Source organism: Chiloscyllium plagiosum, unplaced genomic scaffold, assembly GCF_037043375.1.
Source record: "Chiloscyllium plagiosum isolate Xiang-an unplaced genomic scaffold, Cpla_swu_hap1 HiC_scaffold_4, whole genome shotgun sequence".
Lineage (NCBI taxonomy): Eukaryota > Metazoa > Chordata > Chondrichthyes > Orectolobiformes > Hemiscylliidae > Chiloscyllium > Chiloscyllium plagiosum.
Window position 1 is genome coordinate 148,641,234 of NW_028270142.1, and position 72,089 is coordinate 148,713,322.

Sequence of the window (72,089 nt, forward strand, 5' to 3'; positions counted from 1 at the left end):
TAGTACCAGGCTTACTTAAAATAAGGCACTAACCAGGTGAAGTTACAATACAGAAATAGTAGAAAACAGCTGAAGCAGCATGCAACCAACAGATCAGATCAAATTGCTGCATTTCTCCACGTTCATGTGAATGTCAAGGATAATTCAACAACCCGAGAGGCAACTTTTTTACTGAGAGGATGGTACAGATATGGAATGAGCTGTCAGCGGAAGTGGTTGAAGAGGGTACATTAACAACATTTAAAAGGCATTTAAACAAATGCGTGGATAGGAAAGGTTAAGAAGGATATGGGCCAAGTGCAGGGAAATGGGGTTTGTGTGGATGGACCAGTTTTGGCTAAAGGGCCTGTCTCTGTTCTGTAAGACTCTGACTCAAACTGGAAAACAGGGCATGAAGGTACTATATCTAATTCCACTAGATTGACTCCAGAGGTGAGAGGTTTATGTTATGAAGAGAGATTGAGCAATTTAGGCCCATACTCTTTGGAATTTAAAAGAATGAGAGACGACCTAATTGAGACATCTAAGGTGGTAAAGGGCAAAGTAGACGTAGAAAAGATGTTGCCTCATGTGAGGCAATCGAGAACAAAAGGTCAAACTTTTAGGATAAGGGGCAGCAAATTTAAAACCGAGATGAGAAATTATTTCTCTCAAAGGGTCCTGAATTTGTGGAATTCACTACCTCAAAGTGCAGTAGATGCTAGGACATTGAGTAAATTTAAGGAGGGTATAGACAGGTTTTTAATTTGTAATGGCCTTCAGCCAATTCAATTCACTTCACATGGAGTCATAGAGATGTACAGCATGGAAACAGACCCTTCGGTCCAACCTATCCATCCTGACCAGAGATCCCAACCCAATCTAGTCCCACCTGCCAGCACCCGGCCCATATCCCTCCAAACCCTTCCTATTCATATACCCATCCATATGCCTCTTAAATGTTGCAATTGTACCAGCCTCCACCACTTCCTGTGGCAGCTCATTCCATACCTGTACCACCCTCTGTGTGAAAACGTTGGCCTGTAGGTCTCTTTTATATCTTTCCCCTCTCACCCTAAACCTGTGCCCTCTAGTTCTGGACTCCCTGACCCCAGGGAAAAGACTTTGTCTATTTACCCTATCCATGCCCCTCAAAATTTTTTAAACCTCGATAAGCACATGATATCAAGAAACATTTAGGCTACTGGATACTGCAAAGGCTACGGACACTTTGCCCCTCCCCAAACCAAGCAGTTTGAGTATAGTTAGAACACTGGCATCTACTTGACAATGTGGAAAGTTGCGCAAGTGTGTCCTGTACATAAAATGCAGGACAAATCCAACTCAGCCAATTACTGTTCTGTCAGTCTCTTTTCGATCATCAGTTAAGTGATGGAAGGTGGCATCAACAGTGCTATCAAGCAGCTCCTGCCCAGTGACGCCCAGTTTGGGTTCTGCCAGGGCCACTCCACTCCTGTCCTCATTGCAGCCTTAGTTCAAAAATGGACAAAAGAGCTGAACTCCAGAGGTGAGATGAGAGTGACAGTCCCTGACATCAAGATCACATTCGACTGAGTGTGGGATCAAGGACTCTAGCAAACCTGGAATCAGCGGGAATAAGGGCACAAACTCTACTGGTTGGAGTTGTATCTGGCACATAGGAATATCGTTCTGGTTGTTGGAGGCCAGTCATCTCAGCTCCAAGACATCTCTGAAGGACTTCCTGAAATTAGTGTCCTTGGCCCAACCATCTTTAGCTGTTCCATCAATGGCCTTCCTTTCATCATAAGTTCAGAAGTGTGGATATTCGCAAATGATTGCAAGACATTCAGTACCATTAATGACTCCTCAAGTCCTGAAACAATCTATGAAGGACATTAGTTATCTTGTATTTAAACAAAGAGGGAAGCTGCCATCCTTACCTGGAGTGAATTGAATTGGCTGAAGACTGGTACCTGTGATGCTGGGGCTACTGGAAAATGCCAAGATGCATCATCCGCTCAGCATTTCTGGTTGAGGATTGCTGAGAATGCTTCATCCTTCTCTTTCGCACTGTTTTGTTGGGCTCTTCCATCATTGAAGATGGGATATTTGTGGAGCCTCCTTCTTCGGTGAGTCTTTTAAAATTGTGCACCACCATTTACACCGTTCCTTCACTGTTGCTGTGACTCCAGATCCACAGCAATGTGATTGACTCTTAACTGCACTCTGGGCAATTAGGATGAGCAATAAATGCTGCCTAGCCAGCGACACCCTCATCCCGTGAATAAATATTACAAAAAATCTGGTCAATATCCAGGTTTGGGCTGACAAGTGACAAGGATCATTTATACCATACAAATTCCAGGCACAAAGAGACAATCTAACCACCTCTCTTTGACATTCAGTAGTGTTACCATCACTGAATCCCCCACTAACAACGTCCTGAGAGTTACCACTGACCAGAAACTCACCACATAAACACAGTGGCTACATGAGCAGGTCAGAGGCTTGGAATACTGCAGCAAGTAACTCACCTTCTCAATCCCAGAATACAAAATGTATTCTGACGGGGAAATTCTATGCCAATCACCAAGAATGACTTGGCAGTATCTCTACTGACCTAGTTGGTGAAATCCTAAAGGACATAGCTGATAGATTGAATCTGTGGTGGGTGGTAAGGGAAACACATATATTTATCCTCATCCTTCTGTCCACAGCAAATAGATTTATCCACAACATGATCAGTAGGAGTGACTGTCTGACAGTACCTATGAAGGTAAAGTCCTATTTTCCAGTTGAGGAAACCATGCATCATGCTGTGTGACTAAATGTGTGTTAACTGGGATAGACTTGGAATAGATCTAGCTGCTCAAGACTGAACATACATGATTTGCAGGTGCCGGCTTTGGTCTAGGATGGACAAAGTTAAAAATCACACAAACTAGGTTATACTCCAACAGGTTTATTTGGAAGCACTAGCTATCGGAGCGTTGCTCCTTCAACAGGTGGTTGTGGAGTATAAGATCGTAAGAAATGGAATTTATAGCAAAGTTTACAGTTTGATGCAACTGAAATTATATATTGAGAAAGACTTGGATTGTTTCCCAAGTCTCTCCATTTTTAGAATGGCCAGGTTGATATAGAATGTAGGGAAATAGATGGTGATATCTTGCAAAATGTCTAGATTGCAGAGGAGGGACTGCTGGATGTCTTGAAACGGGTAAAGGTGGATAATTCCCCAGGACCTGATCAGGTGTACCCGAGAGCTCTGTGGGAAGCTAGAGAAGTGATTGCTGGGCCTCTTGCTGAGATATTTGTATCATCGATAGTCACAGGTGAGGTGCCGGAAGACTGGAGGTTGGCAAACGTGGTGCCACTGTTTAAGAAGTGTGGTAAGGACAAGCCAGGGAACAATATAGATCAGTAAGCCTGACGTCGGTGGTGGGCAAGTTGTTGGAGGGAATCCTGAGGGACAGGATGTACATGTATTTGGAAAGGCAAGGACTGATTAGGGATAGTCAACATGGCTTTGTGCATGGGAAATCATGTCTCACAAACTTGATTGAGTTTTTTGAAGAAGTAACCAAGAGGATTGATTTAGGGCAGAGCAGTAGATGTGATCTACATGGACTTCAATAAGGCGTTCGACAAGGTTCCCCATGGGAGACTGATTAGTAATGTTAGCGCGGATGAAATGATATCAGTCCGAGTCCAGAGTGCGGTTCAACAATCGGTAACGTTTATTGCTACAGTAACGCCGGCGGAGACCAACCGAGATCCGAATCTCGGCTGCTCTGCTGTTCCCGCACGCAGCTACATATTATATACTTTTAGTTGTCAGGATGTGTTGAATTTGAGGATGAATGGGATGATAGTTCCCCATCATCACTGGAGTAGGTTCAAATAGAATGTTTCCTGCCGTCCCAGGAGAGGTGCAGGGCACGCACAATAGGGTGCTAATTGGTTTATGTAAAACGGGTCCGGGTATTATCTGCTTGTCTCTCTCTGTGAGGGCAGGGGCTCGCACCCCCCTTTGTTCCCTTGGGGTGTTGGTGTGTATTGGTCTGATATCAGTCTCTTGATGTGATTGGGAGATGGGTTTCCATATTAATTAATTCCGGAGTTTTGGTCTATGAGTCATGGGTAGTGTTGGTATAGTGTGGATTTTATCTGTCCTCTGTCTCCTATCTCCCGGTCACGTGGGCGGACCGGCAGCTGCTGAGTTCTGTGGGTTTAAAGCTGCGACTGCTGTTTAAAACACAAAATGAATTCTTATAGTTTCCTGATGTAGGCATAGTCCCGTGGCAAAAGCAGGGTGGCTCTGATGCCCGCTTGCAGTAAGGTTAGATCTCATGAAATACAGGGAGAACTAGCCATTTGGATACAGAACTGGCTCAAAGGTAGAAGACAGAGGGTGGTGGTGGTGGGTTGTTTTTCAGACTGGAGACCTGTGACCAGTGGAGTGCCACAAGGATCGATGCTGGGTCCTCTACCTTTTATCATTTACGTAAATGATTTGGATGCGAGCATAAGAGGTACAGTTAGTAAATTTGCAGATAACTCCAAAATTGGAGGTGTAGTGGACAGAGAAGAGGGTTACCTCAGATTACAACAGAATCTTGGCCAGAAGGGCCAATGGGCTGAGAAGTGGCAGATGGAGTTTTATTCAGATAAATGCGAGGTGCTACATTTTGGGAAAGCAAATCTTAGCAGGACTTATACACTTAATGGTAAGGTCCTAAGGAGTGTTGCTGAACAAAGAGACCTTGGAGTGCAGGTGCATTGCTCCTTGAATGTGGAGTTGCAGGTAGATAGGATAGTGAAGAAGGTGTTTGGTATGCTTTCCTTTATTGATCAGAGTATTGAGTACAGGAGTTGGGAGGTCATGTTGCGGCTGTACAGGGCATTAGTTAGGTTGCTGTTGGAATATTGTGTGCAATTCTGGTCTCCTTCCTATCGGAAAGATGTTGTGAAACTTGAAAGGGTTCAGAAAAGATTTACAAGGATGTTGCCAGGGTTAGAGGATTTGAACTATAGGGAGAGACTGGATAGGCTGGGTCTGATTTCCCTGGAGCATTGGAGGCTGTGGGTGACCTTATAGAGGTTTACAAAATTATGATGGGCATGGATAGGATAAATAGACAAAGTCTTTTCCGTGGGGTCAGGGAGTCCAGAACTAGAGGGCATAGGTTTAGGGTGAGGGGGGAAAGATATAAAAGAGACCTAAGGGGCAACGTTGTCACACAGAGGGTAGTATGTGTATGGAATGAGCTGCCAGAGGAAATGGTGGAGGCTGGTACAATTGCGAAATTTAAGAGGCATTTGGATGGGTATATGAATAGGAAAGGTTTGGAGGGATATGGGCCGCGTGCTGGCAGGTGGACTAGATTGGGTTGGGATATCTTGTCGGCATGGACGGGTTGGACTGAAGGGTCTGTTTCCATGCTGTACATTTAAATCCCAGAACATTTTTTAAAAGTTACATTCTCAAGTGAACTTTAACAATAGATGCCCTATGTGAGGCTGCCTGTGCCCCAATGTTTAGACTGATTCTGTTTCTAAAAAAGGGATTTACAGAATGTTGCATGGATTCATGCAGTTTTTGAGCAAATGAAATGTAATTCTGCAAGTCCAACTTCCTCCCACAAACCTTTGTGTGTATGTGTGTATTTGTGCATGTAAATGTGTGTGTATGGGGGGAGAGGTTTATGATTGTCTGTGAGACTGTGTGAGAGTGTAAAGGGGTATAAGTGTGTGTGTGTGTGTGTGTGTGATAGAGTGTGTGTGTGTGTGTGTGATAGAGTGTGTGTGGGTAGTGCATTGGGGTCATCTGTAATGTGACATGAACCCAGGGTCCAAGTTGAGGCCATCCCCGAGGGTACCGAACTTGGCTATTAGCCTCTGCTGAGCCACTTTATGTTGTTGCCTGTCCCGTTTTCCGCCTTGGAAGATGGTCACCCGAGGGTCCGAGGTCAAATGTCCTGGACCGCTGAAGTGTTTTCTGACTGGGATGGAACACTCCTGTCTATTGATTGTTGTGCAGTGTCCATTCACCTGTTGCCGTAACCTCTGCTTGGTCTCGCCAATGTACCATGACTCAGGGCATATGAGATAGACAGCATTGGCCAAGACACATGCGTACCTGCCGTGTACATGGTGGGTGGTGTCCCCACATGTAATGGTGACCATTACAAAAACAAAGTTCTTGGATTTACATATGAAAGAACTGAAACCAACGTGGTCATTCTAAAAGATAAGACACTTAACAAACAAGCCAGCTCTTTTTCATTATATAATTTCAGTTACATCACACTGTATACCTTTGCTGTAAATTCTGTGTCTTACGACCTTATACTCCACAATCACCTGATGAAGGAGTAGCACGCTGAAAGCTAGTGCTTCCAAATAAACCTGTTGGACTATAATCTAGTCTTGTGTGATTTTTAACTTGGAACATATGAGACACAGTGGAACAGAGCAATGACATTTTGGCCATAATATCAAGAGGCTTTGAGTACAGAGCCAGGAATGTCTTGCTGCAGTCATACAGGTCTTTGAGAGCACATCTGGAGAATTGTGTACAGATTTAGTGTACTTATCTGAGGAAGGGTGTCCTGGCTATGGAGAGAATGCCAGAAATGTTAGCAGACTGATTCCTGGGATGGCATGATTGACTTATGAAAAGATATCAGTTAGGACTATATTTACTGGAGTTTAGAAGACTGAGGGGATCTCACAGAAACCAATAGAATTCCGTATGTAAATTTTCTCACTGAGCTGGAAGGGTAGTTTTTCAGACATTTCATCACCATACTAGGTAGTAACAATGAGCTTTCGGTGAAGCAATGGTGGTATTGCCTGTTTTTTATTTGTTTGGGTTGGTGATGTAATTTCCTGTTCTTTTTCTCAGGGGGTGGTAAATGGGATCCAAGTCAATGTGTTTTGTTGATAGAGTTCCGGTTGGAGTGCCATGCTTCCAGGAATTCTCATGTGTCTCTCTGTTTGGCTTGTCCAAGGATGGATGCGTTGTCTCAGTCAAAGTGATGTCCTTCCTCATCTTTTGTGGCTAGTTGATGTTCATGTATCCTGGTGGCTAGTTTTCTGTCTATTTGTCCAATGGAGTGTTTGTTACAATTCTTGCAAGGTGTTTTGTAAATGACATTAGTTTTGCTTGTTGTCTGTATGGGGTCTTTCAAGTTCATGAGCTGCTGTTTTAATGTGTTGGTAGGTTTGGGGGCTGCCATGATCAAGGTCGGAGTAGTCTGGCAGTCATTTCCGAGACGTCTTTGATGTAGGGGGAGAGTGGCTTGGGTTCCTGAATGCATTTTGTCTGCTTGTTTGGGTTTGTTGCTGAGAAATTGGTGGACTGTGTTCGTTGGAAACCTGTTCTTTTTGAATACATTGTGTAGGTGATTTTCCTGTTGTAGTGTGTAGTGACTCGTTGAAATAATGTTCTGATGTTGCTTCGTTTGTGGGTGTTGGGATGATTGTTTCTGTAGTTCAGGTGTTGTCTTCCTGTAGACGCTGGTTTGAAATTCCCCATTGGCTGTTTGCTCTACTGCGACGCCTAGGAATGTCAGTTTGTTGTTTTATTCCTCCTCTTCAGTGAATCTTTTATGCCAGTAAAGGTGCTATTGATGATCTTGAAGGTTTCCTCTGATTTGTTTTGTTTAGTTCACTTGAACTTGAAAGACCCCATACAGACAACAAGCAAAACTAATTTCGTTTACAAAACACCTTGCAAGAATTGTAACAAACACTATATTGGACAAATAGGCAGAAAACTAGCCACTAGGATACATGAACATCAACTAGCCACAAAAAGACATGACCTCTCTCACTAGTATCTTTACATACAGATGAGGAAGGACACCACTTTGACTGAGACAACACGTCCATCCTAGGACAAGCCAAATAGAGAGACACATGAGAATTCCTGGAAGCATGGCACTCCAAGCAGAACTCTATCAACAAACACATTGACTTGGATCCCATTTACCACCCGCTGAGAAAAAGAACAGGAAATGACATTACCGGAAGAAATGACATCACCAACCCAAGGAAACCTAAACACATAAATAAAAAGTGGGCCATACCACTAGTGCTTCACCAGAGGCTCACTGATGATATTACCTAGTATGGTGATGAAATGTCTGAAAATGAATCTTCCAGCTCAACGAGAAAACATATCCAGAACCTCAACCTGAGCTACAAATCTTCTCAAATCTCACTACTAATAGAATTCCAGCAGGAAGGATGTTCCTAATGACTGAGGACTCCAAATCTAGGTGTCATGGTCTAAGGTTACATGATAGGCTATTTAGGATTGAGATAAGAAAACATTTCTTCCCCCAATGAGTAGTGAACCTGTGAGATTCTCTACCCCACAAGTCAGTCTTCAAGGAGAGTTAGATATGGTTCTTATGGCTAAGGGGGTCACTGGCTATGGGGCGAAAATGGGAACATTTGTAATGGATGATCAGGCATGATTATATTGAATGGTAGAGCAGGCCTGAAGGGGCATATGTCTTAGTTCTGCTATATTCTGTTTCTGTGGTTTCTTCATCTTGCACCTTTTCAATGCAAAATTGACCCCAATTTTGCTAACTATTGCCACACAGCAACTAACAGCAAAATATTAGATTACTGAAAGAAGTTGTTGTGGTTCTGTTCGCCGAGCTGGAAGTTTTTGTTGCAAACGTTTCGTCCCCTGGTTAGGCGACATCATCAGTGCTTGGGAGCCTCCTGCGAAGCGCTTCTTTGATGTTTCCTCCGGTGTTTATAGTGGTCTGTCCCTGTCGCTTCCGGCAGGAGGCTCCCAAGCACTGATGATGTCGCCTAGCCAGGGGACGAAACGTTTGCAACAAAAACTTCCAGCTCGGCGAACAGAACCACAACAACGAGCACCCGAGCTACAAATCTTCGCACAAACTTTGAACTGAAAGAAGTGTACAGCACAGAATTATTAATAATTTTTCATCTAGTGGCTTTGCCAAGCAATCCAAAAGTGTTCTTGTTACAGCCTCATCTGCTCTGTAGTTGGTGGGACTGATGGAATGGTGGGATACCACATCATGCAATTAAGTAACCCAGTAAGAGTGGACACTTTTCCCACTTTATCTATTTGCCTTTATTGAGATTGAGATAATCTCATTTTTAAATAAATGAACAAATATTGCAGTGTGTTTCTACAGTTATTTATATCCTTGCTCACATGATCGATTTGTGACATATTTGTGGTGGATTGTCCATCTGGAAAAGAGAACTGAGGAAACTGAAAGGAGCTGTGAGTGAAAGGGTGTGGCTAAACAGACATTAGCTCATTCCATGGTGTAATCTAAAGCAAATCTGGTGTGTATAATCATAGCTATTATAAGTATTGAGTCTGAGAATACATTTCTGCTTTAAATTTAGTTAAGATCATCAGAAAATTTTGAGGATTGACAAAAGACTGAATAAGGGTTGTATGCACTGCTGGCACAGTGACTAGTTGGTTACACTGCTGCCTCACCGTGCCAGGGATTCCCGTTCAAACCTAGCCTTAAGTGACTCCATTTGTAGTTGGCATGCTCCCCGTGTCTTTGTGGATTTCTGCCTGATGGTCTGGTTTCCTTGCACTAGCCAAAGCTGTGCAGGTTAGGTGGATTGGTCAGGGAGTAAATGACCATTAGTTTCCAGGGATGCGCAGGCTAAGTGGGTTAGTCATGGTAAATGCAGGGTTATGGGAATTGGGAGGAGGTCTGGGCCAGTGTGGGTTGCTCCTCAGAGGGTCAGTGCAATCTTGGTGATTGGAATGGCCTCTTTCTGCACTGTAGGGATTCTTTAATTCTATGCACATTAAAGCATGATCATGTACATTGCCAGTAACTGTACTGAAATTACTTTGGGGTACTGTGTAATTATCAAATGTATTTGTAATGCAGCTAAAACTTGGTTCTTCTAGATTGGCTAGGAGAAAGTGAGGACTGCAGATGCTGGAGATCAGAGCTGAAACATGTGTTGCTGGAAAAGCGCAGCAGGTCAGGCAGCATCCAAGAAGCATTCCTGAAGAAGGGCTTATGCCCAAAACTTTGCATTCTATTCTACTACTCCTTGGATGTTGCCTGACCTGCTGCGCTTTTCCAGCAACACATTTTTCAGTGATTCCTGAAGAAGGGCTTATGCCTGAAATGTCGATTCTCCTGCTCCTTGGATGCTGTCTGATCCTGCTGCGCTTTTCCAGGTCTTCTAGATTGGCCACATTAATTATCTTGACCTGTGCTACATGCTGATACTGGAGGAGGTTATTTCCAAGTGTACTTGTCTTTACATTAATTGTTAACTGCTGTCATGAGTTCTGTTTTTTGTACCTGTTTAATCCCAGATGAAGAATCTGAGCTTTGATGTTCTGCAGATGCATATCTGAAGAGTTGAACTGAAAAATTAGAAGTTGAACAATGATTCAGAATGTAACTCTAATATATTGGCTGGTTGGCTGATTGGTTTATTTCTGTGAATCTGCCTCAGGGATTTGTTAATACTTGCATGCTCACACTCTCACTACTGTGGATATTAGTATATTCTGACCAATGTAACTAAATTATATTTTGTGTTTGAGATGATTTCATTCATTATTGTCATGTGTACTGAAATATAGTGAAAAGTACTGTTTTGCGTGCTAACACCAGCTCTATCATACGTCACTGAAGTAATCAAGGTAGTAGAATAGAATGCAAAGTATTCTATTCTACAACTACAGAGAAGGTGCAGAGAAAGATCAACCCTAACCTGTGAGAAGTCCATTTGTAAGACTGATAACAGTGAGGTTAAAAATGTGTTGCTGGAAAAGCGCAGCAGGTCAGGCAGCATCAAAGGAGAAGGAGAATCGACGTTTTGGGCATAAGCCCTTCTTCAGGAATCCTTCTTCTTTGATGCTGCCTGACCTGCTGCGCTTTTCCAGCAACACATTTTTAAGCTCTGATCTCCAGCATCTGCAGTCCTCACTTTCTCCTAGTTGATAACAGTGAGGAACAAGCTGTTTTTAAATCTGTTGGTACATGTTTGCAAATGTTTATATCTTCTGTGCCGTGGAAAAGGGTAGAAGAAAGCATAACTGGGATTGGGGGCTTCTTTGATTCTGTTGGCTACTTTCCCGAGGCAGTGAGAAGTGTAGACGGAATCAGTGGAAGGAAGGCTGCATTCGCAATTCTGTAATTTCTTGTGCTCTTGAGTAGAGTAAATGCCAAAGCAGACTGGTGCATCCGTATAGGATGCTCTCTGTGGTGCATCTGTAAAAATTGATAATAGTCATTGTGGACATACCTAATTTCTTTAGCTTTTTGAGAAAGTAGAGGCGTTGTGTGCTTTCATGACTGCAGTGTTGATGTGGATGGATCAGGATAGGTCATTGGTGATGTTTACTCCCAGGAGCTTGAAGTTCGCGATTTGCCTCCACCTCAGCACCATTGCTACACACAGGGGTGTGTCCTCCACTCCACTTCCTGAAGTCAATGACCAGCTCCTTCATCTTGCTGACATTGAGGAGAGATTGTTATCTTTGCAGTATGCCACTAAGCTGTCTATCTCCTTCCTATACTCTGTCTTGTTCTTGTTTGAGGTTCGACCCACTCTGGTGGTGTCATCACCAAATTTGTAAATGGAGTTACTGCTGAATTTGGCCACCCAGTCATGAGTGTATAAGGAGTATAGTAAGGGGCTGAGTATGCAGCCTTCCAGGGTGCCAGTGTTGAGCATTATTGTGAAGGAGGTGTTTTCATCTATTTGTACTGATTGCGGCCTGCAGGTCAGGAAGTCAAGGGTCCACTTGTAGAAGTGGGAGCAGAGTCCTCGGACTCAGTTTATTACAAGTACAGGACCAAAAAATGTCAGAGTCAGTCCTAATTTCAAAGCAGCTTGGCAGAATTTTATGATAACGTACATGTGGATGCCTGTTCAGATGTTGTCTTCAATTGTTGGCTTTCATTTTTCCTCTATTCGTTTTACTTAAAAAAAAAAAGTCTGTTTGTCTATTTTTTATATTATTTCCCCCACTTCCCTCCTGAACATTCTGACTCTGATTCCAAGTTTGTGATTTAGCAATGTACTGATTCTTGGCTATTTGATTATGGGGTTAAAAAGGCGTTCCCTACAAATATAAATGTACCATTGGGGTCACTGGATAGTGATCACAAACATGAGCCTTGGTTGATTTTCAATTCCCCAAAAGCAAAGTGCAGCATCTGCTTCCTTTTGTTCTTCTGATTGGTAGCGTTTTTGAGCCTGGAGAGCTTTGGTGAATTTCTGCAGAGTATCTTGTAGATTGTACCCACTGCTGGTAGTTGATTATCGATGATGGAAGAAATTAATGCTTATTGATAAGTGCCAGTCAAGTAGGCTGCTTTGTCCTAGGTCAAGCTTCTTGAGTGTTGATGTAGTTGCACCAATTCAGGAATCCTGATGAACAGCTTATGTCCGAAACGTTGATTCTCCTGCTCCTCGGGTGCTGCCTGACCTGCTGTGCTTTTCCAATACTACACTCGATTCTGATCTCCAGCATCTGCAATACTCACTTTCTCCTGATTTGTAGATGAATGGGTCTGGGTGGGTTGGTGTGGACTTGTTGAGCCAAAGGGCCTGTTTCCACACTGTCGGGATTCCATGATTCCAAGATTCTGTTCCATCAGACTCCTGACTTGTTCCTTTATTGATGGTGCAGAGATTTTGGAGAGTCAGGAGGTAGGTTACTCATTGCATGATTCCTGGCCTCTGTCTCATTCATGTAGCCCTAGTACATATGGCTATTTCAGTTCAGTTTTTGGATGATGGTAACAGTTCAGTCTGTCCATTATCATAAGAAACAGGAGTGCTGGAACCACTACTTAGCAGGTCAGGCAGTATCCACAGAGAGAGAAGTTTTATGAATTGTGTCAGAACTCTTGCTTTCCCCTCTGCCCAGATACTGCTTGTTCTGAGTGTTTGCAGCCCTTTGTTTTTATTTCTGATCGCCAGCAGTTGCAGTATTTATCATTTAGATGGAATTTTCAGCTTGTGTTGTCTTTAATAATGTATAACTTGGATTGGCATTTGTTATTATTTCATTTTATTTTACTGTCCATAGATTTTGATAATTCCTCATCTGTTTTTCAAACCAGTAACTTTGTATCAGTTTCACGTGTTCTGTTTGTGTACCTAGTTGTGACATGATGTTGCCTGTGCACTGGCTCACCTCTAATATGTTCCTCTGACCTCTAGTATGGCTTTGATTGGTGTTTGATTCAGAGCAGTGCTCTGAAACTGTTTGGGCTGAGTGGTCAAAAGAATATATATTTATTGCACCAACACTTTTCTGCATATTACAACCTTTACAATCTTCCTGCCGTGCCCTTGTTTGAAACAGGTTTAACTCTGCAGTGTTATCCCCTGAAAGGATTCTTGATGCTTGCTTAAATTTGGTTGGTTATCATTCTTCCAAAGACTTAATGACACTGCCAGGAAATCTCTCTTATCAATACTCCTATCTCCCATCAAATACTTGATGTTACTTGCTCATGTGCTGTGGTTTGTGTAAAGAGAGCAGTGTGTTCTCTGCACAACGTGACTGAGCATATTCAGAAGTGCTTAACATTTGACAGAACCCAGGACTTTGGAATGCATTGGAGGAAGCGTTTACTGCAGCCTTGCTGCTTTGCATTTCACTGTATGTGTGATCTCTGTTACCTTCCCCTGCTATCTAGCTCCATATGGACTGACCCTCAAGGTACATTTCTTACTGGGATAGTGATTGTGTTTGAAAGAGGGAAAGTAAATGGCATTACTAAAATTAGTTGTCGTTTAAAATTTCATTCCATTCTGATACTGTCTGACTTGCACAATACTATTTTCTCAGCTCCTGGATTGTTGTGTTTTTTTTAAATTCATTCACAGATTGTAGGTGTCACTGCCAGGGCCAGCATTCATTGCACATTTATTGCTGATGAGAAGATGGTCCAGTAAAAATGAGGGAATGGTGATATTCTTGCATGGCCAGGAGGGGTGTGGTGTTGCCGTTTATTTGCTGCCTTTGCCCTTTTCGATCAAAGAGTTCAAGGATTTGGAAGGTGTTGTTGAAGGTGTCTTGCTGAATTCCTGCAGTGCATCCTGTAAGTGGTATATGCCGCTGCTATCATGTGCTGGTTGAAAGTAGTGGATGCGCTGCCAATCTAGCAGGTTGCTTTGTCCTGTTTGGTGTCAAACTGTCAAGGTCTTGCTGCATTTCAACATTGTCTACTTCAACATCTCCAGGGTCTTAGATGGTGCTGAATATTGTCAGTAGACATCCCCACTTGGGAGTTTTTGTTGGAGGTAGAGCCATTGATGTGGAGCTGAGGATGGCTGGATCTGTGACATGACCCTGAGGAACTCCTTAGCTGAAATACTGAACAATTTAGTGAGCCAACTTCTCTGTGTTTGCAGTAAAGAACTCCGAAACAGTATGAAGTTTGGAGTTCGGGCAGGTGGTAATGTCACAGGACTTGTGAACCAGAACCCCAGGCTAAGGTTCAGGGACACTGGTTTGAATATCACCACAAAATTTAAATGAAATAAAATTTGGAATTTAAAGTTAGTCACCATTCAACTATGTAATCAGTTTTGACTGTCATAAACTGCAGATGATTGGCTTCCAATAAACATAACCATCTTTCTTTGTGCTAGGTATGCCATTGACCCTCAGATTTGCTCGTATTACTCCTTGATGCCATCTGGTCAAATGCTGTCTTGATGTCAAGGGCAGCCTCCCTCAATCCCCTGTTTTGCTTTATTCTTGTATTGGATGTGTCAAGGCCAGCATTTATTGTCCTTGAACTGATGGGCTTTCTGGCAAATTTAGTCAACCACATTGCTGTGGGTGGGGAGTCACATCTTTGCCAGACTGGGTAAGGATGACAGATATACTTCTGTCAAGGACATTTGTGAAATAAGTAGATTTTTATCACAATCTACAATGGTTATATGGTCACCATTAGACTATCTTTAAATTCCAAATTTTAATTTAAATTTCATGGTGGCATTCTCTCAAAGCATTACCTGTGTTTCTAGATTAATAGTATAGTGGTAATACTAAATGGTCATTGCCTAACCTCACTAAGTTCTGCTCTTCTCTCCACTTTTGCTGGTATATACCCTTTCTCAGATCCTCCCTTTTGCTGTTCTCTGTTCTCCCCACTCTCGCTTATTCAATACTTAATCCATTTATGGCTTTCCTCTTTAAAAACAGTTCACTGACAGCATGTACCTACTCTTTATAGTTCTGCGCTAGTTTTGAATTGTAGCCTTGTTCCAAATAAGAGCTCCCAGCCCACCTACTCTAATTAACACAGTTACTGTTCTGCAAATTGGGTACTTCTGGGACATGAAGAGGTGATACCTTCAGAACATCCTAAAAGTAGTATCTGAATATGTCACAAAGTAATGACAAATGTAAGATTCAAATTATCTTAATCTACAGAATGTGATTCTTAATTGAAAACTATGGTCGCAGTAATTGCCTCCTATTTAATATTTTAGGGCTTCTGCTTTGGGTGCTTCTGGATCAGTAAAACCTTTTGAAAAGTATGATTTTAAAAAATTTTTTTAAAATTTCATAATGAGGAGACTTTATCCCAATTCACAAAGGAGCACAAGTTTGAAGTGGTTCAGATTGTAATGAAATACTTTTAGTCCTGCAAATACAAGTAAAAGGTTAATATCTTTTTCAGCTAATGGATGACCACTCAGATACTGACATTGGATCCTTTTTGAAGAGATGGGATGGAAGAAAATTGATATTGTAGAGTATTCCTTCAGACTTTCCCTTTTCTCGAAATTTTGACTGTTGTTTTTGTGGGTAGAAGTTAATTTCTAGTACATTGACGTTATCTGGGGCACATCATGCAAATCTTATTTTTATCCTCGCCTTACACGCACACGTTAATGCATCACAGTGGGTGGGATGGTGGTGAGGAATACGCTGAATAAAGACTTGGACTATTGCTTACACGGGCCAAGATCAGTTGTAAGACCTTAACTCTTCCTAGTCTGGCCAAGATTTTCTGTGTCTGTGTTAGTATCTTTGCTTTGTTTGGCTAAGTTATCTATTATAGTCTTCACTGACAGACCCAAAGAATATATTTTTCTATCCAGCTACAAATATTTGCCTATGCCTAATATTATTGATAACGTAGGATGTTCTGGGGAGTCCAGAAGCAGGGTTCACAGTCCAGGAAGACCATAAGAAACAGGAACAGGGGTGGGCTGTTCAGTGCCTTGAACCTGCTTCACCATTCAATAGAAACTTGGATGAACTCCTATTTCTCCAATCCACTTTCCTGTGTTTTCCCTGTAACCCCTGATTTTCTTACTAACCATGAACCTATCTATTTCAGCCTTAAATATACATGAGGACTCTGCCCCCACAGTTCTCTGTGGCAAGGAGTTCCAAAGACTCAACCCTTTGAGACAAGCAATTTCTCCTCATCTCAGTCTTAAATTGGCATCCCTTTATTCTGATACTATACCCTCTTATCCTCGATTCTCTCATGGGGCAGAACATATTTCATGTGTGGAATTGGCAGTCTAGGCAGATCATGAAAGTTCGTTATCAGTTGAAGAAGGAGTTATACCAGTACCTGGAGAACAATTTGATGGAAGGAGGTGAGTCGTGGTTAGGATATAATGATGCCCCAGAGCCAAGATGAATCAATAAAGTCTTCTCTGTTTTATACACTCCAATATTCTTGTGCTGATAGTTGTCACTCAGTATCCATTCACAGTCTGTGGGTTGCTAATAGTTGTTGCAATGTGGCTTACTGAATAGCTGAATTTGAAATTTTGAAATGTTTAGAGGAGATTTGTTACATTTTTGTCCATGACGACAGCTTCTGCTGACTGCAGTAAAATTCAGACAATAAAAGATTTCCTTGCGGAGTTCTGGACTAATACCGACTGATTTGTTCTTCTGTTATTTACAGTTTTACCCGTGTGGTTACTTATGCTGTTTATTATAGAATTGTATTTTGACCCAATTCTCTTGACACATTTGAAGGAGATGGGATTAACAGTTGCAGACAATTTAAAATTAAATCCCCATCTACATTTTAGTTTATTTATCTTAATCTAGGGTGTAAAAAATATTTTATACAGTTCATTAATTAATTCTGGCACTGTACGTTAATTAAATCTGCTACTATACATTACAGAAATTGTTATTTTTAACATTTTGTTAAACAAGTTGTTTTTTTTAGTGGGAGAGGAGGAGCAAATAACTTGCCATCAGGATAGTACCTGAGAAGTTGCCAATTTTTTTCTGCTCCCAGTCTGTACTCTGCTGGGCGAGATCTCAGTGTGGAGTATTATAGTGGCTTCTCTTGTCAAAATACTTTATCTCTGAGCTTTTGTTCCATCCCGACCTCCCTATTGTATTTGCTTTGATTTCTATTTTGGGACCATTTATCAGAGTTTTGGCAATTCATGTGTGCAAGTGGGTATCATTCTTGTATGAAGCTACACAAAGCACTTACAGCAGTGGTGACTGAATAAAATCAAAAGCAGAAACTTTGGCTTTAATCTGTTTCCTTGCAGTTATTGGTAACATATCTTCTTCACAGAAGACTGCACTCCAGTCTTCTCGGTTCCATGTGTTTATCTCTTCACTTTTAAATAAGTGTTCTTTTCCTTGCTGTGAGTCCTGTGTGGAATGGTACATTGTTAGAATGCCTGGAATTGGCTTGGATTTTGTATAAACGTGAATGGGTTATAATGCAGAAGGAGCCCATTAAGCTCGTTATGTCTGTGCTCTCTACTAGATCGGTTCATCTGGTACTACTCCCTCATCTATCCCGGCAGTGTGCACTTTTTGTTCAGGTGATTAGCTAATTCCCTTTTCAAGGCTATAATTAAATCTGCCTCCACAACAATCCCTTTGACATTCTCTTTATGCTTTGCAGGTCCTAACTGCTCACTACATTAAACACCATTTCCTGTGTTCCTGATCGCCTTATTGGTGTCCTTTGGTTGTTGACCATTTTGTCAGTAGAAATAATTTATGTCTGTTCACCTGTGTTGACTGCTTATGATTTTGAACATTTTTGTTTTAACCTTCTCAAAACAGAACAATCTCAGCTTCTCCAAGCTCTTCATGTAACTAAAATTTCTCATCTCAAAAATCTTAACTAAAGCTCTTATATCCTTCCAAAAATGTGGCCTGCAGAATTGGGGCACATCACTAAATAAATCATACGTAAAGGTTCATCATAACTTCCTTGCTTTTATAGTATTTATAAAAGCTGAAAATGTGTTGCTGGAAAAGCGCAGCAGGTCAGGCAGCAGACAGGGAACAGGAGAATCGACGTTTTGGGCATAAGCCCTTCTTCAGGAATTCCTGAAGAAGGGCTTATGCCCGAAACGTCGATTCTCCTGTTCCCTGGATGCAGCCTGACCTGCTGCGCTTTTCCAGCAACACATTTTCAGTCTGATCTCCGGCATCTGCAGACCTCGCTTTCTCCTACTATTTATAAAACCCTGTGTCTTGTACATCCAAGTCAGGGTCATTAAAAAGTCAAGAAAACTGGCTGTATACTTAACCTTAGGGAATATTGAGCTATACCTCCTTCCAGTCCAAAACATTTACGACAATTATATTTCTTGTCACTTAGCAAATTTGCACCAATCCTGAGTTTTCAATTTTTGTTAGAGTAGCTTTGATCTTCTAGCAATTTATTAACTACACTTTGGCATTCTATGTACACCACATTAACTGTGCTCACCTCATCAACTCTGTGTTACCTTATCAAAAATTTTAATGAATTTAGTTTAGCAGGATTTGTCTTTACCAAATCTAAGCTAGCATTCTTTAATTAATTCCTGCTTGTCAACATGACAGAACTTCTTTCCAGATTATGGTTGCTAAAACATTTTCAATCCCTGGGACAAAACTGACTGGCATGTCTTTGTTGGATCAATGTGAGCCAGGAGTTTCACGGTTTAAAAGAACCAGTGGTGAGCTAGGGATCTTCACTTGAAAAGAGCGAGCGTTGAGTTGAGGTTTCATTGTTGCAATTGCAAGTGGCGGGTCGTGGAATGTGTGGCTGCTGGTGTCTGGGGGCGGAGCTTTGCTGAAATCACAATTTCCAAAGTGGTTTGGTAAGTACTAATCTTATTCTATACTACTTTGTACAGTTTTGTACTATTTTAATACTGTTTTCTGCTTGAACAATCATCTGCTGCTTTTAGTGCTCATAGTTTCTAAAGCCTTATTTTTGTTCTAAAGTACATAAGGCTGTAGTTCAGAGATACAGAGTAGAAAGGCCCTAGAATTAATATTATTTGAGTTTAAAAGCAATACAAGCATTTAAATGAAAGGTATAAAAGACAAAAAGGGAACTTAAGGCCAAAGTGTACTCCTCCTGCTCTGTGTGGGAGGTTGGGCACAGATCCAGTTTGCAGGGTCAGCATTTGTGCAGGAAATGTCACCAGCTGCAACTCCTGGAAGCCTGAGGTTTGGAGTTCGAGCTGTGGCTGTGGTCACTGTGGAACATCCATGAGGCTGAGAGATTGTGGATAGTGTGTATAGAGAGGTGGTTGCTCCACAGGCTAAGACTCCACATGGAGTGAAGGAATAGATGACCAACAGCATTGTGGGTCCACCTACCTGTAGCACGTGGACTGCAGTGGCTCAAGAAAGCAGCTCACCATACCTTCCAAAGAGCAATCAGGGATAGGCATTAAATGATGGCCCAGCTAGTGACTCCCATTTCTCACTTTAAAAAAATCTTCCAGCTCAAAATTTGAGCTGTTTCAGATTCTAAGGCAAGAGATTAACTCTTAAATTCTCACCCATACCAGACCTCCACACTCCACTCTCTGCAGATTTCACTCCGATCCAATAAAGTTAAAGGCTAGGATCAACTCATCCAATCATCCTGGATGTCAGGGAATAGACAGGATTTAATAAAGAAAGAAAGTGGTACCAAAGGCTGAGGACAGCAGAAGTCCTTGAATATAGAATGTTTAAGGGGGAAACTAAAAAAGGAAATTAGGAGAGGAGAAAGGGGACATGTAAACATGGTAACAAGTGAACAAACATCCAAAGTTATTTTACAAGTAAACGAAGGACAAAATAATAACTAAGGAAAGAGTTGAGTCCATTAAGGACCACACTTATAATTTGTGCGTGGAGCCAGAGGACGAATGTTGGATTTTAAATGAATATTTTATGCAGAGGTGTTCATGAATAAGGGGAATGATATGGGTGTAGAAATCAGGGAGAAGAAATGATTAAAAAATTTAGCATAGACAAAGAGAAGGTTCTGAGTGGTCTGGCAAGCTTAAAAATAGACAAATGTCCAGGACCTGATGAAATGTTTGCTGGGCTGTTGAGTGAGGCAAGTAGGAAATAGCAGGGGCATGTGCAGTAACTATAAATTCCTCTGCAGCCACAGAAGAGATGTCATAGGACTGGAGGACAGCCAGTATGCAATCATTATTCAATAAGGGAGGAAGCGATAAACCAGGAAACTGTAGGCCAGTCAGTCTAAACTCATTGGTGGGGAAATTATTGGAAGAAATTCTGAGGGAACAATTAATGTGCACTTGAAGGGGCAGAAGTTAATCAAGAATAATCAGCATGTTTTGTCAAGGAAGGGGGATGTCATATCTGACCAACTTGATCTTTATTTTGAAGAGGTGACTGAGTGCTTAGATAAGGACAATGCATTTAACATAGTCTACTTGGACTTCAGCAAGATTTTTGATAATGTTCTGCATGAGAGACAGATTTTTGTAAAAATTCATTTTGTGGGATGTGGGCATCGCTGGCTGGCCAGCATTTGTTGCCTGTTCCTAGCTGCCCCTTGAGAAGATGGTGGTAGCTGTTGCTTTGAACTGCTGCAGTTCATGTGCTGGAGGAAGACCCACTATGCCCTGAGGGAGGGAATGCTAGGATTTTACCCCAGCAACAGTGAGGAAATGGTGATATATTTCCAAGTCAGGATAGTGAGTGGCTTGGAGGTGAACTTGCAGTGTGTGGTGTTCCTATATATCTGCTGCTCTTATCTTTCTAGATGGAAGTGGTCATGGGTTTGGAACATGCTGTCTGAGAATTTTTGATGAATTTCTGCAATGTATTGATTCTTCAATGCACTGGATTGAAGTGTGTGTACCTCAACGTGAGGAGCATCCGAAATAAAGTGGGTGAACTGGCAGCGTGGGTTGGTACCTGGAACTTCGATGTTGAGGCCATTACGGAGACATGGATAGAGCAGGGACAGGAATGGCTGTTGCAGGTTCTGGGATTCAGATGTTTCAGTAAGAACAGAGAAGATGGTAAAAGAGAGGGAGGTGTGGCATTGTTGATCAGGGACAATATTACAGTTGTAGAAAGGATATTTAGGGACTCGTTAACTGAGGTAGTATGGGCTGAGTTTAGAAACAGGAAAGGAGATGTCACCATGCTGGGAGTTTTCTATAGGCTTCCGAATAGTCCCAAAGATGTAGAGGAAAGGATAACACAGATGATTCTCCATAAAAGTGAGAGAGGCAGGGTAGTTGTCATGGGGGACTTCAACTATCCAAATATTGACTGGGATCACTACAGTACGAGTACTATAGATGAGTCAGTTTTTGTCCAGTGTGTGCAGTTTCCTTACGTACAGATAAGGAAGGACACCACTTTGACTGGGATAACACATCCATCCTAGGACAAGCCAAACAGAGACACGCATGAGAATTCCTAGAAGCATGGCATTCCAACCGGAACTCTATCAACAAACACATCAAGTTAGACCCCATCTACCACCCCTGAGAAAAGGAAAGTGAAGTGACTTCATCACAGGAAATAACGACCTAGTACCCTACCTAGTAGGGTAACTAAACGTTTGGAAATAAACCTTCAAGCTCAGCGAGCAAACCTACATCCACTGGAACTCGCTGAAAAGGTAATTGAGGCAGAAACCATCATAACATTTGTAAAAGCAAATCAGGGCAGGACTTAAAGGTAAAGTCCTGCAGAGTGTTGCTGAACAAAGAGACCTTTGGAGTACAGGTTCTTAGTTCCTTGAAAGTGGATTCTCTGATAGGACAGTGAAGGCAGCATTTGGTATGCTTTCCTTTATTGGTCATAACATTGAGTTTAGGAGTTGGGAGGTCATGTTTTAGCTGTACACTATATTGGTTAGGCTACTTTGGGAATATTGTGTGCAGTTCTGGGCTCCCTCCTATCTGAAGGATGTTGTGAAACTTGAAAGGGTTCAGAAAAGATTTACAAGGATGTTGCCAGGGTTGGAGGGTTTAAGCTATCGGAGAGATCTGGAGCATTACAGGCTGAGGGGTTCCTCACAGACGTTTATAAAATTATGGGGGGCATGGATAGGGTAAATAGAAAGGACTTTTCCCTGGGTTGGGGGGAAGTCCAGAACTAGAGGGCATAAGTTTAGGGTGACAGGGGAAAGATTTAAAAGGGGCTTAAGGGGCAGCATTTTGTATGCAGAGAGTGGTGCATTTATGGAATGAGCCTGTGGAAGTTGTGGAGGCTAGTACAGTTACAACATTTAAAAGGCATCTGGATGAGTAAATGAATTGGAAGGGTAAAGAGAGATATGGGCCAAGTGCTGGCAAATGGGATTGGGTTAATTTAGGATCTCTGGTCAGCATGGATGAATTGGACCGAAGGGTCTGTTTCCATGCTGTACATCTCTATGACTCTGACTCTGAAGTATTTGAATGTGCACTTGTGATGCCAAGGCATACAAGGCTATGAGCCAAGTACTGGAAAATGGCATTAGAATAGCTAGGTGATTTGTTTTTGACTGGCACAGTCTCAATGGGCCGAAAAGCTGTTTTCCTGTGGACTTCCAGGACTTCCTCTGCATTTTATTTCACTTCCTCTCCGAACTTCCTTTATATGTCGTGGCTTTCAATTATATTGTTAACTTTGCATTATTAAATGCATAATTTTTTTTACAGTTTCTTGCTTTCCATCTCATTATCACGTAGCGCCCTCTGATCTTGGTTGCCATAACTTTTCACCTTGTAGAAATGTAACTCCATTACCTCTAGCCACCTTCCCTATATTTGTTTTGTTACAGTTTTGCGCCTCAAACTTTGTTTCTAATTTAACAAAGACACATCTGTCCTTGCCCCATTGAAATTGATCCTCCTCTAATTCAACATTTTTACTCTGGATTGCTCCTTGTTCTTTTCCATAGCAAGCATAACTCTTGTAATAATTCCATACTGATCTTTGATTCACATGACGCATCTCATTTTCTGTGACCAAGTCCAGCAATCAAAAACCTTATGCCTTTTTATCCACTTCACTGAAATTGTCAACTCGCATATCAGAAGACACACATTGAGACTTTCTGATTCTGTGAGTGGACTAATTGCACTGCATTGGATTTATAGCGTGCAGCCCTGGTGACATATCATGACCCAACCAGACAGCTGGCAGTAAGACACCTTCTATTGTGTAATAAGGTCAGATTAATGAATAACCTCATAATGAAAGCACTTTTAGTAAGCAACAAACATAATATGTTTGAAATCTTAAATGAGAGAAGCGTGGATCCAAGTCTAGAAATTAAGCTTAAATAAGGAATGAAAGCAGAGTTGGTTAAACATAGAAATACAGAATATTTGAATGGGGTAAGCCAACTTAACCTTTTAAACCTTCTTTGCCATTTAAAGTGATCATTACTGATCATCCTGCTCCAGCTTCCTCCCTTTAGTTCTAAAAACGATATCACCATTTTTACTGAGAATCTTCAATGTTGGTCTTACAGTTTCCAGTGACAAAATTCTGCAGGCTCACCACTCTCTGGGTGAAGAAATTACCCCTGATCTTTATCCTAAAAAGCCTATCCTTACCCTTAATCTGCGACACTTGTTCTGGACTCCATGCTCATCGCAACCATCCCGCCTGCACTTGCCTAATCTGTTAAAATTTTTAAAGATTGTCTGAGATCCCCCCCCAATTCATTCAGTCTTTGGAACTCCTTGTTACAGAATCCTTGCGTGTATTTAAGGCTGAGATGGATAGATTCTTGATCAGTAGGGGAATTGACGGTTCTGGGAAAAACGTAGGAAAGTAGAAGTGAGGAATCAGATCAACCATGATTCTCTTGAATGGTGGAGCAGGTTTGAGGAGCCAATGGCCTATTCCTGTCCCTATTTCTTATGGTTTTCTCCATCTAAACTCTGGTGAATGCAGTCCTAACCGAGTCACTATCTCAGCATATGTCAGTCCTGCCATCCTAGTGATCAATTTAGAGTCATAGAGATATACAGCATGGATACAGACCCGTCGGTCCAACCTGTCAATGCCGACCAGATATCCCAACCCAATCTAGACCCACCTGCCAGCATCCAGCCCATATCCCTCCAAATCCTTCCTATTCATATACCCATCCAAATGCCTCTTAAATGTTGCAATTGTACCAGCCTCCACCACATCCTCTGGCAGCTCATTCGATACATGTACCACCCTCTGCGTGAAACAGTTGCCCCTTAGGTCTCTTATATATCTTTCCCCTCTCATCCTAAACCTATGCCCTCCAGTTCTGGACTCCCCGACTCCAGGGAAAAGACTTTGTCTATTTATCCTATCCATGCCCCTCATAATTTTGTAAACCTCTATAAGGTCACCCCTCAGCCTCCGACGCTCCAGGGAAAACAGTCCCAGCCAGTTCAGCCTCTCCCTATAGCTCAAATTCTCCAACCCTAGCAATATCCTTGTAAATCTTTTCTGAACCTTTTCTGAACCTTTTCAAGATTCACAACATCTTTCCGATAGGAAGGAGACCAGAATTGCACGCAATATTCCAACAGTGTCCTAACCAATGTCCTGTACAGCCACAACATGACCTCCCAACTCCTGTACTCAATACTCTGACCTATAAAGGAAAGCATACCCAACACCTTCTTCACTATTCTATCTACCTGCGACTCCACTTTCAAGGAGCTAAGAACCTGCACGCCAAGGTCTCTTTGTTCAGCAACACTTCCTAGGACCTTACCATTAAGTGTATAAGTCCTGCTAAGATTTGCCTTCCCAAAATGCAGCACCTCGCATTTATCTGAATTAAACTCCAACTGCCAGTTCTCAGCCCTTTGGCCCACCTGGTCCAGATCCTGTTGTAATCTGAGGTAACCCTCTTCGCTGTCCAGTACACCTTCAATTTTGGTGTCAACTGCAAACTTACTAACTATGCTCGCATCCAAATCATTTATGTAAATGACAAAAAGTAGAGGACCCAGCACTGATCCTTGTGGCACTCCACTGGTCACAGGCCTCCAGTCTGAAAAACAACCCTCCACCACAACCTTCTGTCTTCTACCTTTGAGCTAATTCTGTATCCAAATGGCTAGTTCTCCCTGTATTCCGTGAGATCTAACCTTGCTAACCAGTCTCCCATGGGGAACCTTGTCGAATGCCTTACGAAGTCCAGATAGATCACATCTACTGCTCTGCCCTCATCAATCCTCTTGATTACTTCCTCAAAAAACTCAATCAAGTTTGTGAGACATGATTTCCCATGCACAAAGCCATGTTGACTATCCCTAATCAGTCCTTGCCTTTCCAAATACATGCACATCCTGTCCCTCAGGATTCCCTCCAGCAACTTGCCCACCACCGAGGTCAGGCTCACTGGTCTATAGTTCCCTGGCTTGTCCTTACCATCCTTCTTAAACAGTGGCACCACGTTAGCCAACCTCCAGTCTTCTGGCACCTCACCTGTGAGTATTGGTGATACAAATAGCTCAGCAAGAGGCCCAGCAATCACTTCTCTAGTTTTTCACAGAGTTCTCGGGTACACCTGATCAGGTCCTGGGAATTATCCACCTTTACCCGTTTCAAGACATTTAGTTAACCTTTGATGCACTCCATCTAATAAGAGTAACATTCGTCAGATAAGGAGATCAAAACTACACACAACATTGAATCTCCTGTTCCCTGGATGCTGCCTGACCTGCTGTGCTGTTCCAGCAATAAAGTTTCAACTTTGATCTCCAGCATCTGCAGACCTCACTTTCTCCACTACACACAACATTCCTTGCGTGGCCTCAAGAATGCTCTATATAATTCCAATTCATAGGTTCCTCAACATTTTGATACATATAACTATCCCATATGCAATCCATTACTGATTTGGTTTTCCCAATCTACATACAGATTGAAGTTGACCATAATTTAAGCTTGTGTCTCTAATTTCCTATTCAATGCCTTCCCCTATATTATAACTACATTTTGGGTGTCTGTATACAGACTCTACTATCATTTTCTGCCACAAGGTGTTTCTAATCTCAACCCATAAGATTCTACTTCACCAGAGCTGATATCCTCCTCCTAAGTACATTAATTTCCTTTTTAATCAACAGTGCTCTTAAGGCTTAAGTGCAACCTCTTAAGACTTGTCTTTTTAACATTCTGGGGCTCTGCTTGAATCTTCTGCCTGTTACCTTTCTTATTCCCATTCTGTCTTTTTGTTTTAGTCCTATTTCCCTATCATCCATTTCCCTGCCATTTTATTTTAAACCATCCCCAACTGCATTCGCAAATATATCCCCATGACATCAGATCCAGTACTGTTCAGGTGCAACCTATTCACTTTGTACTGGTACCATCTCCCCCAGAAGAGGTCACAATGTTCCAGAAATCTGAAAACAATAGTCAAGTATTCATCCAATGTATCCTGCTATTCCGATAATAAAACAAATAAAACTGCTGATGCTTGATCTGAAACAATCAAAAAACAGAAATTCTTGGACAAATTCAATTGGTCTGGCAACATTTGTGAGTTAACATTTCAAGTCTAGTGATCCTTCTTCAGAATAGTTAAGAGTTTTCTGCTATTTCTAGTCTGATTAGCACGTAGGTTTGTAGACTTCTATCAAGTCTCCCCTCAGCCTCCATCACTGCACAGAAAACAACCTGAGTTTTTCTAGTCTCTCTTCTTATAGCTCATGCCCTCTAATCCTACAGCATCTTCTTTTGCACCCTCTCCAAAGTCTCCATATCCTTCCTATAATATGGCAACCAAAATTGAACAGAATATTCTAAGTGTGACCTAATTAAAGTCTTATAAAGCTGCAACATGACATCCTGACTCTTGTACCCAATCCCCGGATCAAGAAAGGCAAGCAGTGTCATATGCTTTCTTTATCAGTGGTGCTGGAAGAGCACAGCAGTTTAGGCAGCATCCAACGAGCAGCGAAATCGACGTTTCGGGCAAAAGCCCTTCATTATTCCTGATGAAGGGCTTTTGCCCGAAACGTCGATTTCACTGCTTGTTGGATGCTGCCTGAACTGCTGTGCTCTTCCAGCACCACTGATCCAGAATCTGGTTTCCAGCATCTGCAGTCATTGTTTTTACCTACCTGCTTACTTTATCACCCTAACTGTTTGCGTGGTCATTTTCAGAGAGCAATGGACTTGAACCACAAGATCCCTCTGTACATGTGTGCTGTTCAGGGTCCTGCCATTAACTTTTCCTTAACATTTGATGTCTCAAAATGCAGCACCTCACGCTTATCTGGATTAAACTACATCCTCCATTTCTCTCCCCATATCTGCAACTGTATCCTTTGATAATCTTCTATACTCTCCATTGCTCCATTGATCTTTGTGTCATCTGCAAAATTACTATCCCACCGATCTAAGTTTTCATCCAAGTCATTTATACATATCACAAACAGCAGAGGTCCCAGAATGGATCCCTGTGGAACATCATGAATGGATCCCTGTGGAACATCAGCTTGAAAACCCCCATTCTACCACTGCCGTCTGACTTCTATGGCAAGCCAATTCTAGATCCTATGAGCTTACCATGAGGGCCTTGTTGAAAACCTTACTCTACCGGAGTCGTACCTGAGGACTGGAGGGAGGCAAGTGTAATTCCTCTCTTCAAGAAAGGAAATGGAGAAATCCCCGGCAATTACAGACCAGTCAGTCTCACATCTGTCATCTGCAAGGTGTTAGAAAGGATTCTGAGGGATAGGATTTATGACGATCTGGAAGAGCATGGCTTGATTAAATGCAGTCAGCACGGCTTTGTGAGGGACAGGTCATGCCTCCCAAATCTTGAGTTCTTTGAGGATGTTACTAGACAAGTTGATGAGGATCGAGCGGTGGATGTGGTGTATATGGACTTTGGCAAGGCATTTGATAAGGTTCCCTATGGTAGGCTCATTCAGAAGGTCAGGTGGAATGGGATACTTGTAAATTTAGGTGTCTGGATACGGATTTGGCTGGTCGACAGAAGACAATGAGTAGTAGTGGAAGGAAAGTATTCTGCCTGGAAGTCAGTGGTGAGTGGTGTTCCACAGGGCTCTGTTCTTGGGCCACTACTCTTTGTAATTTTTATTAATGACTTGGGTGAGGAGATTGAAGAATGGGTTAGCAAGTTTGCAGAAGACACAAAGGTTGGAGGTGTCGTTGACAGTATAGAGGACTGTTATAGCATGCAGCGTGACATTGACAGGATGCAGAGATGGGCTGAGAGGTGGCAGATGGAGTTCAACCTGGGTAAATGTGAGGTGATGCATTTTAGAAGGTCGAACTTGAAAGTTGAGTACAGGATTAAAGACAGGATTCTTGGCAGTGTGGAGGAACAGTGGGATCTTGATGTGCAGGTATGTAGACCCCTTGAAATGGCCACCCAAGTGGACAGGGTTGTTAAGAAAGCATATGGTGTTTTGGCTTTCACTAACAGGGGGATTGAATTTAAGAGTCGTGAGATCTTGTTGCAGCTCTATAAAACTTTGGTTAGACCACACTTGGAATACTGCGTCCAGTTCTGGTCGCCGTATTATAGGAAAGATGTGGATGCTTTGGAGAGGGTTCAGAGGAGGTTTACCAGCATGCTGCCTGGACTGGAGGGCTTATCTTATGAAGAGAGGTTGACTGAGCTCGGATTTTTTCATTGGAAAAAAGAAGGAAGAGAGGGGACTTAATTGAGGTGTACAAGATAATGAAAGGCATAGATAGAGTTGATAGCCAGAGACTTTTTCCCAGGGCAGAAATTGTTAACATGAGAGGTCATAGTTTTAAGCTGTTTGGCAGAAAGTATAGAGGGGATGTCAGAGGCGGGTTCTTTACGCAGAGAGTTGTGAGAGCATGGGATGCGTTGCCAGCAGCAGTTGTGTGGAAGCGAGGTCATTGGAGATATTTAAGAGACTGCTGGACATGCATATGGTCACAGAAATTTGAGGGTGCATGCATTAGGTTTACCTTGCATGAGGATCAATGGTCGGCACAACATTGTGGGCTGAAGGGCCTGTCCTGTGCTGTACTGTTCTATGTTCCATGTTCTAAAATCCATGTAGACAACATCCGCTGCTCTACCCTCATCGATCAGCTTCATCACCTGAAAATTTTAATCATGTCAGTTACACATGACCTCACTTGAACAAAGCCACGCTGACTGTCCCTAATCAGGTCATGCTTTTCCAAATGTGTGTAAATCCTCTCCTATAGCTTTCCAACCAAAGATGTGAGACTCACCGGTCTGTAGTTTCCTGGATTATCCCTATATCCCTTCTTGAACAGAAGAACAACATAAGCTACTCCTCTGGGACATCTCCAGTGACTAGCGAGGATGCAAACATCTTGGTCAAGGCCCCAGCAATCTTTTCTCTTGCCCCTCTCAAAAACCTGGGTTAGATGCCATTGGACCCTAGGAACTTAGTCACTTTAATGCTCTTCAAGAGACTCAACACCACTTTTTTCTTGATCTTAAAATGCCCGAGCATGTTAGCACACTGCACACAAATCTCACTATCCTCCATATCCTTCTCTTGGGTAAATACCGATGCAAAGTACTCATTTAGGATTTCACCCACATCTACTGCCTCCAAGCACAAGTTCCCTCCTTTATCCTTGAGTAGTCCTACTTTCTGGAAGAGAAAGTGAGGGCTGCAGATGCTGGAGATCAGAGCTGAAAATGTGTTGCTGGAAAAGCGCAGCAGGTCAGGCAGCATCCAAGGAACAGGAGAATTGACGTTTCGGGCATAAGCCCTTCTTCAGGAATTTCCTGAAGAAGGGCTTATGCCCGAAATGCCGATTCTCCTGTTCCTTGGATGCTGCCTGACCTGGTCCTACTTTCTCCTTAGTTACCCTCTTGTTTTTAATCTATGTATAGAATGCCTTGGGGTTCTCTTTAACCCTACCAGCCAAGGTCATTTCATGACCTCTTGTTGCTCTCCTAATTCCTGGTTTGATTTCTTTCCTGCTTTATATCCCTCATGTGCCCTGTCTGATTTTTAGCCTCCTAGACCTTACTTCTGCTTATTTTTTTCCCCTTTTAACTAAATTCACAACTTTAGGGGCCCCTTACCTTGCCATCCTTGTCCTTCCTCATTACTGGAACATAACATGCTGTTCCTGAACTCTGATCAGCAGGTCTTTAAACAACTCCAAGTCAAATGTGAGCTTGCCTGATAACAGATCCTCCCAATTAACACTGCCTAGCTCCTGACTAATACTGATGTAATTTGCCCCCCCCCCAAGGGGAGGTACCTTCCTGCAGTGTCTTCACTGATCCTTATTCATAGCTATCTTTAAACTTTAAGGAGCTGTCATTACTGTTTCCCAACGTTATCCCCCTGAAAGGTCAGTCACTTGGCCAGACCCAATCGTCAATACAAGGTCTAGCATGGCCCCTTCTGTAGTTGGACTATCCATATACTGTTTCAAGAAACCCTCTTGGATGCACCTAACAAATTCTATCCCATCTAAGCCGCTTGCTGTAAGGGAGTCCCAGTCAATATTGGGGAAGTTAAATTCACCCACTATGACAACTCTGCTGTAATTGCATCTTTCTATAATCTCCCCACATATTTGATCCTCAATCTCTCGGTGGCTGATGGGGGGGCCGATAGTATAATCCTATCAGATTGACTGCACCCATTTTATTTTTGAGCTCTCCCCATATTGCCTCAGTGGATGAGCCCTCCAGAACGTCCTTGCTGAGTGCAGCTGTGACATTTTCCCTGATTTGTAATGCAACTCCTCTGCCTCCTTTTTCCTTCCTCTCTCTCGTCGAAAACAACAAAACCTTGGAAAGTTGAGTGGGTGTCTCTCTCTCTCTTTCTGTGTCTCTCCCTCTCCCTCTCCCTCTCCCTCTCCCTCTCCCTCTCCCTCTCCCTCTCCCTCTCCCTCTCCCTCTCCCTCTCCCTCTCCCTCTCCCTCTCCCTCTCCCTCTCCCTCTCCCTCTCCCTCTCCCTCTCCCTCTCCCTCTCTCTCCCTCCCTCTCCCTCTTAAGCAAGTCTCTGTAATTGCCACAACGTCTTAGTCCCATGTACTGATCCAGGCTGTAAGCTCATCTGCCTTACCTATAATACTCCTTGCGTTGAAATAAACATTAATGCCATTTGCGTGTCTCTGCCTGTCCTTTTAATATGAATCACAAAAGGTTAATATGCAGGTACAGAAAATAGTTAGGACAGCTGATTGAATATTGTGATGGGATTTGATTACAAAAGTAGGGAGGATATGCTTAATTTATACGAGGCATCGGTGAGACCACGTCAGGAGTACTGTGCACGATATTGGTCTCCTTATTTCAGGAAAAATGTTCGTGTTGGAGGCAGTTCAAAGAAAGTTTACTGGTCTCTTACTTGGATTGGCGACTTGACTTATGAAGAAAGGTTGAACAGGCTTGGCTTGATTTCACAGGCGTGTTGAAGTGTAAGAGATAGCTTGATTGAAACATTAAGATTCTGAGCAGTATTGACAGGAAATGATGTTTCCATTTGTGAGAGATTCTGAATATAGAGCCACTGTTTAAAAATGGGTCACCCATTTAAGACAAATGAGGTTTTTATCTCAAAAAATATTGAGTCTTTTGGAACATTCTCCCTTTTTAAAGGCAGTGGGAGCAAAGGCTTTGAACCTTTTTATAACTAATTCTTAATGAGTAGGCGGGAGGAATGATTTGTATATATGACATAGGAACAGAAGTAGAACATTCAACCCATCAAGTCTGCTCTGCCATTGGAATAGTTGGGAATGCAGAATAATCATATCAACCATGATTTTATTAAATGGCGGCACAGGATTGAGGGCTGAGGACTGCTGATCCTAAAATGTATGTTCTATGACAGAAAGCAACCCTTTGTACATTAGCAGCTGTATTTCTGTAATATTTCCTTGTTCTTTAGTTCGTCTGTTTTTTTGAGGGGGAGGGAGAGATTATTTAAACAAGAAAGACTATCTTGCCACATCTGTTTTGTGTGTGTGGCCTTACTGGAGAGAATGCAAACTCTGATGTGCAAGAGTGACTGTCCAGAAAACAAATCCACTGATTTATTCCACTGATTCTCTTATGGGTTGCTAAATTGGGAAAATAAAATTCTGATGGTAGCCTTTTACTGATCAAATTGTTTTATTTTGTCACCTAATGTAAGCTTCAGGCAAATGCTAGATTGTGGCTGCTTTTGTTCTGCGGCGTGTGTCAGAAGCACTGAGAACTGTGCAGTGGAATACAACACATCTGCATTAGACCCATGAAGACTGATGCAGCATCACCTTTGTGCACGAACAAATTTTGAATATATAATCTGCTTTATTGCTGAGGTCTTTGGAGACTTGAGTTGCCACATGCTGTGCCCGCCCACCTCTCGCTTCTGTGTTTTACAGCTTCTCTCCACCTCCTGCCCTGAAAGCATCAGCAGGGTATGGTTCTTAAACACTAGCTGCTCTGTTCTGCTGTGAACTTGGACAAGTGTAAACTGGCTGGCATGGAAGATGTCACAGCTGAGCGTGATTGTATCCCTACCTCATGTCCAAATGTGCACTTTTTGATCTGGCTGTTGAATGTAGTCAGGAGAGGGTGTGCTGCCTAGTTTATTTTCACTCCTGAACCCAGGGAAACGGAGACCATTTTGTACATATTTGCTGTGTTCTGTGGCTGAGATGTGCTATTTCAGCCCTCTGTATTATGTTAACATCAGTATTTTAAATTTATGATGCCAGCTATCTTAATCCAGTTGCAAACTGATTTATACTTGACTGTTTAATAATGTAACATCTCTCAAGTATGAACATCAGAACAAATCTGGTCTTAATTCTTTTCAAGTACTACAGAAGAAAGATTTGTACATCTGGTTATAGCTGATCATGGTATCATAGAATGGTGGTGGTGTTTTGGATGTTTCTCACTGATATGTCAATGCCAAATACAAGTATTTCCTCATACGCAATGGTTTTAAATCTGTCATTGTTCTATATTTAAAATTTTAATAAAGGTTAAGTTTCTAGACCTTGTATTACTGTGTCTTCATGATACCAGTTTCTTGCCCACCCCAGAGACTTCTAGGGTTACCTAGAAAGCTGGCCAGAATCGATTGCAGCTATCTCCACTGCTTCCAAAATAAGCCTACAGGCCTATTTTCTGCGCATTATGGGAATAATGCCTTTGTAGAGAGATTCCAGCATCTGCGTTTTTTTTTGTCTCTTTGTAGAGAAATAGTCTGCCAATCTGTCATTGTTTCACACAATGCATTCTGCCTTTTAAAAGAAAAGTCATCAGGTTGCATTTATCTGACCTCTTATTCTGGGTGAATTGCTGCATGCTAATTGTTTTTAAGAAAGTCAATTTTTAAAATAGATTAAGATTTAATAGTTTTGGAGAAACAGGAATATTAACTGAATCTAGCAGTGAAACACTTTTATTTTCTTGAGAATTGAGAAATGTGAAAAGGAAGTATTTATTCCCTTTAAGGCAAGAAGAGACAACTATGTAATTTTAGACCTTGAGATGCAAGTTGGTCATAATAGGTGGCTAGTTCTTTTCCCTGATGGTAGAGTTGGCCATTGAATTTGAATATGGGATTTTGGCTTTCGTGATCATCCTTATCTGTGTCAAATTAACTGTATTGAATTCTGGTAATGGTGGAATTTGATCTTTTTTTACGTTTATGATGTCATAGCTGTTAGGCTATGATCCACCATTGTAATTTGGAAGAATCGTGTTTCGTTTGGAAACCAGACACTGAAATTCTGACTGGTTATTACCAGTGCCACTGTAAGAATGGATTCAAATACTCACCACATTCTGGAAAGATCCAAGGCCTTAGCTGCTTGAGGATGATCCTGAGCACCTCTCAGTGGCTGATGATATAGAACCTTGAGGTATGGGAGCAGAATTAGGCCATTTTGCCTATTGAGTACAGTTCTGGTCATCACACTACCAGAAGGATGTGGATGCTTTGGAGAGGGTACAGAAAAGGTTTACCAGTATGTTGCCTGGTATGGGGGATTTTAGTTCTGAAGAAAGGTTAGATAGACTGGCTTTATTTTCACTGGAACACAGGAGGTTGAGGGGCACCTAATAGAAGCTTATAAGATTGTGAATGGCATGGATAAGGTGGAAAGTATGAGGCTTTTTCCTAGGGTGGAGGGGCTAATTACTAGTGGACAGAGGTTCGAGGTGCAATAGTGAGAATTTCAAAGAAATATGCAAGGTAGGTCTTTGACAAAGAGGGTGGTGAGTGCCTGGAATGCACTGCCTGAGGAGGTTGTAGAAGCTGACAACAGCAGCATTCAAGAAGCACCTGGATGAATACATTAATAGGAAGGGGACAGATCGATACTGATCCTGCAAGTGAAGACTTTTTTAGTATGGAAGGGCAAAATGTGTTGGCACCAGCTTGGAGGGCAGAAGGACCTTTTCCTGTGCTATATTGTTCTTTATTCTTTGAGTTGCTCTGCCATTCACTAATAGCTGATACATTTCTGAATCTCAATCCCATTCTCCTCCTGTCTCCCCTTAAGTATATTCAGTGACTTGGCCTGCACAACCCTCTGCGGCAATGAGTTCCACAGATTCACCACTCTCTGGCTGAAGAAATTCCTCCTTATTTCAGTTCTAAAGAGTTGTCCCACACTCTGAGTCTATGTCCTCGGGCTCCTAGTCTTTTCTATGGATGGAAAAATTTTTGTCCATGTCCACTCTACGAAGGTCTCGTCGTATTCTGTAAACTTCAATCAGGTCCTCCCTCATCTTTCTCAATTCCATTGAGGACAGACTCTGGGTCCTCAACCGCTCCTCATATAACAAGCTCTTCATAACCAGGTTCATTCTTGTAAAGTTGCTATGGACCCCCTCAAACACCAGTGTGTTCTCCCTGACATATAGGGCCCAAAACTGCTCTTAAAATTACAAATGTGGTCTGACCAGAGCCTTATACAGCCTCAGCAGAACACTTCTGCTTTTGTATTCTAATGCTCTTGAAATGAATGCTGACATTACATTGACCTTCTGAACTGCCAATTGAGCCTGCTGTTAGCCTTAAGAGAATCCTGAACTAGGATTCCCAAGTCCCTTTGTGCTTTGGATTTCTGAAGTCTTTCTCCATTAGAAAATAGTCTATACATCTATTCTTCCTAGCAAAGTGCATAAACTCACACTTACCCACATTGTATTTCATATTATTTGCCCACTCTTCTAGCATGTCGAATCCTTCTACAGCCTCTGCAGTTCCTCAACACCAGCTGCCCCTTCACCCATCTTTATGCCATCTTAGCAATACTACCATCAGTTCCTTCGACCAAATCTTTAATATACAATTTGAATGGTTGTGGGCCCAACGTTGGCCCCTATAAAACTCTATTCATCATCAGATACCATCTTGAAAACTATTGCTTTTGCCTGCCAGTCAGTCAATCCCCTATCCATGCCAGTATCTTGTCCCTAACACTTTGGGCTCTTCTCTTATTTAGCAGCCTCCTGTGCAACACTTTGTCCAAGACCTTCTGGAAATCCAATAAGATTACATCAACTGTGACTTGCTTGTTACCTCAAAGACTTCTAACAGATTTTGACTCTTAAAATGTTACGAATGACAAAGACATGCTAACCAGCTAGAGTTTTCTGTCTTCTGCATCTTTCCCTTTTTAAACAGGGGTGTTACATTAGGCATTTTCCAGTCCTCTGGGACTCTCCCTGACTCCAATACTCCTGAAATATCAACACCTATGCCTCTACAGTCTCCTCAGCTAACCCATCAGAGCCCTAGGGTGTAGTGAATCTGGTCTGGGTGATTTATCCACGTTCCGACCTTTCAGCTTCCCCAGCAACTTCTCCTGAGTGCCACTGCACTCCCCTCTGCCCCTAACTCTCCTGAAGTTCTGGTATTCTGCTGGTATCTGCCACTGTGAAAACTGATGCAAAATATCTATTCTGTTCCTCTGGCATTTCTTTGTTCCCCATTACTACTTCTCCAGCCTCCTTTCCAGTGGTCCAATGTCCACTCCTGTGTCTCTCTTTTACGCTTTACTTATCTTTTTAAAAAAACTCTTGCAATCTTCTTTCATATTACTAGCGAGCTTACTCTCATATTTCATCTTGTCCCCCACATTTCTTTTTCTGCTGGTTTTTAAAGGCTTCCCAAAGGATTCCAACTAATCTTATCCATATTGTATGCTTTTACTTTTGCTTTTTTGCTGTCTCTGACGTACCTCGTCAGCCATGGTGTTGCCTTGTCCTCCCCTCAGTATGGTTCTTCTTCCTTGGGACGAATTTCTGCTGTGCCTCCCAAATTATATTCAAAACTCGACTGTCTTCCCTGCTGGGCTGCTCTTCTAGTTAACTCTGGCCCGCTCCTCCCACATGTCTTTGTAGTTAGCTTTACTGTCTGAACAGACAGGTTACTTTTCTGCTGAGGATGGTAAATAATACAAAGTGAGATGGAGCAGAAGGATGAAAAATTGTGGAAAAAATTCCTGAAAAGCAGCAATGACAAAAGAAACGTCCTGTGTCCAAGCAATTGTTTACAAACAATTAAGGAAGATAGATAAATATAAGCAAACAGAAAATCATTTATAATACACTCTACAAAGACTGAATGATGAAGTAAGCTACTAGGAAGAGTTTAACATTATACAAAGTCTATAGAAAATGCAAGAACAAAGAAAAATTGCAGCATAAGAACAGGCCATTCAGTCCTCCAAGCCTGCACCAATCCAGATCCTCTGTCTAAACCTGTTGCCTATCTTCTAAGGATCTGTAGCCCTCTGCTCCCTGCCCATTCACGTGTCTGTCGAGATACATCTTAAATGATGCTATTCTGCCTGCCTCTACCGCCTCCATTGGCACTTGTTCCAGGCATCAACTTCCCTCTGCGTAAAGAACTTCCCATGCATATCTTCCTTAAACTTTCCCCTTTCATCTTGAACTCATAACACCGGTAATTGAATCCCCCACTCTGGGGGAAAAGCTTCTTGCTATCTACCCTGTCAATACTTCTCATGATTTTGTAGACTTCAATCAGGTCACCCTTCAACCTCTGTCTTTCTAATGAAAATAATCTTAATCCACTCAACCTGTCTTCATAGCTAGTGCCCTCCAGACCAGGCAACATCTAGTGAACCTCCTCTGTACCCTCTCCAAGGCATTCATGTCCTTTTGGTAATGTGGTGACCAGTACTGCATGCAGTATTGCAAATGTGACCGAACCAAAGTCTTACGCAACTGTAACATGACCTGCCACCTCTTAACCAGTCTATCGACCTGCGTTGCCATCTTCAGTGTACAATGGACCTGAACAGCCAGATCACCCTGTACTTGAATTTTCCCCAGGGCTTTTCCATTTACCATATCGTTCGCTCTTGAATTGGACCTTCCGAAATGCATCCTCTCACATTTGCCCGAATTGAATTCCATCTGCCATTCCTCTGCCCAACTCTGCAATCTATCTATATTCTGCTGTATTCTCTGACAGTCTCCATCACTATCTGTTACTCCACCAATCTTAGTGTCATCTACAAACTTGCTAATCAGAGCATGTATACCTTCCTCCAGATCATTTATGTATATCACAAACAACAGTGGTTCCAGCACGGATCCCTGTGGAACACCACTGGTCACAGGTCTCCATTTTGAGAAACTCCCTTCCACTACTTTTTTTTCGCGCGCTCGCTCTCTCTCGTGCGCTCGCGCTCTCACTCTCTTGCTCTCTCACTCTCTCCTGTTGCCCAGCTAGTTCTTTATCCGCCTAAGCTAGTACACTCTGGACCCCATGTGACTTCACTTTCTCCATTAGCATACCATGGGGAACTTTATCAAATGCCATGTATATGACATCTACAGCCCTTCCCTTATCAATCAACTTTGTCGTTTCCTCAAAGACTTATATTAAGTTGGTAAGATATGACCTTCTATACAAAAACCTTGTTGCGTATCACTGATAAGCCCATTTTCTTCCACATGACAATAGATCCTATCTCTTCGAGACCTCACCCGTGTTCAAGGATGCTGCAAAGATTTCTGTTAAGGCCCCAGCTATTTCTTCTTTCTTCCACAGTAACCTGGGATAGATCCCATTCGGACCTGGCGACTTGTCCACCTTAATGTCTTTTAGAATACCCAGCACTTTCTCTCTCCTTATGCCGACTTGACCGTAGTAATTAAACATCTATTCCTAATCTCAACATCTGTCATGTCCCTCTCCTCCATGAATACTGATGCAAACTACTCGTTAAGGATCTCACCCTTTTTCTCTGACTCCACAACCTAACTTTCCTCCTTTGCTCTTGAGTTGGCCAACCCCTTCTCTTGTTACCCTCTTGCTCCTTATATATGAATAAAAGGCTTTTATTAAGGATTTTCCTTCACCCTGTTTGCTAAAGATATTTCATGACCCCTTTTAGCTCTCTTAATTCCTTGTTTCAAATTGGTCCTACATTCCCGATATTCTTCCAAATCTTCGTCTGTCTTCAGTTGCCTAGACGTTATGTATGTTTCCTTTTTCCTTTTACCTCGTGTCACAATTTCACCTGTCATCCATGGTTTCCTAATCTTGCTATTTCTATTCCTCATTTTCACAGGGACTTGCCTGTCCATCACTCTAATCAATCTCTCTTTAAAAGCCTCCCACATACCTTCAACCAGCTGCTCCCAATTCACGTTCACCAGCTCGGCCGAATTTTGGTATAGTTGGCCTTTCCCCAATTTAGCGTTCTTCGTTTAGAACCGCTCTCGTCTTTGTCCATGAGTATTCTAAAACTCATGGAATTGTGATCACTATTCCCAAAGTAATCCCCTACAGAAATTTCAGCCGCCTGGCCGTGCTCATTCCCCAACAGCAGACCCAGTATGGCCCCTTCCTGAGTTGGATTATTTACATACTGCTCTGGAAAACCCTCCTGGATGCTCCTTAGAAATTCTGCTCCATCTGAACCTCTAACACGAAGTGAATCCCAGTCAATGTTGGGAAAATGAAATCTCTTATCATCACCACTTTGTTGCTCCTACATCTTTCTGTAAGCTGTTTTTGTATTTTATTTGTACTTGTACCTCATGCTCGCTGTTGGGAGGCCTGGAGTACAGCCCCAAGATTGTCACCTCACCTTCCTATTTCTGAGCTCTGCCCATATTGCCTCACTGCTCGAGTCCTCCATAGTGCCCTCCTTCAGCAGGGCTGTGATAGCCTCTCTGACCAGTAATACAACTCCTCCACCCCTTTTACCTCCCTCTCTAACCCACCTAAAGCATTGATATCCTGGGATATTTAGTTGTCAATCATGCCTTTCCCTCCACCAAATCTCATTATTAGCAATAACATCATACTTAAAGGTACAAATCCAAGCCCTAAGATCATTTGCCTTACCTATTACACATCTTGCATGAAAACAAATACACCTCAGACTACCTATTCCTTTGTGTTCATCATCGTCTCCCTGCCTACTCTTTCCCCTTAGTCACGCTGACTTCATGATCTAGTTCTTTACAGGCTTTAGTTTCTACTCCTTACTGTCCACTAACCACCTAATTTGGTTCCCACCCCCAGCCACATTAGTTTAAACCCTCCCCAACAACGTTAGCAAAAGCACCCCCAAGGACATTGGTTCCAGTTAGGCCCAGGAGTAGACCATTTGTATTAGTCCCACCTGCCCCAGAACTGGTCGCAATGTCCCAAACATTTGAATGCCTCCTTTCTGCACCATCTTGCAAACCATGCATCACCCTGCCTATTGTTTCAGTTCTACTCTGACTAGCACGTGGCACTGGTAGCAATCCTGAGGTTACTAACGCTGAGCTCCTACTTTTTAACTTGGCTCCTAACTCCCAAAATTCTGCTTGTAGGACCTCATCCTGTTTTTAACCTATATCATTGGTGCCTATATGCACCATGACAACTGGCTGTTCACCCTCCCCTTGAGAATGTTCTGCAACCAATCGGAGACATCCGAGACCCATGCACCTAGGAGGCAACATTCCCTTAGGGAGTCTCATTTTTGACTACAGAATGGCCTATCTACGCCCATTACAATTGAATCCCCTATGACTATAGCCCTTCCACTCTTTTTCCTGCCCTTCTGTACAGCAGAGCCAGTCATGGTGCCATGAACCTGGGCTATTGTTGCCTTCCCCTGGTGAGCCATCTACCCAACAGCGTCCAAAGCGGGACACCTGTTTTGGAGGGAGACGACCGCAGGGGACACCTGCACTGGATCATGCTCTTTCTCTGCCTTTTGTTCATCCATTCCATTTCTCCCTCAGCAATCCTAATCTGCGGTGTGACCAATTCACTAAAAGTGCTATCCATGACCACCTCAGCATCACAGATGCTCCAAAGTGAGTGCATCTGCAGCTCCAGAGCTGTCATGCGGTCTAACAAGAGCTGCAGCTGGACACACTTCCTCCATGTGAAGGAGCCAGGGACATCAGCCGCGTCCCAGAACTTCCATGTTGAGCAAGAGGAGCATAACACGGGTCTGAGATCTCCTGCCATTTTTAATCTTAAACTTAATTTAGTCCAAATTGGTGTGAACTTGTTGGGCCGAAGGGCGTGTTTCCACACTGTAGGGATTCTATGATTCTAAATACAATATCAAATAATAGGTAAATGAGAAAGGAAAAAAAACACTTTTTTAAACCAATTTTACAACAAAAAAAAATAGAAAACCCTTACCTTACCGACACCCACATTCTTTGTGTTGGTTAGAGGAGGTGGTAGGTGGGAGACACTACATGTGTAGTGCCTTGGGTTTAGTCGTTGCCCAAATATATCGGTTCACTGACCTTCCTAGAGCACAATTTGAAACTCCCACTCAGCTCCTCACTCCCGCTGCTGCTGCAGAAATGGTGGCCACCGACTCTAGAGATAAGTCCTTTCAGAGGTAAATTTCCTGACAAAGCCCCCTGGCCTTTGCTCTCACTGCTCCCACTGCTGCTGAAAAAGCAACAGAAATTACTCCAGTGTAATGACAAAGCAGAGTCTCGATCCCTTGTAGATAGAAATCGTGAGGAGAAATAAAAACAACTACTGTAATGTGTAGATGAAGGTACTCAATTCTAGGATGTAGTCACCTGAGAAGGTATTTGGAGAAAAGGGAAATAATACAAATGCGCTTCCCCCATTTCTGAACAAGTTGAAAGGCTTGAAAACCAGCAGACCTTTACAATGAATACTGCATAGCTAAGAGCGCTGTAAAATTATGGATGAAATTTGTGCAGTTTTGATAGTCATTGCAGATGGACGGAGGTGGGGGTGAAGTGTCGTGGAGGTCCCACTGGAACGGTAAGAAATCAACATGCCCCTAATAAAGGAAGGATGAAACGAAGCTGTCAGTCTTTTAGGTTGAAAACAAATAGAAGACAATTAGAAAGAAACTTGAGGAAAGTAATCTCTTAATCAGGCTGTACAATTTCAGATGGGCCAGAGCCAATCATTTCTATTTTTGTGACTTTGAAGTAGATAAAGGAAATGAGTTGCATTTAGATTGTATTGTTTGCAATTTCAGGATGTTCCCACTATTTCAATTACCATGACCTGTGCAATTTTTATAAAATCCATTTTGTTTAAGGATTCATGGACGCTCTTAAAAAGGTTTTGACATGTTCTCCTCACACGAGTGTGCTGTTCCCAACTCTGCTGTTTGTGTTCAATGGCTTATGGAGAGCCAGCACAAACATGTGCCAAAGGGCTGCCACCTGCACTGCAATAATTCTGAGATTTCGTTATGAAATCATCAGAATTTACTTGTTGCTGATGGCATCTCTCCATCATTTCCCCCCCCCCCCCACCCCTGTGTGTGTGTCTCTCTCATGCTGTCTCTGTTTCTGTCTCTCACTCATGCTTGCTCTCTTTCTTGAGTTCTCTCTCTCTCTCTCTCTCTTTTTCTCTCTCTCTTTTTCTCTCTCTCTTTTTCTCTCTCTCTCTCTTTTTCTCTCTCTCTTTTTCTCTCTCTCTTTTTCTCTCTCTCTTTTTCTCTCTCTCTCTCTTTCTCTCTCTCTCTCTCTCTCTCTCTCTCTCTTTTTCTCTCTCTCGCTCTCTCTCTCTCTCTCTCTCTCTAAATTCTCACTGAAGAGGATCAGACAGACCAAAATAAAATAGTGGGCAGGCAAGTGGTTTTTGATCCTGAGTGCTGAGAAAGTGAGAAGTGTAAGTTAACAGCTCTGCTGAGTAAGCTCTCTCTGATGGTTTCCACCCACCTGTTCCCTGTAGGTGTTGTAAACTTTCACATTACTGAACATTGTTCAGTTTGGATTGAGACAACGTTTGCCAGCATTGACTCCTCACAGTTATACTGCTGTATGAGATTTCCTTTTTAGGCAGGAGAGTTGCCTGTGTACTTTTTCATGTGCAGTGATGGGTTGGACAAAATCCTGCTTCATCTCAAGTACCAGTTTTCATAACATGAGCATTGTGATTGGTTGTCGGCACTGTGAATTGCTTATAAAGGAATTAGACTTTCCTCCACTTAAATCAGGTCTTCATGTTCATGTGGAGAAATTAAAAAACAACTATAGTGGCTGCTTCTTGTCATGACTTTGCTGATGCTGTGTGCTGCTGAGTCATGCAAACTAGCAAGGGCCAAATCTCAATTTTAGTCTACACTGTGTATTCAATGCTTTTGAGTTGGGGAAAGTGAAAAATAACCTGTTTCTGATCAATGATGCAACTCTCTGATAGGAACTTACTACTTGGCAAGAGGAGGATCAAGTTGGACTGAATGGTATTCACATGAATAAAAATGTGAATGAGGTGCCAAAGAATGACTAGATTCCTGAGAACCACCGTCAATAAGCGTTCAACAGCAAAGAACCAAAGAAGGAGAGGTTCAGTGTTTAATGTAACTGCTGGAAGTGCTGTGATGAATTGCTATGAATTGCTAGGTGAGATCTAGAGCACCGTAAGGAGACAATATGAAACATTGGGCTGTCATCAAACAAAAAAGAATACTCAGTAGCTGCATTTGGGTGTGGTGATTATAAATAATTGCAAAAGGAGATTGGATAATCACACGAGGAAAATGAACCATATATGAAACATTCCATTCCCACCTGCAGCAAGACTTGTTTAATATCTATGTTGGCCCGATAAGTGGCAAGTGAAATTCACACCATAAAAGCATTGAATGTTTCTGAACTTGTCCTGTGTCCTTCAGTGAATCATGCTTGTCTGTCTTTTATTTTTATATATATATATTTTATATACACACTCCCTATGCCTGTACCCTTTATATTTTATCTCCATGTTCTGTTCCAAACGTTGCATTATCCTGACTTGTAACTATATTGTTTTATTCACTTGTGGGACTTGGACACGCTGACTGGGCCAGCATCGTACCAAGATAAGGTGGTGGTGGCCTGTCGTCTTGAAATGCCTGTTTACTACTGGTAAATCCTCAATGCCATTGGAGATAGAATTCCAGGATTTTGACCCAGTGACACTAAAGGAACAGCAATTTATGTCCAGTCCAGGATAATGAGTGGCTTAGAGGGGAACCTGGAGGTGTTGGCGTCCCCATGTACCTGCTGCCCTTGTTCTCATAGATGGTGGGGATCATGGGTTTGTAAGATGCCAAGGACCTTGGTGAACATCTTGTAAATGGTATCTATTGCTTCTCCTGAGTGTTTCCTGAAGTGGAGGGAGTAATTGTTTGTGGATGTAGTGCCAGTCAAGTGGGCTTTGTCCGAGATGGTGTCAAGCTTCCTAAGTGTTATTGGAGCTACACTCGTCCAGGCATGTGGGAAAATTCCATCATACCATCTGATATCAGCCTTGTAGAAGATGAGTGAGGCGATGTGAGATGTTCCTTTATTGTTGCTAGATTAAAATCTTGGAATTTCCACACTAATGTTGACCTTGCCAGTTATGCGCATGTCCACTTCACAAATAAAATGATGTACTGAGAGAGAGCACTGTGGTGGTGCCTTTGATCGACTGTCATATCTGTAGAATGCACCCAGGCAAAACCCTGTTTAAATCTTTTATTTCCATAATGGAATAGGAATACATAATTTCCACTGAATCTAGAGTATACAAGCTGAAAACCCAACAGTTTTGCAGATAGGAATGTTGCTGACAACATGTGTTTTTATATATATGTGGGAGGAGAGAAATGTTATTGTCTCAAAAGTGCTCTTAACAGTTTAAAATTATGCTTTTGTACTGTTCTTGCTAAGCCTCGGTGTGTTTTTTCCCAAAACTATCCGCTGGCTGAAATCTTCAGACATCTCAGAGACTTCTCCCAGATTTAGAATTATTTATTCATTGCAGCTGTTGGAAGGTATTTCACATCCATTTAATTTACAAATAGTTTGCACTATTGGAGATGCTGTGTTCTGGGTAAGTCCCGTCTGCCTACTCAGGTGGACAGAACAGTTCCCTGGTTGGAAGAATAGTTGTGAGTTTACTTGGAGTTCGGCTAACATGAGTAAAATGCTTATGTAGTCATTGATCTCATTGCTGTTAATTGGATCTATCTGTGGGCAGATTGTCTGTTACTGTTCTATAAATAGCCCAAAAAAACTGCAGATGCTGGAATCCAAAGTGGACAAACAGGAGACTGGAAGAATACAGCAAGCCAGTAAGTATCAGGAGGTGGAGAAGTCAACATTTTGGGTATAATCCTTCTTGGGGACTGGATGTGGGGATGGGGGGAGGAGGTTGGGGTGGGGAGAGTGGCAGAATGGTGAGGTAGTGATAGGTGAGCATGGGTAGTGGTTATGACCTGATTGGTCGATGGGAGGGCTGAATCCTCTGACTTAACATTGAGTTCTTGAATTTCAAATAACCTTCCCACCCATCCCCTGGCTCCCTTTCCAGTCCCGCCTCTTCCCTTCCATTTGTCTACTAACCCTTTCTGCCAGCTACCAACTGGGTCCATTCCCCCTTTTCTCCCCTCCCCACCCTCCGCTACTACCACCACCCCCAACCAGGTTATAACCACTACCTGTGCTCACCAATCACTACCTCACCATTCTGCTGTTTTCCCACCCCAAAACCTCTCCCCTTTATTAATACGTCCTGAAGAAGGGTTATACCCAAAACATTAACTTCTCCATGTCCTGTTGCTACCTGGCTTGCTGTGATCTACAGACTGTGTCCACACTCCCAGATTAACTTTTTTGTATTTAGGGAAGTGAAGAATTGTGGTATATGTAGTATACTTGGATTTTGAAAGGCATTCAGTATGGTGCCTCGTGAAAGGTTAAAGGAGAAGATTGTAAAATTGTGTGAGATATCAATCTTGATGGAGGACTAGTGAACAGACAGGAAATAGGGTGTGGATAAATGGGGCATTTTCTATTTGGTGGGCTATGACTGTGATGGCAGATGGAGTATAATGTGGAGAAATGAGAGATTATTCACTTTGATCGTGAGATTAGAAACATTTTTTAAAAAAGGTGTGAAATTTGTAAACATTGATCAAAGTGCACTCCTGTAAAGAACACAAAGTTAGCATGTAGGTACAGCTGACAAATAAGAAGGCAAAATGTTGTGTTAGCCTTTAATAGTGGGCATTGAGTAGAGGAATAAGGAAGTCTTGTTACAACCGAATTAAAATCTAAGTGCTGGAGAAACTCAGCGGGTCTGGCAACATCCGTGGAGAGTGAAGCAGTTAACGTTTCAAGTTATCATGCTTCTTCAAACACTGTGCATTTAGATACTGTGTGGACCAGCCGGTGGAGGTGTTCACTGATATCTTCAATCTCTCCCTCCTACAAGCCCAAGTCCCCACCTGCTTCAAGAAGACCACCATCATTCTGATACTTAAGAAAGCACATGCAACATGCCTTAATGACTACTGCCCAGTGGCTCTGACCTCCAGAATCCAGAAGTACCATGAGAGATTGGTCATGGCAAACATCAACTCGAGCCTTCCATCCTGCCTCAATCTCCTGCAATTTGCCTACTGACATAATAGGTCCACAGCAGGGGCTATTTCTGGAGCCCTGCAGTCATCCCTGAAACATCTAGACAACCAGGTCACCCATGTGTCAGACTCCTGCTCATTGACTACAGCTCCCCCTTCAACACCATTATTCCTTCTAGACTGATCTCAAAATTCTGAGACCTTGGTCTTGTCTCTGCCCTCTGCATTGGTTCCTCAGCTTCCTGATCCATAGGTTCCAATCAATGAAGACAGACAACTGCACTTCCTCCATGAGAACCCTCAACACAGAACCCCCCCCCCCAAAGTGTATGTTCTCAGCCCCCTACTGTACTCCTTGTACACCCACGACTGTGCAGTCAAGTCCCAAACGACCAGCATCTACAGGTTTGCTGATGACACCACCATGGTAGGACAGATGCCAAATAACGATGAGTCAGAATACAGAAAGGAGATAGAGGTTTTGGTGTTATGGTGCAATAAAATCGATCTCTCTCAAAGCTGGCAAAAGTAAAGAAGTAATCATTAACTTCGGAAAGAAAGGATGAGAACCCCCCCCCCCCCCCCCCCCCCCCCCCCCCTCCAATCTACACCAACGGCGTGGACAGCCTGTCCTGGATGACCCACGTGGATGTGACAGTCAAGAAGGCACAACAGCACCTCTTCCTCAGGCATCTCAGGGAATTTGGCATGTCCATAAGGACCCTCACCTACTTGTGCAGATGCATCATAGAAAGCATACTGTCCAGGGGCATAACAGGCTGGTACGGCATGATGCTTTGCCCAGGACTGTAAGAAACTACAGAAGATTGTGTGCAAAGCCCAGAGCATCACGGAAGCCAACCTCCCATCCGTGGACTCCATTTATTGCCCATCCCTAGTTGCCCTTAAGAAGGTGGTGGTGAGCTGCCTTCTTGAACCACTCAAGTCCACCCACAATGCCTTTAGGGAGGGAATTCCAGGATTTTGATCCAGTGACAGTGAAGTAATGATCATATATTTCCAAGTCAGGGTGGTGAGTGGCTTGTTCCTATATTGGTGGTCATGTTCCCATATATCTAGCCCAGGGGTCGGGAACCTGCGGCCTTCTAGGCCATTGTGTGTGGCCTTTTGAATGAATCCAAATTTTGCAGAACAAATCTTTTATTTTTTATTAATTTTTTTCATCCTTTATTATTTTTATTTTAATCTTAAAATGAATGTATTTAAAATACCAGAGAGAAAAAGAAAACTCAGCGAAATAATCCCCAGTTATTGCTGTGAATCTACATTCTCCTACTTAACCAAAATCAAGACGCCCTTAAGGTCACAAATAACGGATACTCATCTAGAGGATCAGCTAAAACTGCAGACTTCCATGCTGCAACCAAATATTCAAAAAATTCATATTTCCTACAAAAAGCAGTCACAACAAAGTCATTAAAAGGTTAGTCAACTTTAGAATTAATATTTTGTTTTTTTTTTAGTTAGTACATAGTAGTTAGATTTTACAAAATAATGTGAGTTTTGAAGAATATATAATTGAAGTTTCTTGGATGTGGCCTTATTAGATTACAACTAACATAATGTGGCCTTCCAACATGAAAAGGTTCCCCACCTCTGATCTAGCCCTTGTCCTAGGTGGAAGTAGTTGTGGGTTTGGCAGGTGTTGTCTAGGGATATTTGGCGAATTTCTGCAGTGCATCTTGCAGATAGTACACACTGCTGTTACTGAGCGTCAGTGATGGAGGGAGTGCATGCTTGTGAATGCAGTGCTATTCAAGCAAGCTGCTTTGCCCTGGATGATGTGAAACATTTTGAGTGTTATTTGCACTGCACTCGTCCAGGCAAGTGGGGAGTATTCCATCACACTGTTGACTTGTCCCTTGCCAATGGTGAACAGGCTTTTGAGAGTCGGGAATTATTTGCTGCAGTATTCCTAGCCTCTGACCTGATCTTGTAGCTGTTGCATTTATATGGTGAGTCCAGTTGAATTTCTGATCAATGATAACTCCCAGGATGTTGATAATGGGGTTTTGGTGATGGTAATACCATTGAATGTCAAGAGGCTGTGGTTAGGCTGTCTCTTATTGGTGATAGTCATAGCCTGGCATTCGTGTCTCACAAATGTTACTTGTCACATGTCGACCCAAGCCTGAATATTGTCCAGATGTTGTTGCATTTAGGTATGGACTGCTTCAGTGTCTGAGGAGTTGCGAATGGTGCTCAACATTGTGCCATCATTGGTGACTATCCCCACTTCCGACCTTAAGATGGAGGGAAGGTCATTGACGAAGCAGCTGAAGATGTTTGGGCCTCGGACACTGCCCTGAGGATCTTTTGCAGCGATGTCCTGGAACTGAGATGACTGACCTCCATCAACGATGACCATTTACCAATGTGTCATGTATGTCTCCAACCACTGGAGAGTTTGCCCCATTGATTCCAGTTTGCTAGGGCTCCTTGATGCCACACTTGGATGAATGCAGCCTTAATGTCAAAGGCTGTTGCTCTCACCTCACCTCTGGAATTCAGCTCTTATATATATATATATCGTACTTGGGCAATTTTCCACATTGTTGGATAGATGCCACTGTTGTAATTGTATTGGAACAATTTGGCTAGGGGAGGGGCAAGTTCAGGAGGACAAGTCTTAGGTACTATTGCTGGAATATTGTCAGTGTCCATAGTGCCATTGCAATATCCAGTATTCTAAATATTTCTTGATATCATGTGGAATAAATTGAATTGGCTGAAGACTGGTATCTGTCATGCTGGGGACCAATGGAGGAAGCTGATTGGATCATTCACTCGGCATTTCTCGCTGAATGTTACTGCGAAAGCTTCAGCCTTAACTTTTGCACTGATGTGTGGGCTCTTCCATCATTGAGGATAGGGATATTTGTGGAGCTGCCTCCTCCAGTGAGTTGCTACTGGATTGTAACTTTTCCAGGACTCTTTGGTTTCCTATGTTCAGTATTTTCTTTTTATATTAGACTACTGTTTATACTTTTGCTTTCCATATTTATGGAGGAACCTTTGTTCCTTGGAGGCAGTATCATAAAAGGCTCACTAGATTCATCCCAGGGATGAGAGGGTTCTCCTGTGGTGGGAGGTTGAGTGAGTCTATGTCCTTTGGAGTTTAGAAAAGTGAGAGGTGGTCTCAATGAAACAGGCAAGATGCTGGAAGAAATTAGTGGGAAAGCTTTGAGAAATCAAATAGGCTTTGCCATCACTGTATTCTCCCATTGTCAATATCCTGGGTATCCCATTGACCAGAAACTGAACTGGACTAGCCATTTAAATATTGTGGTTGCAGCAGGTCAGACTCTGGGAATTCTATGGTAACTCACCTCTTGACTACCCAATGTCTGCACACCACAAGCCACAAATGAGAGTGATAGAACATGATCCATCTATCCTAAAATTGCTTTCAAAAATTCCAAAAAAACTCAACCATCTTTATGTTTTCTCCATTTCACTGAGTCAACGTTGATCATTTTTCCTTCTAATTTAAGTCAGATCCCTGCAATTTAACAATGTTTTGAAGTGAAGGGTGACAGAGTTCAAGCCAACAGCACCTTGTAGTTGGTTTTAAAAAAACTGCTACAGGATGAGAAGGAACACCAGACACCTTTGAATTTCTACGTTTGGTTTTATTTTTGGGCAATGAGGGAATGCAGGAACTACTGAAAGGGTTGGATGGACACTTGAGTCCTTTGCTCTTATCCACGTTCTTGAATGTGTCAGTGAACAATCCTGAAACGAATAATCCCTTATATTTAGTTCTTGCTGTATATATTTCCACTGTCCTCCATATTGTTTGTTCAGCATGTCCAATCAACTTCTTCAATACCAGATAAAAATGTGAATTTATCATCTGACAAACCTGTGTCCCTCATCAGCATGGCACAGCTTTGCAATCACTTGGTAGCTTGCAATTGGGAGATAATAATAGAGTTCCTTCCAGTACGAATCACACTTGCATTATATAAGCGTGGGTGTCTGAAAGTTGCTCTGCTGTGAATCGTGCAGGTGAATTTCACACATTATTAATTGCTTTGCTGATTGTTTCAATTCCGTTGGATCAGATTGGGTTAGCAATCATGGCAAATGTTAAACTTCAATAGCAACAACAATTTGCATTTAAATAGTGCCTTTAATGTAATTACATGTCCCAAGATTCTTTAACAGCACTATGTAACAAAATTTGAACGAAAACCGCATTGGTGGTACAGTAATAGGTTCGAAGAATGAAAGTTTAGTTAGGGAGGTAAAGTTTAGGAAGGACTTTATAGGAAGAGGGATGGTGTGGAGTTTAAAAAGAGTATTCCACAGGTTAGGACCTTGACAGCAGAAGCCATAGTCACCAGTGGAGAGTCATTAGAACATAAATAGGTGTGGAAGTAGGCCATTCAGCCCGTTGTGTCTGCTCTCTGTTCAGTATGATCATGGCTTATCTGATAATCCTCCACTCCATTTTCCTGCCTTTGCCCCATAACTTTTGAATCCCTTACAGATTAAAATTCTGTCTATCTCAGCTTTGAATATACTTAATGGCTCAACCTTGTCAGCCTCCTGTGGTGGAAGTTTCCACAGGTTCACCACCCTCACACAAAACAAAATCATTCTTACCTCAGCTTGTGGGCGGCACGGTGGCACAGTGGTTAGCACTGCTGCCTCACAGCGCCAGAGACCCTGGTTCAATTCCCGCCTCAGGCGACTGACTGTGTGGAGTTTGCACGTCCTCCCCGTGTCTGCGTGGGTTTCCTCCGGGTGCTCCGGTTTCCTCCCACAGTCACAAAGATGTGCGGGTCAGGTGAATTGGCCATGCTAAATTGCCTGTAGTGTTAGGTTAAAGGGGTAAATGTAGGGGTATGGGTGGGTTGCGCTTCGGCGGGTCGGTGTGGACTTGTTGGGCCGAAGGGCCTGTTTCCACACACTAAGTAATCTAATCTAATCTAATCGAATCAGTTGTAAATATTGCTGTCTTTATTTTGAGATTATATCCTTTGGTTCCAGACTGTCTCGACAAGGAGAAACAATCTCTCCACATCTACCCTCTCATGCCACCTAAGATTCTTGTATATTTCAGTAAGGTTACTTCTCAATCTCTCAACTTCAATGCGTACTGACCCAACCTACTAAACCTTTCCTCAGTATAAAATCCCTCTAAAGCCAAGATCAGTCTAGGATTTCCTACAATGCCAGTATATTTTTCCTTCGATAAGAGTTTTTGAAGAAATAATAATGAAGATTGATGAGGGCAGAGTGGTGGATGTGATCTATGTGACCTTCAGTGAGGTGGGAGAAAGTGAGGACTGCAGATGCTGGAGATCAGAGCTGAAAAATGTGTTGCTGGAAAAGCGTAGCAGGTCAGGCAGCATCCAAGGGGCAGGAGAATTGATGTTTCTGGCATAAGCCCTTCTTCAGGAATGAGGAGGGTGTGGCAAGCAGGCTAAGATAAAAGGTAGGGAGGAGGGACTTGGGGGAAGGGCATTGGGAATGCGATAGGTGGAAGGAGATTAAGGTGAGGGTAATAGGCCGGAGAGGGGGTGGGGGCGGAGAGGTCGGGAAGAAGATTGCAGGTCAAGAAGCCGGTGCTGAGTCCGAGGGTTGGGACTGAGATAAGGTGGGGGGAGGGGAAATGAAAAAGCTGGAGAAATCTGCATTCATTCCTTGTGGTTGGAGGGTTCCTAGGCGGAAGATGAGGCGCTCTTCCTCCAGGCATCGTGTTGCCATGGTCTGGTGATGGAGGAGGCCAAGGACCTGCATGTCCTTGGCAGAGTGGGAGGGGGAGTTAAAGTGTTCAGCCACGGGGCGGTTGGGTTGGTGTTCAACCAGGTTCCTCATAGTAGACTGGTTAGCAGTGTTAGATCACATGGAATACAGGGAGAAGTAGCTGTTTGGATACAGAATAAGTTAGAAGGTAGTAGACAGAAGGTGGTGGTGGAGGGTTGCTTTTCAGACTGGAAGCCTGTGTCCAGTGGTGCCACAATAATTAGTGCTGGGTCCACTATTTTTCATCGTTAATACAAACGTTTTGGATGTGAACATAAGAGGTATAGTTAATAAATTTGCAGATGACACCAAAATTGGAGGTGTAGTGGCTACATTTCAAGAGCCCCAGTGAGTCAGAAACAGACAGGAGGGGGGGAGTTATACAGCTGTCACAGGGTGAGTGCTGAGGGAGCGCCACACTGTCGTAGGGTCAGTGCTGAGGGAGCGCCACACTGTCGTAGGGTCAGTGCTGAGGGAGCGCCGAACTGTCGTAGGGTCAGTGCTGAGGGAGCGCCACACTGTTGTAGGGTCAGTGCTGAGGGAGCGCCGAACTGTCGTAGGGTCAGTGCTGAGGGAGCGCCACACTGTCGTAGGGTCAGTGCTGAGGGAGCGCCACACTGTCGTAGGGTCAGTGCTGAGGGAGCGCCACACTGTCGTAGGGTCAGTGCTGAGGGAGCGCCGAACTGTCGTAGGGTCAGTACTGAGGGAGCGCCGAACTGTCGTGGGGTCAGTGCTGAGGGAGCGCCGCACTGTCGGAGGGTCAGTGCTGAGGGAGCGCCGCACTGTCGGAGGGTCAGTGCTGAGGGAGCGCCGCAATGTCGTAGGGTCAGTGCTGAGGGAGCGCCGCACTGTCGTAGGGTCAGTGCTGAGGGAGCGCCGCACTGTCGTAGGGTCAGTGCTGAGGGAGCGCCGCACTGTCGTAGGGTCAGTACTGAGGGAACGCCGCACTGTCGGAGGGTCAGTACTGAGGGAGTGCGCACTGTCGGAGGGTCAGTGCTGAGGGAGCGCCGCACTATCAAAGGACAGTGAAGAAGGTTACCTGAGAATACAATGGGATCTTGATCAGATGGGCCAGTTGGCGGAGGAGTTTAATTTGGATAATTGTGAGGTGCTGCTTTGCAAAGGCATATCAGAGCAGGACTTAGACACTTAATGGTAAGGTCCTGGGAAGTCTTGCTGGATAAAGAGACGTTGGAGTGCAGGTTCATAGTTCCTTGAAAGTGGAGTTGCAGGTTGATAGGATAGTGAAGGCAGCATTTGGTATGGTTTCCTTTATTGGTCAGAGCATTGAGTATAGGAGTTGGGAGGTCATGTTGCAGCCATACTGGACATTGGTACAGCCACTTTTGGAATATGGGGTGCAATTCTGATTTCCTGTTGGAAGGATGTTGTAAAACTTGAAATAATTCAGAAAAGATTTACAAGGATGTTGCCCTCAATTTAAAGCAATGCCCCCTTGTGCTCGCCATCACCATACTTGGAAAAAGGCTTTCCCTGTCCACCCTATCTAACCCTCTGATTATCTTATGTCTCAATTAAGTCACCTCTCAACCTTCTTCACTCTAACAAAATCAGCCTCAAGTCCCTCAGCCTTTCCTCATAAGGCCTTCCCTCCATACCAGGCAACATCCTAGTAAATCTCCTCTGCAACCCTTCCAAAGCTTCCACATCCAATACTCCAAATGCGGCCGCACCAGTGTTTTGTACAGCTGTAACATGATCTCATGGTTCCAAATCTCAATCCCTCTACCAGTAAAAACCAATATACCGTATGCCTTCTTAACAACCCTGTCAACCTGGGTGGCAAAGTTCAAGGATCTATGTTCCTGGACACAGACATCTCTCTGCTCAGAATCCGACGACAAAGAATCCGACCAATAGCCCAATATTCTGCATTCCTGTTACTCCTTCCAAAGATAACCACCTCACACTTTTCCGCATTAAACTCCATTTGCCATTTCCCAGCCCAGCTCTGCAGCTTATCTATGTTCCTCTGTAACCTACAACATCCTTTGTCACTATCCACAACTCTACCGACCTTGGTGTCATCCTCAAATTTACTAACCCATCCTTTTATGCCCTCATCTAGGTCATTTATATAAATGACAAACAGCAGTGGCCCCAAAACAGATCCTTGCGGTACACTACTAATAACTGAACTCCAGGATGAATATTTCCCATCAACCACCACCCTCTGTCATCTTTCAGCTAGCCAATGTCTGATCCAAACTGCGAAATCACCCTCAATCCATGCCTCCATATTTTGTGCAATAGTCTCCTGTGGGGAATCTAATCAAACGCTTTACTGAAATCCATGTACTAGTCGAAAGTGAGGACTGCAGATGCTGGAGATCAGAGTCGAGAGTATGGTGCTGGAAAAGCACATCTGGTCAGGATTCCTGATGCAGGGCTTCTGCCTGAAACGTCGATTCTCCTGCTCCCCAGATGCTGACTGACCTGCTACGCTTTTCCAGCACCCCACACTTGACTGAAGTCCATGTACACCACATCAACCTATTTGGTCACTTTCTCAAAGAACTCAGGTTTGTGAGGCATGACCTACCCTTCACAAAACCATGTTCACTATCCCTAACCAACTTATTCCTTTCTTGGTGATTGTAAATCCTACATCCTAGGGTGGCACGGTGGCTCAGTGGTTAACACTGCTGCCTCACAATGCCAGGGACCCGGGTTCAATTCCCACCTTGGGCAACTGTCTGTGTGAAGTTTGCACATTATCCCCATATTTGCGTGGGTTTCCTCTGGGTGCTCCGGTTTCCTCCCACGGACCAAAAATATGCAGGTCAGGTGAGTTGGCCATGCTGAAAATCGCCTGTAGCGTTAGGGGGACTCTCTGGGTGGGTTGCTGTTCAGAGAGTACGTATGGACTTGTTGGGCCAAAGGGCCTGTTACACACTGTAGGGAATCTAATCTAATCTAATCTTATAACCCTTTCCAAGATTTTACCCACAACCGAAGTAAGGCTCGCAGGTTTGTAATTACTAGGGTTGTTTCTACTCCCCTTCTTGAACAAGGGAATAACATTTGCTATCCTCCAGTCATCTGGTACTATTCTTGTGCATATTGACAACATAAAGATCAAAGCCAAAGGCTCGACAATCTCCTCCCTGGCTTCCCAGAGAATCCAAGGATAAATGCCATCCAGCACAGGGGATTTACCTATTTCTTTACACTTTCCAGAATTGCTAACACTTCTTTCTTGTCAATCTCAATCCCGTCTAGTCTATTAGCCTGTATCTCTGTATTCTCCTCAACCACATTGTCTTACAATCACATTGTGAGTACTGACGAAAAGTATTCATTTAGCGCATCCCCTATCTCCTCTGACTCCACGTTCAACTTTCCACTATTGTCCTTGATTGGCCCATATCTTACGCTAGTCATTAATTTATTCCTGATATGGACATAGGAAGTCTTAGAGTTTTCCTTGATCCTATCTGCCAAAGACTTCTCATGTCCCCTCCTGGCTTTTCTTGGCTCTCTCTTCAGGTCTTGCCTGGTTAACTTGTATCTCTCAAGCATCCCAACTGAGCCAGCACATCTCTTTGCAGGCAAAGCATTCCATACCAACGGTAGTAGATTCACCAACTTTAAGTACATTTAAGTCGTCATTGGACAAGCATATGGACGTACATGGAATAGTGTAGGTTAGATGGGCTTCAGATGGGTATGACAGGGCGCAGCATCGAGGGCCGAAGGGCCTGTATTGCGCTGTAATGTTCTATATCCTCCTGTATTCTTTGACAGTCCCTTATGCTTTCTGCTACTCCACCAATCTTCGTGTCATCTGCAAACTTTCTGATCATAACAGTGCCCTCTTCCAGATCATTTATGTACATCACAAAATCTTGGCAGGGAGATCTTTTTATTATTCTTCAATGATGCCCCTCAGTTTCAGTCTCCTTCCCAAGGATCTACACCCTTGGCTGAACCTCAATCGATACAGGTCACACATGATCAACGTTTCCCCATTTGTTGTTGTTTGTTGTTGTTGTGTCACTATAGTCTTACCAGACCATAGGGACTGCTCTCTCATTAGAGAGAAGCAACTGGTGTTGATTTAACCAAGTGAAGAGGTTGAGAAGGAGAGTTCTTCATGGTAACCTCCAATCAGTGATGGGAATTGAACCAATGCTGTTGGCATCACTCTGCTCTGCAAACCAACAACTCAGCCAACTGAGCTAAACCAATTCCCCTTTTAATTTTTATTCCTCTTTTTAATTCTTTTAATCATTTTCTTCCTCTCTCCCTTTTATTCTCTTTGTTTAAGAAGGGAGGTACAGGAAACATGCCTGACAAATCTGTTAGAATTCTTGGAGGAGATGAGTTCGATAAAGGAGAGGCAGTTGCAATACATTCCATAGATTAACCACACTCTAGCTGAAGAAATTCATCCACATCTCAATTCTAGACTGTCACCTTTCACTTTGACGGTGATGTATTTGGATTTCCAGAAGAAATTGACAAGATCCTTGCAGGAGACTCTTGTCTAAGATAAGAGCTGATGGTGTTAGGGACAAGGTACTAGCATGCATAGAGGATTGATGACTGGCAGAAGGAGAAAGTAGGGATAAAGGGTCTTTTTCAGGATGGCACTAATGGAATTCCACAGGGGTCCACGTTCGGATTACAACTACTCATGTTATACATTAATGATCTGTTGCTAAGTTTGCAGACGACACAAAAGTAGGCGGAGGGACAGACAGTGTTGAGGAAGCAGAGGGGTTGCTGATGGAGTTAGGCAGGCGAGGAGAGAGCAGAGAATTGGCAAATAGAATACAATGTGGGAAAGTGTGACGTGAAGCATTTTGGTCAGAAGAAGAAAGACAGACTATTTATAGACTATTTTTTAAACTGGTAAAGGCTTTGAAAATCTGAAGCACAAAGTTACTTGAGAGTCCTTGTTCAGGATTCTCTTAAGGCTAACTTGCAGGCTAAGTTGGTGATTAGCAAGACAAATGCAATGTTGGCATTCATTTCAAAAGGGCTAGAATAAAAAGCAGGTATATGCTGCTGAGCCTGTATAAGGCTCAGGCCAGACTGTGTTTGGAATATTGTGAGCAATTTTGGCCCCCACATTTAAGGAATAATGTATTGGAGTGGGTTCAGAGGAAATTTACAAGAATGAACCCAGGGATGAAGGGCTCGTCATATGAAGAGACGTTGATACTCTGGGTCTGGCTGAATGGAATTTAGAAGAATGAGGAAGATCTGATTGAAACTTACAGAATACTGAGAGGTCTTTGTAGAGTGGACATGGTAAACATGTTTCCGCCCGGAAGGAGAGACTAGGACCCAAGCTTGCGGCCTCAAAGTGAAAGGATGACACTTTAGAATTGAGATATGGATGAGTGTCTTCAGCTAGAGGGTGGTTAATCTGTGGAATGTATTGTAACAGAAGGCTGTGGAGGCGAGTTATTGAGTATATTTAAGACAGGGATAGGTTCTTTATTGGGAAGAGAATCGAGGGTTACAGGGAGAGGACAAGAAGTTGATTAACATGTCAGCCACAATCGAATGGTGAAGCAGATTTGATAGGTGCAGAATTAGGCCATTCAGTCTATATCTTAGTCTTTTGGTATATCTGCAATTCTCTTTACAACCTCAAGATGAGTCGATGGTGGTTTCTTTATATCAGGAATTTAGTTAACTATACAGTCCTCAAGTTGTCATGATATACTGCACATAATATAACTTTGAAGACCAACTGTCGTTGAACCCCACATTGCAACTTTGCACTAGTTTGTCACATCATTGGGATGTAAAAACAATAATGGCATGGAACGACTCCAGTTGCCCAGGAAAATGGAGGTTATCATGAAGGCCCCTAGACACAATGTGTCTCAACTGAGATCATTCTTGGGACTTGTAAATTGCTATTCCAAGTTTGTGTCTGATTTGGCAAGCAGGCTTAAATTGGTTGCTGGTCAAAGGGTGTGTTACGACACGGGGAAAACTCCCCTGCTTAATTTAAAACCAGCAACACAGAAAAGATTTATCCCGTGCAGTAATCTGTAAAAAATCGAGTGGCCAAGAACTATTTAATGTAAAAATCAACAACTTTATTTCTTAAAGTATAACCGAGAATAATTAACTAACCATTATTAACAATTTCTTCCTCTAACCTATCTTTTACCTTCCCTTCTATAATACTAGTCCGATAAAACTTATCTCAAAGCCAGTCAGCTATAGGTTTTTGTCTTCAGATTTTCCTGCGTTGTCTTTTCTCCTTTGCAGATTATTGATCGAAAAGGTGCCTTTTTAAGAGAGCTATTTTTCAGGCAATCAGTTTACATGTTAGGTTGTGGCAATCCTTATCATAACTGTTCAATTTTCTGCGGTCTTATTACTCCAGAGCATCGGATTGTGTCATTGACTTTTAAGATTATCAATATACTCTTGATTGGGGCTTGATATGTTTCGGGTATAACGTAAACCGATTGGTTGAATTCGAATTTGTTTTTGTCTCCAAGCAACAAACACTATCCTATCCCCCCTAGTCCAGGAACTCCCCACATATGTGTTCGAGACACCACCCACGCTCTCCACCTCCTCCAAGACTTCCGTTTCCACGGCCCCCAATGCCTCATCTTCACCATGGATATCCAGTCCCTCTACACTCCATCCGCCATGACCAGGGCCTCCAAGCCCTCCATTTTTTCCTCTCCAGACGTCCCCAACAGTACCCTTCCACCGATGCTCTCATTCGTTTGGCCGAACTGGTCCTCACCCTTAACAATTTCTCCTTTGAATCCTCCCACTTCCTCCAGACCAAAGGGGTAGCCATGGGCACACGTATGGGCCCCAGCTATGCCTGTCTCTTTGTTGGCTACGTTGAGCAGTTGATGTTCCGTAATTACACCGGCACCAATTCCCACCTCTTCCTCCGCTACATTGATGATTGCATTGGCGCCACCTCGTGCTCCCGCGAGGAGGTTGTGGGCGCCATCTCGTACTCCCACAGCTACCTGGATTACACCTCTTCCCACCCTACCCCTTGCAAAAATGCCATCCCGTATTCCCAATTCCTCTGCCTCCGCCGTATCTGCTCCCAGGAGGACCAGTTCCACCACAGAACACACCAGATGGCCTCTTTCTTTAGAGACCGCAATTTCCCTTCCCACGTGGTTAAAGATGCCCTCCAACGCATCTCGTCCACATCCCGACCTCTGCCCTCAGACCCCACCACTCCAACCGTAACAAGGACAGAACGCCCCTGGTGCTCACCTTCCACCCTACCAACCTTCGCATAAACTAAATCATCCGCCGACATTTCCGCCACCTCCAAACAGACCCCACCACCAGGGATATATTTCCCTCCCCACCCCTTTCCGCCTTCCGCAAAGACCATTCCCTCCGTGACTACCTGGTCAGGTCCACACCCCCTACAATCCACCCTCCCATCCTGGATCTTTCCCCTGCCACCGCAGGAACTGTAAAACCTGCACCCACACCTCCTCCCTCACCTCTATCTAAGGCCCTAAAGGAGCCTTCCACATCCATCAAAGTTTTACTTGCACATCCACTAATATAATTTATTGTATCTGTTGCTCCCGATGCGGTCTCCTCTACATTGGGGAGACTGGGCGCCTCCTAGCAGAGCGCTTTAGGGAACATCTCCGGGACACCTGCACCAATCAACCACACCACCCCGTGGCCCAACATTTCAACTCCCTCTCCCACTCTGCCGAGGACATGGAGGTCCTGGGCCTCCTTGACCACCGCTCCCTCACCACCAGGCGCCTGGAGGAAGAACGCCTCATCTTCCTCCTCGGAACACTTCAACCCCAGGGCATCAATGTGGACTTCAACAGTTTCCTCATTTCCCCTTCCCCCACCTCACCCTAGTTCCAAACTTCCTGCTCAGCACTGTCCCCATGACTTGTTTGGACTTGTCCTACCTGCCTATCTCCTTTTCCACCTATCCACTCCACCCTCTCCTCCCTGACCTATCACTTTCATCCCCTCCCCCACTCACCTATTGTACTCTATGCTACTTTCTCCCCACCCCCACCCTCCTCTAGCTTATCTCTCTACGCTTCAGGCTCACTGCCTTTATTCCTGATGAAGGGCTTTTGCCCGAAACGTCGATTTTGCTGCTCCTTGGATGCTGCCTGAACTGCTGTGCTCTCCTAGCACCACTAATCCACAACAAACTAATCAAGTTGTTCAGAAAGTGAGGTCTGCAGATGCTGGAGATCAGAGCTGAAAATGTGTTGCTGGAAAAGCACAGCAGGTCAGGCAGCATCCAGGGAACAGGTGAATCGATGTTTCGGGCATAAGCCCTTCTTCAGGAATGAGGAAAGTTTGTCCAGCAGGCTAAGATAAAAGGTAGGGAGGAGGGACTTGGGGGAAGGGCGTCGGAAATGTGATAGGTGGAAAGAGGTCAAGGTGAGGGTGATAGGTCAGACTGGGGTGGGGGCGGAGAGGTCAGGAAGAAGATTGCAGGTTAGGAAGGCGGTGCTGAATTCGATGGATTTGACTGAGACAAGATGGGGGGAGGGGAAATGAGGAAACTGGTGAAATCCGAGTTCATCCCTTGTGGTTGGAGGGTTCCTCGGCGGAAGATGAGGCGCTCTTCCTCCAACCGTCGTTTTGTTGTGGTCTGGCGGTGGAGGAGTCCAAAGACCTGCATATTCTTGGTGGAGTGGGAGGGGGAGTTGAAATGCTGAGCCACAGGGTGGTTGGGTTGGTTGGTTCGGGTGTCCCAGAGGTGTTCTCTGAAACGCTCCGCAAGTAGCCGGCCTGTCTCCCCAATATAGAGGAGGCCACATCGGGTGCAGAGGATGCAATAGATGATGTGTGTGGAGGTGCAGGTGAATCTGTGGCGGATATGGAAGTTTCCTTTGGGGCCTTGGAGGGAGATGAGGGGGGAGGTGTGGGCGCAAGTCTTGCACCTCCTGCGGTTGCAGGGGAAGGTGCCGGGAGTGGAGGTTGGGTTGGTGGGGGGGTGTGGATCTGACGAGGGAGTCACGGAGGGAGTGGTCTTTACGGAACGCTGATAGGGGAAGGGAGGGAAATATATCCTTGGTGGTGGGGTCCGTTTGGAGGTGGCGGAAATGACGGCGGATGATGCGCTGTACATGGAGATTGGTGGGGTGGTAGGTGAGGACCAGTGGGGTTCTGTCCTGGTGGCGGTTGGAGGGGCGGGGCTCAAGGGCGGAGGAGTGGGAAGTGGAAGAGATGCGGTGAAGGGCATCGTCGACCACGTCGAGGGGGAAATTGCAGTCCTTGAAGAAGGAGGCCATCTGGGATGTGCGTTTTTGGAACTGGTCCTCCTGGGAGCAGATGCGGCGGAGTCGAAGGAATTGGGAGAATGGGATGGCGTTTTTACATGGGGCAGGGTGGGAGGAGGTGTAGTCCAGGTAGCTGTGGGAGTAGGTCGGTTTGTAGTTTGTAGGCCGGCTACTTGCGGAGCGTTTCAGAGAACACCTCTGGGACACCCGGACCAACCAACCCAACTACCCTGTGGCTCAACATTTCAACTCCCCCTCCCACTCCACCAAGGATATGCAGGTCTTTGGACTCGCCAGACCACAACAAAACGACGGTTGGAGGAAGAGCGCCTCATCTTCCGCCTAGGAACCCTTCAACCACAAGGGATGAACTCGGATTTCACCAGTTTCCTCATTTCCCCTCCCCCCACCTTGTCTCAGTCAAATCCATCGAATTCAGCACCGCCTTCCTAACCTGCAATCTTCTTCCTGACCTCTCCGCCCCCACCCCAGTCTGACCTATCACCCTCACCTTGACCTCTTTCCACTTATCACATTTCCGACGCCCCTCCCCCAAGTCCCTCCTCCCTACCTTTTATCTTAGCCTGCTGGACAAACTTTCCTCATTCCTGAAGAAGGGCTTATGCACGAAACGTCGATTCTCCTGTTCCCTGGATGCTGCCTGACCTGCGCTTTTCCAGCAACACATTTTCAGCTCTAATCAAGTTGTTCAACCAGTGTTACATTGTTACCTTTTTGAGTACACTTGATGCTGTGTCCGATAGTTCTGTTGCTTTTAACTCTTAAAGATATACCCACACCTTCATAATAGGTGACAGTGGAAATGGACCCCAAAAGTTGAGGAGACATACCAGGAGGAGAAGCAAACCCTAAAAATGTTTGAAGTTTTGACTCCTTTCAATGGAAGGTTGCCATTGCAGTTGACATATGATACCTCTCCTTATGGAATTGGAGTTGTACTGTCACACATCTTGTTGAATAGAGAGAAAAGGCCCAGTGTGTTCACATCAATGTAACTAACAAAGAGGGAGGAGAAGGATGCCCTCGGAGAAAGAAGGATTGAACATCATGTTTGGTGTAAGAAGTTCACTGATTTTGTTTATGGCAGGCATTTTGTGCTGCTGACGGGCTGCAGGCTGCACATTAATGTCCATTTTTGGCCCTTTTAATCAATGGCGTCAGCATGCCTGCAGAGATGGGCAGTGGTTCTGTCAGCCGTGAAATCAAATACTGTCAGTTGGAGAAGTATGGTAATGCAGATGCTTTTTCAAGGTTACTGCTGCCAGGAAATAAGGCTGTTCTTGATTGGAGCCTGACATTGAAGTACTTTTCCCAGGAAGACAGGTACTGGTGTGGAACTCGACCTGGAATGAACTGGTCTTGAGCCTAGATGTGGACTTAGTTGTGAGAAGAAGGACATTTCACAGAAACTGCCCTTACGTGTCTAGGAGGTGGGAATTGTCTGTATCTGACTGGTGTTTTAATGAGTTGAATGAGAGTTGTTATCCCTCCCCTGTTAAGAGGAAAGGTGTTGGAACAAGGGCACTCTGGCATGGTGTCCATTTTAAAAAAAAAAGTTGCCAGAAGCTACTTTTGGTGGTCAAATGTGGACTTCTAGGTTGAGGAGAGAGAAGGATCATGCAAATCCTGTGCATTTGTAAAGAAGGCGCTGCCGCTGTTGTCCTTCCACCATTGGGACTGGCTTCAATTACTGTGGCAGGGGAGTCACATTGATTTTGTGGGATCAGTAGAGGGATGAATGTTACGCGTAGTTGTGGATACCCGCTCCAAGTGACCTGAGGTGGTGGTTATTAAGTCGGTGTCAGTGGAAGCAGCAATAGACCGACATGATGAAATATTTGCCAGGTTCAGGAAACCCAAACAAGTAGTCAGTGACGATGGTGTACAGTTTATGGTGCAAGTGTTCAAGCAGTACCTGGAAAATCTTAGAGTCAGATGTATGAGAACAGCTCCATATAACCCTGTGACAAACGGCCAGGCGGAGAGATTTAAAGGCCTCATAGGGGGAGGATTCGCTATGGCAGTGACTCAAATTCTTCAGCATGTGCAAGAACACACCACATGTGACTACCCAGTGCCCGCTATATCCTTAATATTCAACTACCAGCTGAGAACCATGTTTGACATACTGTGGCTACAAGAGACCAGGGAGGTGGTAGAGTAAAATCAAGAAGGACAGATGATCAGAAGAGTGGGAACCTCACAGTTGAGGGTATTCCAGAGAAAAGAGACTGTCTTGGCCTGGAATTATACATCGGGAGAAAAATAGATCCTAATGGTGGTGCTGGCTCAAACAGACGCATTATTATATGCGTTGTTGATGTGTAGTGACTAGTTGGTCTAAGTGTTTCTTCCAGACCAGTTTATCCTTTGAACGAAGTCACATGTCTGCGAGCCAGAGTTGGCCATACCCTGGGGGGAGATGACAGCTGCATCATAGAGACATACCCACAGAACATCAGGAGCTTCTGGAAACCTGGGAGACTACTAGAAAGGTTTCCTGAGACGATCTTTGGGGAATCACCATATCCCAGAGAAACTGATCATATCAATGTAAAATACTGAAGGGTTGTTTTCCTTTTCTGTTTTTCTCTAAGTGTTCCTGATGAAGTGTGTAGACAAGAGAATATGGAAATAAAGAGGGAGGTTTATGTTGCTTTTTAAAAGAGCAAGTCAGGTTATCTGAGTGGCGGGAGATTGGTGGGGCAGTCTAAGACTGGCTGTGGAGCTGAGGGGACACACAAAGTATTCCCTGTTCAAGTTTACCTTTTGTCTACCTTGTGTTTGTTCGATTTCTGGCTCTAGTGAACCCACAAACACAACAGAAGGGAATATGGTTTTGATCACTGCTACTGCACAGCATGCTGGCTTTCGTTATTTTGTTTTTGTTTGGGAGGCCTGGACAGCATGTGTATCAATGTCCATTTTGTTGGTTTATGCCTATCTTGAAACACCTCTATTGCATTTCTTTATGCTTGGGACCTGTTCTTATTCTTTGTCTTTCCCAGCAACTCCTGTCCTGTTGAATATACATTATGTGGTCAGGATCATTTTCAGATGATATGAAGTTAAACACGGTGGATTCTCAAAGAGACTGGGGGGAGTTCAGATGTATCTTTGAATTACCACGAACAGTTGCTGAAGATAATCAAGGAGGTTAATAAAATACCAAAATTTATATCTAGAGGACTGCAGTATAAGGATGCAGATGTTCGGCTGCAGCTTGACAAAACCCTGAGTTGACCCCACTTGGATTCTTGTGAGCAGATTTGGAAACCACACCTTACAAAGAACATATTTGCCTCTGATGGTATATAATATGGCAGTGTAACAGTACAACAAGAATGATACCTGGACTTCAAGGGTTAAGTTATGAGGAGCGATTGTACAAATTGGGCATGATTTCTCTGGAGTTTAGAACATTAAAGAGCAGTCTGATGGAAATCTTCAAGATGTCAACAGGAAAACCGATTTCCACTGTTTAGAGATTCTAGAATGAGGGGGCATAGACTAAATATTAGGGTCTGACTGTTCAGGAGAGATATTAGAAAGCACTTCCACAAATGGTAGTTGATGTGTGATCTATTGTTAGTTGTAAATCTGAGATAGATTATCTTTGTTAAGCAAAGGTATTAAGGAATATTAAAGGCCGAAAGCATGTTTGTGGAGTGAGGCCGCAGATCAACCATAATGTAATTAAATGGTAGAACAGACTTGAGGGACTGAATGGCTTACTCTTGTTCCTGTGTTCCTCTGATGTTTTGAGGGTGCAAAGAACATGTGATAATGGGTGTGAAGATAGTATGGGATGAGATTGAACCATTTAAAAAAGTAAATTGAAGATTGGATTCACAGTTCAGGTACCAGAAGCAGTAAAGATGGAGGTGCATTTGAATTAGTAAAGTCCTGCTTTGGTTTTTAAAATCTGCCTGCAAGATTGCAGGATTGAGAAAGTTTTGAGTGTCTGGAAAATATGAACACCTGAGGATTCAGTGTGTGTGTGATGGGGTAGATTTGAAATTTGAATGAGAAGAAAATTGAAGCAATAATCACTGATTGTGGTTAAATACAAGGCGGGATGAAGTATCTTTCACTTTTTAACCCTCTAAGAACTACAGACCCGATGAAGGAACAGAGGTCCAGGCTTGTGATTTCAGATATAACCTGGTATTGTGTGACTTCTGACTGTGTCCACCCCAGTCCAACACCGGCACCTCTACACCAAGAACTACAGAGACTTGTGGATAAAAATAATATTGACATGATCATTCTCTGAGTCCATTGCCATGAGATGTTCTAGATATTTCCTTCAGTGCTGTTCCCAGAACAAAACGTTTCAGATTTCATGTTGCAGACGTACATTGTAGAGTTATTTAGTGCTTGAGGAGAGAAGGCGGAGTGAAGCGCGGGTTGCGAGGAAGGTAAGGGCTTAATTTATATTTGGGCAGTGGCTAGACCCGAGATACTACACATGTAGTATCTCCCCCCGCTTCTCCCACCCCCCAATTGAAGAAAAAGACTCTAAGGTAAGGCTTCTATTTTTCCTTTATCTTTCTTTTTCATATATTTAAGTGCATTTTTCATTTTGGTTAATTCATATAAAGCTAAGCTTACGATGGCAGGGGACCTTTGACCCGTGGCATGTGTCTCTTGCTTGATGTGGGAGCATAGGAATGTGTCTGACGTTCCTGACTCTTTCACTTGCAAGAAGTGTGTCCAGCTGCAGCTGTTGTTTGATCACATGACTGCTCTGGAGCTGCGGATAGACTCACTGTGGAGCATCCGCGATGCTGAGGAGGTTGTGGATAGCACATTTAGTGAACTGGTCACACCGCAGGTTAGAGTTGTAAGGAAGACAGTGAATGGGTGACCAAAAGACAGAAAAAGAGTAGGAAGGCTGTGCAGATGTCCCCTGCGGTCATCTCCCTCCAAAACAGGTATACCGTTTTGGATACTGTTGGGGGAGATGGCTCATCAGGGGAGGTCAGCAGTTGCCAGGATCATGGCACCGTGACGGGCACTGCTTTGAGAAGGGCGGGAAAAAGACTCATAGGTCCATAGTCATAAGGGATTTTATTGTGAGGGGAGTAGATAGGCGGATCTGTGGCCGAAAATGGGACTCCCGGATAGTATGTTGCCTCCCAGGTGCTCGGGCCAGGGATGCCACTGATCGGCTGCAGAGCATTCTAAAAGGGGAGGGTGAACATCCAGTTGTCTTGGTGCATATAGGCACCAACGATATAAGTAGAAAGCGAGATGAGGTCCTGAAAGAAGAATTCAGGGAGCTTGGAGAGAAGTTGAAGTGGAGGACCTCAAAGTTAGTGATCTCGGGACTACTACCAGTACCACATGCTAGCCAGCGTAGAAATGAAAAAATAGGCAGGCTGAACACATGGCTTGAGAGATGGTGTAGAAGGGAGGGGTCCTGATTTGTTGGACATTGGGACCGGTTCTAGGAAAGGTGGGACTATTAGAAAATGGACGGTCTACATCTGAACCAGACTGGAACCAATGTCCTTGGGGGAGTTTTTGCTACTGCTGTTGGGGAGGTTTTAAATTAATGTGTCAGGGGACTGGGAACCAGAAAAGAAAACAAGTAGGCAGTGAGATGGAGACTGGAGACTGTAAGAATTATGAAGATAGTGTTAATAAAGGGATGAGTAGGCAGAGAGCAGATGAGTGCAAAAAATCTGGTGGCTGAAATGCATCTACTTTAATGCAAGGAGTATAGCGTGTAAGGCAGATGAACTTGGGGCTTGGATTGGTGCCTGGGAGTATGACATTATTGCAATCACAGAGACTTGGTTGAAGGAAGGGCATGATGATTGGCAACTGAATGGTCCAGGATATAGACATTTCAGACAGGACAGGGAGGGAAGTAAAAGAGGGGGTGGGGTTGCATTGCTGGTCAAGGACGATATCATGGCTGTGCTAAAGGAGCACACTATGGAGGTTTTGGGTAGTGAGGCATTATGGGTGGAGCTGAGAAATAAGAAGGGTGCAGTTACATTGTTGGGGCTGTATTACAGACCTCTCAACAGTGAGTGTGAGGTAGAAGAACAAATAGGTAAACAGATTATGGAAATTTGTAGAGGTGATAGCGTAGTGGTGATGGGAGATTTTAATTTTCCCAACATTGTCTGGGATACACTTAACATCAGAGGTCTGGATGGGGTAGAATTTTTATGAAGCGTCCATGAGAGTTTTCTCGAGCAGTATGTCAATAGTCCGACGAGGGAAGGGGCCATATGGATCTGGTATTGGGGAACAAGCCAGGATAGGTGGTAGAAGTTGCGGTGGGGGATTTCTTTGGGAACAGTGATCACAATTCTGTAAGTTTTATAATACTCTTAGATAAAGAAGAGAGTGGTCCTAAGGCAAGAGTTCTAAACTGTGCCAAGGCCAATTATATCAAATTTAGGGAGGAGCTCGGAAATGTGGATTGGACACAGCTATTTGAAGGGAAGTCCACATTTGAGATGTGGGAGGCTTTCAAAGATAGTGCAGGATAGGCATGTTCTGTTGAAGGCAAAGGATAGGAAGGGCAAGATTCGTGAACCGTGGATGACAGGAGAAATTATACAACTAGCCAAGAGGAAAAGGGAAGCGTACTGAAGGTCCAGGCAGCTAAGAACAGAACAGGCCCTGGAAGAATATCGGAAGAGAAGGACAAGTCTTAAATGAGGAATCAAGCGGGCTAAAAGGGGTCATGAAATAACTTTAGCGAGCAGAATTAAGGAGGATCCAAAAGCATGTTATCCTTATATAAGGAGCAAGCGGGTAACTAGAGAAAGGATTGGTCCACTAAAGGATAATGAAGGAAGGCTGTGTGTCGAACCTGACCGAATGGGTGAGATTCTGAACGATTACTTTGCATCAGCGTTCACTGAGGAGAGGAACATGATGAATGCTGAGATTAGAGATAGAAGTTTGATTAATTTGGATCACGTTGACAGAAGTAGGGAAGTTGTGTTGGGTAGGCTAGACGTTATTAAGGTGGACAAATCCCCAGGACCGGATGGGATCTATCCCAGGTTGCTGAGGGAGGAAATAGCTGGAGCCCTGATAGATATCTTTGTGGCTTCCTTAAACACAGGTGCGGTGCCGGAGGACTGGAAGGTTGCTCATGTTGTCCCCCCTGTACAAGAAGGATATTAGGGATATTCCGGGTAACCACAGACCAGTGAACATGACGTCGGTGGTGGGGAAGTTGCTGAAGAGGGTACTGAGGGATAGGATCTATTTAAATTCATAAAAGAATGGGCTTATCAGTGATAGGCAACATGGTTTTGCGTGGGCGAGATCGTGCCTTACCAACGTATAGAGTTCTTTGAGGAAGTGACCAAGTTGTTAGTTGAAGGAACGGCTGTTGATGTCATATACATGGACTTTAGTAAGGTGTTTGATGAAGTTCCCCATTGTAGACTAATGGAGAAAGTGAAGTCACATGGTGTGCAGGGTGTTCCAGCTAGGTGGATAAAGATCTGGTTGAGCAACAGGAGACAGTAGTAGTTGAAGGGAGTTTCTCAAAATGGAGAAAGGTGACCAGTGGTGTTCCACAAGGGTCAGTATTGGGTCCACTGTTGTTTGTGATATACATAAATGATCTAGAAGAGGGCACTGTTGGTATGATCAGCAAGTTTGCAGATGACACGAAGATTGGTGGAGTAACAGAAAGCATAAGGGACTGTCAGAGAATACAGGAGGATATAGATAGACTGGTGAGTTGGGTGGAAGAGTTACAAATGGCTTTCAATCCAGACAAATGTGAGGTGATGCATTTAGGCAAGACTAATTCTAGAGCGAATTAGACAATGAACGGAAGAGACTTGGGAAAAGTTGATGGGCAGAGAGATCTGGGAGTGCAGGTCCATTGTATCCTGAAGGTTACTTCCCAGGTGGATAGAGTGGTTCAGAAGGCATATGGTATGCTTGCCTTCATTGGACGGGGTATTGAGTATAAGAGCTGGCAAGTCATGTTAAAATTGTACAAGACATTGGTTTGGCTGCATTTAGACTACTGTGTACAGTTCTGGGCGTCACATTACCAAAAGGATGTGGATGCTTTGGAGAGGGTGCAGAGAAGGTTTATGAGGATGTTGTCTGGTATGGAAGGTTTTAGCTATGAAGAAAGGTTGAATAGGTTAGGTTTATTTTCATTAGAAAATAGGAGATTGAGGGAGGACCTGATTGAGGTTTACAAAATCATGGAAAGTGTAGACAGGGTGGATAGAGACAAGCTTTTTCCCAGGGCGAAGGACTCAATAATGAGAGGTCATGCTTTCAACGTGAGAGGTGGAAAGTTTAAGGGGGATACACACGGCAAGTACTCCACACAGAGGGTGGTGGGCGTTTGGTTGCGTTGCCAGCAGAGGTGGTAGAGGCAGGCGCGGCAGATTCATTTAAGATGCGTCTGGACAGATGCATGAGTAAGTGGGGAGCGGAGGGATACAGATGTTTAGGAATTGACCGACAGGTTTAGATACTACATTTTGATTGGCTCTGGCTTGGAGGGCCGAAGGGCCTGGTTCTCGGCTGTAAATTTTCTTTGTTCTCCTTTGTTCTTTATTGAGTTGTGTGTCAGTTAGAAGATTATTGTTAGTTTTTTTCCTCTATTGTATTTGTCAAGTGTTTAATTTACTTGCAGCTGTTGTGTTGATGATGTTTGACCTTAAGAGCTATAGAGTTGAACCAATGCAGATTATTTCCTGTCCAGTCTCTAGCAGGAAAAGCTCAGCAATTTAGCACAGAAACGGCAATAAATGTGAGAAAGAAAAATTATGTTAAGGAAAGAAAGACTTGTGTTTTTCTTTTACACTTAAATTTCTGTCGCACCTTTCACAATCACAGGAAGTCCCAAAATGCCTTCTAAGCATGTTTGACTGTAATCAGTGTTCTTTTTTATTCATTGTGGGATATAATCATTAATGACTTGATTGTTCCAGTTGCCCTGGCGATGATTATGGTGAGCAGCTCTCTAGAACTGCTGCAGTCCTTGGCGTGTAGAGAGATCCACAGTGCAATTAGGAAAGGAAATTTCAGATGTTGATCCAAAGGTGATGGTTATATTCTCTGTTACTAGGCGGTCATTTTACCTAGCACTGTATGGTTTGAATTTTACTTGCCAATATCTCTCATTTGATCATGAAAGTGAGGACTGCAGATGCTGAGATCAGAGTTGAAAAGTGTGGCGCTGGAAAAGCACAGCAGGTCAGGCAGTATCCAAGAAGCAGGATAATCGACATTTTGGGCATAAGCCGTCCCTGATGAAGGGCGTATGCTTGAAATGTCGATTCTTCAGCTTCTGTGATGCTGCCTGACCTGCTGTGCTTTTCCAGTGCTAAATGTTTCGACTCTGCATTTGATGTTGGACTGCTTCTGTATCTGAGAAGCCATGAATGGTGCTGAACATTGTGCAGTCACCAGGCAACATCCCCAATTAGATTAGATTAGATTAGATTACTTACAGTGTGGAAACAGGCCCTTCGGCCCAACAAGTCCACACCGACCCGCCGAAGCGCAACCCACCCATACCCCTACATTTACCCCTTTAACCTAACACTACGGGCAATTTAGCATGGCCAATTCACCTGACCCGCACATTTTTGGATTGTGGGAGGAAACCGGAGCACCCGGAGGAAACCCACGCAGACACGGGGAGAACGTGCAAACTCCACACAGTCAGTCGCCTGAGTCGGGAATTGAACCCGGGTCTCTGGTGCTGTGAGGCAGCAGTGCTAACCACTGTGCCACCGTGCCGCCAATTCTGATCTAATGAGGGAAGGATTCATAAGGCTGCTGACATTGTTGAGCCTACCACACTATCCTGAGGAAACTAAAACAGAAATTGCTGGAAAGACTCAGCAGGTCTGGCATTTTCTGTGGAGCAAAACCAGAATTGATATTTCGGGTTCAGGGACCCTTCCTCAGAATGGGAAGGAAATCTTGCAGACGTGACCTGGAACTGAGATGATAAGACTTCAACAATCACAAATAATTTCCCTTGTGCTACTGGCAGCAGATTCACATTGAGTCCAATTCTTCTCGGGCACCTTGAGTTCTCACTTAGAGTCATAGAGTTATACAGCAAGGAAACTGATCTTTTATCCTAACTTGACCATCCTGACCAGATATCCTAAATTAATCTCGTCCCATATACCTGCATTTGGCCAGTCTCTCTGTAAACCTTTCTTTTCCATGTACCTGTCAAAATGTCATTAATATGTTGTGATTGTACTGGCCTCTACCATTTCCTCTGGTTTATCTCTACCAGCCTCTGCATGAAAAAGTTGCCCCTCAAGTCCTTTTTAAATCTTTCCCTTCTCACCTTTAAATGTATGCTCTCTAGTTTTGGATTCCCCTATCCTGGGGAAAAGACTTTTGACTATTCACCTTATCGATGCCCCTCATAATACTATAACCCTCTTTAAGTTCACCCTTCAGCCTCCTATGCTCGAGGGAAAAATGATTCAGCCTATCCACCCTTTCCTTATAACTCAAACTCTCTAGTTTTGATAAACCATTGTAAATCTAATGATCAAATGCTATTCTGATGTCAAGGGCAGTAAGTGTCACTTCTTATTAACTCTCTTCTCCTTGTTTGGACCAAAGTTATAACAATGGCAGGAACCAAGTGAGGGAGCTAAAATTAAGAATCTATGAGCATAGTATTATCACATAAATGTGGTGTCATAGCATATAAACGTAGATATGAATTAGGAGCAGAGGAAGCCATTGGATCGCTCAGGTCTGCTCCACCATTCACTAAGATCAACTTGTTACTCCACATTCCCATCTACCCATCTACCCCTGATAATCTTTCACGGTCAATCTCTGCTGCACTGTCTTTTAAGGAAAAGAGTTCAAAATGCTTCTGGCCCTCTTCGAAGTAAAATTACTCTTATCTCAGTCTTGAGTGGATGAGTTGTGTCCCAAGTTGCTGAGAAAGATCAGGGTGGAAATCACAGAGAACCTAA

The 72,089-nt window shown here is 43.5% G+C and overlaps 1 long non-coding RNA gene across 2 annotated transcripts; it reads right to left on the reverse strand.

Annotated features, from left to right (window-relative positions):
* Positions 1 to 17,466: 17,466 nt before the first annotated feature.
* LOC148150503 (uncharacterized) lies at positions 17,467 to 41,071 on the reverse strand. Of its 2 annotated transcripts, none has more exons than XR_015757061.1 (3): positions 40,864 to 41,071; positions 36,410 to 36,606; positions 17,467 to 17,641 (listed from the first exon to the last, which is right to left on the reverse strand). It is a non-coding gene; the product is annotated as an uncharacterized LOC148150503 (long non-coding RNA). The 2 variants fall into 2 exon arrangements; XR_015757060.1 differs by having other exon boundaries at positions 36,410 to 36,609.
* Positions 41,072 to 72,089: the final 31,018 nt, after the last annotated feature.